The sequence below is a fragment of the Calypte anna genome, chromosome 4A (genome assembly GCF_003957555.1).
Source record: "Calypte anna isolate BGI_N300 chromosome 4A, bCalAnn1_v1.p, whole genome shotgun sequence".
Taxonomy (NCBI): Eukaryota; Metazoa; Chordata; class Aves; order Apodiformes; family Trochilidae; genus Calypte; species Calypte anna.
Genome location: NC_044248.1, coordinates 33,316,374 through 33,379,369, shown reverse-complemented (window position 1 = coordinate 33,379,369; position 62,996 = coordinate 33,316,374). Strand labels below are relative to the sequence as shown.

At 41.7% G+C, this 62,996-nt stretch overlaps 3 protein-coding genes across 8 annotated transcripts; 1 reads left to right on the top strand and 2 right to left on the bottom strand.

Annotated features, from left to right (window-relative positions):
• Positions 1-21,567: 21,567 nt before the first annotated feature.
• PLRG1 (pleiotropic regulator 1) lies at positions 21,568-42,599 on the bottom strand. 4 transcript variants are annotated; one of them, XM_030449534.1, is made up of 15 exons: positions 41,231-41,359; positions 38,975-39,081; positions 38,594-38,736; positions 37,715-37,768; positions 36,467-36,560; positions 35,959-36,049; positions 34,043-34,144; positions 33,368-33,460; positions 32,894-33,043; positions 32,681-32,782; positions 32,145-32,247; positions 31,469-31,577; positions 30,023-30,162; positions 25,437-25,630; positions 21,568-24,464 (listed from the first exon to the last, which is right to left on the bottom strand). In XM_030449534.1, the coding sequence occupies exons 1-15, from the start codon at positions 41,237-41,239 to the stop codon at positions 24,405-24,407; spliced, it is 1,551 nt and encodes a 516-aa protein (XP_030305394.1). In that variant the 5' UTR covers positions 41,240-41,359; the 3' UTR covers positions 21,568-24,404. The 4 variants fall into 4 exon arrangements, with proteins under 4 accessions (XP_030305394.1, XP_030305397.1, XP_030305396.1 ...); XM_030449537.1 differs by lacking the exon at positions 41,231-41,359 and adding an exon at positions 42,106-42,599 and having other exon boundaries at positions 24,264-24,464; XM_030449536.1 differs by lacking the exon at positions 41,231-41,359 and adding an exon at positions 41,111-41,184 and having other exon boundaries at positions 24,264-24,464.
• Positions 42,600-46,590: 3,991 nt separating this feature from the next.
• On the top strand, positions 46,591-54,176 carry FGB (fibrinogen beta chain). Of its 2 annotated transcripts, XM_008493797.2 has the most exons (8): positions 46,591-46,726; positions 48,222-48,425; positions 49,559-49,742; positions 50,309-50,536; positions 51,139-51,252; positions 51,819-51,941; positions 52,172-52,457; positions 53,387-54,176. In XM_008493797.2, exons 1-8 carry the CDS (start codon positions 46,652-46,654, stop codon positions 53,613-53,615), a joined length of 1,443 nt encoding a protein of 480 aa, XP_008492019.1. In that variant the 5' UTR covers positions 46,591-46,651; the 3' UTR covers positions 53,616-54,176. The 2 variants fall into 2 exon arrangements, with proteins under 2 accessions (XP_008492019.1, XP_030305398.1); XM_030449538.1 differs by lacking the exon at positions 51,139-51,252.
• A 1,645-nt stretch (positions 54,177-55,821) lies between these two features.
• FGA (fibrinogen alpha chain) lies at positions 55,822-62,696 on the bottom strand. Of its 2 annotated transcripts, none has more exons than XM_008493798.2 (6): positions 62,587-62,696; positions 60,709-60,837; positions 59,452-59,635; positions 59,000-59,145; positions 57,055-58,087; positions 55,822-56,679 (listed from the first exon to the last, which is right to left on the bottom strand). In XM_008493798.2, the coding sequence occupies exons 1-6, from the start codon at positions 62,635-62,637 to the stop codon at positions 55,970-55,972; spliced, it is 2,253 nt and encodes a 750-aa protein (XP_008492020.2). In that variant the 5' UTR covers positions 62,638-62,696; the 3' UTR covers positions 55,822-55,969. The 2 variants fall into 2 exon arrangements, with proteins under 2 accessions (XP_008492020.2, XP_030305393.1); XM_030449533.1 differs by having other exon boundaries at positions 60,709-60,840; positions 62,587-62,687.
• Positions 62,697-62,996: the final 300 nt, after the last annotated feature.

Here is a 62,996-nt window from a genome sequence, read left to right as displayed (position 1 = left end):
ATATATTTAGCTACCCCTGCTGTTCTTCTCAGCAACATGTTGACCTATATGAAAAGTGGCATCACATGAGGCATGGAGGGAAGCTGCCATGATGACATTATCCTGAAGGAAGCAAGGATGCAAACTTTTAGTACATTACCTCCCTAGTACTAGTGACCTAGTACTAGTCACTCTCCTAAGAGAAAACACTTGCCAGCAACCCAGATCTGCCAGGCCTTCTAGTCTGAAAGCAAGGGGTGCTGGTTAGAGCATGCTGAGTGCCTGTGCATTCCAACTGGGAAGGGATTGTTTGCTTATGAGCCAGCATGCTCAGTCAGATAGCAGTATCAGTTACTTCTGCTGACATCTCCCTTCCTAGAGGTGGCCACCTCTGACTGGTGGTGGACAGTTTGTGAATCCTCTTTAAACCACTGAAATTTCCAGGCCTGCCCCTTCAGGCCAACCCTACCTGAGCATCACTCCATGCCACTGGGCAAGGCAATGACCTCTGGCATTCCCAGAGCTGTTCCATATATCAGTTCAGCTGTTCTTGTGGCAGAGAGCCAGGCTGGCCCCAAGAAAGCAACCAGGAAGGAAACTGGAAGGTGATAACTATATCAGCTGCTCTGATCTAATTGGCCTGTATTAGTAACTCAGTGTTTTCTGTATCTTAATCCTCCTTGGATTAATTGGAAATTTTATTTCCCTCAAGGAGAATTAAACTGCAGCAAACTAAAGCTGTGATAAAATACTAGAGCACAAAAGATCACTGAAACATAAATAGTGTTGTTACAGCCATGAAGGTCCATCCTTATTAGAGTTAATTCTACCTAAAAACGTTGCCTTGCCCACACAACAGCTGTGGCAGCTTAATCTCTGACCCTCCAATGCTGAAGATGGCTGAGGTGGTAAAGCAGCATAACTGCTTCCTTTTCTCCAGCTTCCTGGCTTCCTGCAAACCATCTTCACCAGTAGCAGCAGTTTAAGCCAAGCCAGCTGAGTTGGGACTGACGCAGGGTGGGAGTGCTACAGGACCCATTCCAGGGCTCATCGGATCAGGTGGAGAGTGCCTGAACTGCTCCAGACAGAGCTGAACTAAATAAAATTTTTTAAAAAAGGGAAATCTTGCCATGAAGTTATTTCCTGTGCTGCTTGAGAGCAGTATAGTCTTGGCTGTTGATTACTGCCTTTCAGCCAGCAGGCACCATGCTTCTATTTCTGCCTACCAGGTGGTGTTCCCAGATCCCCTCTGGATATACTTTTAAGGACAAAGATTAGCTTTAAGCAATGCCGAAACAATAATCTCCATTAACCCAAGTGATTTTTTTTTCCCCTACATTGGATTACAAAGATCCCATATAAATCAGCTTTCTGGCAAACTTGTGGGATGAGGAAACACTAAAATCTTCAACTCTTGCAGCTAGATCTGAGAAAGAATGTCTGTCTACAGCCTTACTGGCTAGGGTCACTACAGATATTCAGCCCAAAATACCCGATGTATGGAGAAAGCATTAACTTTGCAGAACATCAGGTGTTTCATTATTTATTGTTCCCTAGGCACACATATATTGATTTCAGCAACACCTCTTTGAAAAAGTGTCAGCTGCAGAAAGGAATTGCTGGTGACCAGATGAAGGCTGGTCACAGTTACTATAACAGAAAGCTATGTATAGAACTAGTTTCCTTCTAAATGCAGTGAAACCTAGTTAACAGTTCTGGGGTTTTTTTACCTACTGGTAGACTTTGGTCTTGATCACAAACTGATCTGTAGAACTCGTTTTGCTGTGGAACAAATGCTTGGCCTTCAGTGTTGAAATATAGATTTGTTGCCAGAATGTGATTGGAAATCACATACCTGTGCAAAGGTAGGAAAGACTTTTATGCTAGTTTGAGAGCTATAAGGCTGTGCCATGACCAGTAGTAGCAGGGTTTTTTCTTTTCATAATAAATGTACTGCTATGCCTTCATCTGTGGAGCGGGTGTTGCCTTCTGTGGGCAATTATTTCAGAATTTGTCATGCAGATATAACCATCTAAGTAGGGTTACCAAGATCAATATTTTCACATCAACTTTATTTCTAGGTCACTTATATACTGTCATCTAGGTCTAATCTTCACTCCTGATGTTGTGTTTCCATCTTAAAGATCTTAATCAATCAACTTGCTGTCAATCCTGTTCTGTTTCCACTTGACACCTTCCCAGCTGCAAACCCAAGCATCACATCACTTGTCAAGTTGATTGCTTTTAGCTGCCTTGCAGAGAGCCATTAGGTTCACCAAACAGCCTCTGCTGACTAACCAGAGGGAAAGTAAGGGTGTCATGCATGTTCTCCACCCTAGGATTACACAGAACCCTGACCCAGCTCAAGTATTTTTGGATCTGTCTGGAAAATTTGAACATGTTCTTCTATCCACAGTATATTAATCCTGCTCTTACCTGCAGGATAAAGACTCCTCTTGTTTGTGTATAATATGGAACTGATCCTTTTTAATGAAAAAAGTTTGTGGAAAATGGAGAGAAAGTAAAATATGAAAATTAAGGAAAGTAAATGAGATTCTGCTAGATCAATGTTCATTCAGATTTTGACATCTATTCATTTTATAGGTGCACATAGAATACATATTTATATAGGCTTAGCCACAGATTTTATTACTCTAGCAATAGGATTTATCAAAAATGTAAAAGATACTATTTTCGATCGCTGTTCACTTCTTTGTGTGGTTCTCAATATATATTGCAACTTATATATGCAATTACCATTACATACTGGAACATAATCTTTAAAGCAGAAGGCAGGCTTATTTTGCTGTCTGTTATTCCAACAAGTCAATGCAAATTTTTAAGACATTTCCTTAAGATGGCAAAGGGTTCACCCCTTTGGGCAGGAATAAACACAGAACTTTCCACTCCTTGGGTTTCTTTTCACATAAAGCAATCTTTTGTGATCTGCTTGCTGCTGCTGAACACCCACAGCTTAGTGGCCTCTCTAGAACTTGGAGATGAGCTCCAGAAAGCTTGATAAAATATAATCCCAGGTCTGATTTGATACACCATGGATATATTACTTCCCTGGACTTCCTGCATTAAATATTCATTTAAAATGTATGAGATTATCCAGATAATCAATTTTTCTCACATGGTAAGAGATCTCAACCTGCAACCAGGTCCAGTAGTCAAATTCTGTGTATGTAAGGAGAACAGAATTCAAAAGAGACAGAGGCAAGAAACAAAACAGGACTGTATCTTTGTCATCTGATGTCTTTATCTGAACAGGAGATGATACCAAAAGTGTGCCACAAGCTCTAAATCCAGAGGCAATCTTTATCTGGGTGCATGGGGACACAAGTGCAGTGTTAGAGAAGATACCCACAGAATGCAGTGCCCTGGTATTTTCTGCCCTTCCAAAATCCCTCTCTCTGCAATCTTTGAAGCTTTGAAAACTGAGACTTGGCTGAAAGCAATCAAAAATTATGACTATATGTGAAGACATAAGAAGTCAAGCCATCAAGCAGAGGGAATTAGCTGGGAATTAGCTCTTCCCAGATTTCCCTTCAGCGATGCCAGTTCACCAGCATGACCACTGGCTAATGCAATTTACAGCACCACTGGTGTCAGCCAGGCAAAGCAGGATAGCTGAGAGAGAAAAATCAATGCTGTTCAAACTGCAAGCAAGATGCAAATAGCAAGAATGATTGCAGCAGTGTGCAATGGCACGGGATGTGTTTTTCTATCACTTGCAGTCTTTAAATCAAGGTTTGACAGCTAACAGATATTCTATTTCAGCCATAAATGACAGGGCTTTAGGCAGGAATTACCAACTAAAATGAAGTCAGGCTAAATGATTAAACTATTCCTTTCTGGCTTTCACGTCTATGAAAATCCAGTTTCCCAGGGCAGCTGCCCCATAGCAGAAGAGCAGCCCACACACAGCATGCTTGAGACCTGGAAACCTACTGCTATCACTTCATCAGCTGAAGTCTCTGCTGAGGACTCAAGCTTGTGGCACTGAGGGGAGAGAAGGTCAGCACATAAAGCTGCATCTTAATATGCTAAGCCAGTATGCCAGCTGATTCCCTTGATGTGTTCAGCTAGGCAATTATTAAAAATAGCTATAAATCGGAAAAGGACTTTGCTTTTAAATGTAAAATGTACTGAAATCCATGTGTGAATTAAGGCCCCTGGCTATTTTCTCTCACACATGCACACTCACACTAAAAGCAACTAATTCACCAGCAGCTTTCAAGCCTTTGCACTCCTTTTCTAGATGATAATTTCATAAGGAGTGTGGATGCCCCAGTCTTGGCTGCTGTGCTCAAGCTGACACTACTGCAATTACCATCCTAAAGGGTTTTCCTGTTTTTATAAATAGCTTATTAAGACAAAGCTATAAATATATAGGCACAAAGCAAACCTCCTTGTCCCAGTACACAAGTGCCCTGACCTGCTGATTTTCAGGGCACACATATTGTACAGGTGACAGCTGGAGGTGTGCCTGGGCAGGGTGAAACCCTCCAGAAGCCCAAAGCAGAGGGGATGTTTGTGTTACCTCCTGCAGCAGGTCTGGTTTTGTTGGCAGCTGGCAATAAACTGCTGCTGGCTAATACTGTCTGCTTTGTTCCAGTAAGTGGTAGTGGAGCACCTTGCAGGTTTTGGTTAGGCACCCATTTTTACTATGTATGAAAACACATGTGTGGAAATCCTAGTTAATGGATCCTATTTGCTTGAAAGTAAGCCAAGAAGGAGTGCTGGAGACAGAAGCTCATTGCTTATTCCCATTTAGGATATACAAGGTGCATCTAAAAGCAGTTCTTCCAGCTTCCTCCAGCCAGTCCACATCTGCAGGGGGAAAGCTTCTCTTTATGGTGCTCTCACTGAATTATTGAAAGTCCTCATTCTTTTTTACAGAGCTGATCATTGCAGAACCTTTATGGGGCTGAGAAGGTTCATTATCACCTTTTCACAGAGGAAAGCAAGCAGACATTAAATTATATGTCCATAGGACACATTTGTTGCTTTGACATCTCCAGCTGAAGAGCAGACTTGGGTAATGCTGACTGTGCTCTTCAGATGGAGATGTCACAGCACCACCCTCAGGGTTCCAAGCCTGAAATAACAGACCCAAGGGATGGATTATATTCTGGGAAATCCCCAGATACCTCGCCATCATGGTTTCTAGAGCCCAATGAGTATCTTTGCACAGTGAATGTGCTGGGGCTAAGACCTCTCTGCTGCACGAGCTCCGTGTGCTCAGTCACACAGGGAGCCAGCAAAGGAACTTACATCTCTGGCAGCCCAAGGTAGGGCCTTAAGGCTTGTTTGTCCCTGCTCACTTTTCCCAGCCTGCTCCAGCTGTTTGGTTGGTTTTTTTTTTCCTGCTGTGCTTAAGAATCAAATAATGCTGGCTTTTACCAATATCAGCTACGTATCTTCTGATCTGGTAGCTGAAAGATCAATATTAGGTACTTGAGATCTCAGTGGCACAGCAGCAGTTCAGAAGTTTCAAGCATGGAGATCATGCTAGTACCCAAAGGAGGTTTTTTCCCAACATAGAGCTCCAAGGAAATCTTTTTTGGAATGTCTTTTCATTGCTCCTAGTCGTATTCTTAAATATTCACCTCTTCAACAATGTTATCTTTAACTGTATATAGGTTGTAATGCTTTTGTGTGCCACTCAGCAGTAGATACAGAATTCAGTGTTTGTATTTCAGAACAAACACAGCCAAAAAAAAAGGATAGGAAGCACATCAAGCCTTCGAGTTAGGCTGTATGTAAAACTTATGTAATATCTTTAGAGGGAACAGGAGGACTGCTAGACATCTGTAAAAGGAAAGCAGTACTTCTACACCCATATAGCTACATGCCCTAGACTATGACTGTAGGAATAAGAAAAAATCGTAGGAAGACTAAATAAATAAAGCTGATTTTAGGCAGGAACAGTCCTATTTCTAGAAACAGTCCTCCCTGTTTCTATTGCCTTTACTATGTGTTCGTGCCTGAACTGACCACATAGCTCCTGAATCCCAGTATCCAGCATCTTCAAGGCTGCTTCTTTCAAAACAATACAAAGAAGATCTCATGGCTGAATGGTGCTGAACAATGCCAAGGGGCAAATGAAACTTTCCTTCCTTCCTAAACCCCCTGGACAGTCAGTGGTGGTGTCTTGGGGCCAGCACAGCTGGAGATGGCCCCTCCCAGTGCTAAGGTTGGGTTCTGGTACTTTAGGGATTAGAAGAGCAAATCCATTTTCAAATACAGTTTTCCTAACAAAAGTTAATAGACTTTTTAAGAACACCAAAGAAAAGAATTGCTGCTATGGTTTTTAGACTTTGCCAGTAAGAAAGATATGACACTCTGAAAAAGAACTGTAAAGTGTTTGCGTGTTGAGATGGATGAGCAATGGTTTTCAGTCTGATGGAAACAGAGCTCGGGCTCAGGGAGATGTAACTGCCTGGAACATGTTTATGCCAGCAATCCCAGTGTTTCTAACACCTAGCAGGCACAAACCAGTGCTGAAAAATAGCATAATTAATTCAAATGCATCATCCTGTGCAGCAAAGTAATTAACTGACTGAAAATTCAGAATATAGGATATATTCTGAATATAGGATATAGAGGATGCTCTACTGACTTTGTTCTGTCTCCAGGGCATTGTTCTCCCTTCACACAAGCCGGAGAAAGAACAGTTCTGCAACTGGTCCCAGAGCTGGTCCCCACAAGGGGATCTTCCTCAGAGATTCCACAGCAACCCTGGAGACCCCACTCTCCATGGGAAGAGCTGCTGCTGGGACAACACATGTAGGCTTCCTACTGGCACACAGGGGGAGGGACACTGAGCTCCACACTCTGCCTTTCACCTTCCCCATCCTGACCACCACCTCCCTGCCCCTGACCCCAGGATGTCTCAAATGAAAAGGGTTAAGACTCTCAGACCAGCACACACACCCAAATACATATGCAGGACAAAATAACCTTGTCCCCTCAGTAAAACCCTGGTGTTCTCTCTCTGGCTCCATCTTCTGTTTATGGCCCTGTGGTGGGGAAGGAAGGAGAGGAGACCACTGTACAGTGGGAATTGCTGAGGACTGTAGGTATTCCTCTAGGTCTGGGAGCAGTTCATGACTTCCTTGCTGATGGAAAAGAAAAGAACATACGTGAAAATGCTCCTGGGAGGCTCAATATAGGGTCTCTCTCAGGCTCAAATCTCAGTTTACACCCATAGGAAAAAAACATATTGCCAGCATGAGCTCATAATACAGTGATCTCTCTCTGAACGCTCATTTTGGCTTACGTGCTTGGAACAGCCTGATATTCTCTCTATAGCTCAGTTGTGTGATATTTCATCTCGCTCTTCATCAAGAACCAGGAGGGGTCTGTATTGCAGTGGAATGAAAAAAATAAAATAACAGCAGTTTTAATTTAACGTGCAGGTTTTTTATGAGAAGGCCTTCTTAAATGACAGCCACAATTTTTGCTTTCATACACAAAAAATTCTCTGTAAGGGGAATAGTTCAGGTCTACGTTTTCTCTTTTTCTTTTCTCCCTCTGTCATGAAAGAACTGCTCTCAGCTGTTGACATAGGCTGTCAGTTTCATTGCACTAAAGAGATTGTTGGCAGCTGGCAGGAAGGTAAAATGAATTAATCCATACTGAAATAACAGTTTGTACTTTAAAAAGTGGCATTCGTTTGCAAGTCCTAAAGCTCTCCACAGATGTGAATGAATGAAGCTTTACAGCAGTCCTGTTGGATGGGTAAAGCAGAACATGCACATTTCAGCCCCAAGCACAGAAGGCACCTGACTTGTCCAAGGTCAGACTGCACCTGATCCAAAATCTACTGAAGTCAATAAAAAGATTTCCTGCAACTTCAGGGTATTCTGAGCTGAGACCTAAACTGGTGACAGAACCAGAAAATAACTCATGACCCTCAAGTCTTTCTTCTAATTGCTATTTTAAGCTACTTTCCTTCCTCCTGTTTTAGGCCAGAGTTACACCAGAATATCAGCCAAACCATGATAATTTATTATAAGAAAATATGATAGAGAAGCTTTCAAGCAAAAATTCATATTACAAGGACAAATAATAGTACTTTGTGGCCAAGATAATCTTTAAAGGAAATCAAAATGAGTTGAAATATCCCCATGGGCTTCTTTGCTTGAGTACTAGAGTTCTTATCTGAAATGCTTTATTTACTGCAACAATCTCATGTCATTGCCCTGATTAATTGCCTGACAAAGCTGTAGCAGAAGCACCAGCTACAAGTTAGGACTCAGTAGTGTACTAGGGAAATCAGAAAGACAAAGCACACAGAACTGCCTGCTGTTAGGCTGCTAGAAAGGTGCAATCTGCACTGAACAATTAAATCTTCTTATTAACTTAAAATACATTTCTTTAGCTGCCATATAGTTGTAACTGATGGATCCATTTAAAAATAGAAAGCTCTCAATTACATGGAAACAAATTATCGTGTCTGGGAATTAGTCACACCACAGGTATAGAAGTTACCAACTTGCTCTGAAAAAACAAGCTTATTTATTTGGACACCACAGCACCCAACAAAGAGCTCCCTGCTTCTGCACCTGAGCTGGGCAATGCAGATTTGTCAGCAAAGGGCTGGGACTTCTGCACTCATCAGTGGCACTGACATTCTTCTGCTACCTGTTGTTTGTGGTGTCTTCTCATACTCTAATTTACATAGGCTTTATATTAGCTATGTGCTCACTCCTTACTCACTGAATATGCAAACTGGTTGCAGTTACAGTGCTGGAGGATTCCCCCAGCTGCCTGCTCACAACACTCCTGCAAGAACAAACAGCATGACTTTAGCTTCATCCTCTTTCTCTCCTTCCCTAAGCTCCAAACCACTTCTTCACTCCACCCCAGATACTCTGAGCAAGAGGAGAAAGCAAGCTTCCAAGTCAAAGATCTTGAACAGAAAATGGGTCTCCAGTTCCCCCTTTTCCCTGTCATATTATCAGCCTTCCAGGCCCAGGGCCAGCACTAACTGGTGGCGAGGCCAAGAAGGGCCAAGCTCCCTTGGATTGCTGGAACTTTCCAGGCCAAAACTAACATGCTCAGATAAAGACAAGAGGCTGCCAAAGCAGACTGGGGAGTGCAGGCACTATGCCCTCACAGGGGTTAAAGCCAGTTTATAATCTCCACAGATATATTGATTTCTGATCAGATGGGAGATGCACCCTTGTGAGGAACATGTTGAACAAACCTGCTGTTAGGAGGTAAAGGCGTGGAAGAAATTACAAGATCCACAGAATTACAGAAATTTAGGGGTTGGAAGGGATCTCAAAAGATCATTGAATCCACACCCCTGCCAGAGCAGGGTCACCTACAGGAGGTCACACAGGAACGTGTCCAGGTGGGCTTTGAATGTCTCCAGAAAAGGAGACTCCACAACCTCCCTGAGCAGCCTGTGCCAGTGCTCTGACAACCTCACAGTGAAAAAAAAATTCTTCATGTGTATATGGAACCTCCTATGCTCAAGTTTGTATCCGTTGCCTCCTGTCCTGTCATTGGACATCACTGAGAAGAGCCTGGCACTATCCTCCTGGCTCTCTCCCTTTACATATTTATAAACATTAATGAGCTCACCCCTCATTCTCCTCTTCTCCAAGCAGAAGAGTCCCAGCTCCCTCAGCCTTTCCTCATAAGGGAGATGTTCCACTCCCTTCATCATCTTGGTCACTCTGCTCTGAACTCTCTCAAGCAGTTCCCTGCCCTTCTGGAACTGAGGGCCCCAGAACCAAACACAATATTCCAGATGTGGCCTCACCAGGGCAGAGCAGAGGGGGAGGAGAACCTCTCGACCTACTAACCACCCCCTTCTAATGCACCCCAGGTGCCACTGGCCTTCTTGGCCACAAGGACACATTGCTGGCTCATGGACATCCTTCTATTCACCAGCAGCCCCAGGTCCCTTTCCCCTTCCCTGCTCTCCAAGCACTCAGTCCCCAGCCCGTACTGGTTCTTGGGGTTGTTCCTACCCAGATGTAAGACTCTACATTTGCCCTTGTTGTAATTCATTAATTTTTTCCCTGCCCAACTCTCCAGCCTGTCTAGATCCTCTGAATGCCAGCACAGCCTTCTGGGGTGCCAGCCAGTCCTACCAGTTTTGTGTCATCATCAAACTTGCTGAGAAGACACCCTGTCCCATCATCAAGGTCGTTAATAAAATCCATCATCATGAAAATCCTTCTCCAGAAGGATTCACTGAATTCTCCTATTCTCCTGGCCAGGCAACAAACAGACACAAACAAACAAAAGAACCAATCAACCAACCAACCAAACAAAAAATTCTAACAAAAATCCAGAAAGGTTGTCCTGCCCTTATCATTTAAAAATCCAGACAGCACGAGACTGGAAATCTCAGCAGGTCTTTGGACTGTAGACTTGGAGCAACCTAAGACAGACACACTCAAAGGGCAAGATACTCTCTCTGATTTCTCCTTGGGTTACAAGCCTCATGAAGACAAAATCACCTCATCTCCTTCAGATCCTGCTGCAGACATTTTCTTCCCATCTGCGCTCCTTTCTCAGCTAACACCTGTGTAATTCTGCTGTTGATGAATTATACAAAAGGGAGTACACAATAAAGTATGCATCTTTAATATAATAAAAGACTCTCCCATCCATATCTCTTTCCAAGAACCCCAATATAGTAAGCAACAACAGCAGATTGCTCCTCCCAAGGTAGAGAAGAATAATCCTCATATATTCTCTACAGGGATTGTTTCAGTTAATTCACGAACTATCATAACATATAAAACCATATATAAAAAGTATTGGGTGAAATGCTGGCCTGACTGAAGTCAATGGCAAAGCTCCCACTTGCTCTAATGGGACAGGATTTCATCCACTAAGTTCCAAAATAAACCTTTTTTTGCATACGTTTCCTTGGATATACATAATGCACATTAGGCAGATGCTCAAACAGCTAGAGAATGTTACTTCTGTCCTCCAAAACAGTGTCTTCCCTCCCCAATAGAAAATAGAATCATATATTTAGAAAATAATACCAGATTGTCAGGGTTTGTATTGTCTAATCTGGGTTTGGCATAACCAAGTGAACTCTCTGGATGCCAGCCCTGCTGTTAATAGTGCACAGCAGCACAGTCTGAGACCTGTCCTTTGGTTTACCACAGGCACATGTCTCCATGTCCCATTTCAGACCCAGTCTATCATGAAACAAGGAAGAAACTGTCAAACAGAAAGATTTAGGAAAGGGAGGAAGTACTGAAATTCCCCTCAATGAATACCTGTGAGCACCAGAGAGAATAAGTTGGGGCAGTGGGAAATGCTGAGAGAGGATGCTTTGCCATCACAGCAGTGGGGTGGGACCCACTTATCCCCACTCCCTCCTGCTCCTCTGCACAGGTTGCCACCCTGCAGCCACAGGATGAGACCCAGGCCAGCATTTCATCTGCTCCAGTAAGTTAACTTTAGCTGCCTGAATTTGTACTAATAAACCAGGCGGGGAACTGCAATGGACTGAGATGTAGCTTCTGCCAGCAGCTGCCTCCATCCAGGGCATGGTGGCCAGGAAGGTAGAGAGATGGCAACCTGGGGACTGCAGTCCATTCTGTGCACCCAAGTCATGGGCAGCAATGTGGGATACCTGAGAACATCAAACTATTAAATATAATGGGACCAACTCCCCGAGAGGGGAAGATCATTGGGAAAACAAGTAGCATTTGGGTAAGGAGAATGTGTGTTACATCTTGGGAGACTCTGATTTCCTACTAAATCACTCCTCTGTGAACTTGTGCCTGGCTTTCCCCATGCTCATCAATTCAGGTATTAAAAAACCTGGCCAGAGCACTGGGAGATGCAATTCCCTCTTCAAAACTTAGATCTAAAGCAGATGTTTGATGGGGGAGTCTTTATGTGCCTAAGTTCAGAAGCCACTTCACATTCCTTGACCTCTCTGTTAGAAAGACAAAAAGCTTGGGGTTAATACCTCAGCCTGGGGATTTTTCCCTCTTTGGAGAAATATGGAGGAAAGGCAAGAGGAAAAAAATGAGAAGATGGTGCAGACTGGAATTTTAAACAGGTGTTTGGGGAAACAAATATTGATCCCTCACTTCATTGATTTCTGAGCTTGGGAAGGACATGACAGAAAGGAGCAGTACATTAATGCTGTTAGCACAGTTAAGAGGAATGAAAATATCTCATCTCAGCACACCTGGTTTACCCTCTCAGTCCTCCTCCCATCAATAAATATTAACTGATTGTAACTGAATATACTTAGAAAAATAGGAACTGCTCAGTATGGTTGAAATTAACTCTTCAGTTGTTACTAGCACAGCTCCAAGGCACAAATATGACTGCAGAATTTGCATCAAAGGGCTTATTACCAATACTGGCAGAGAAAAGGCATTTTAGAAAATGCAGCCCTGAGGCTGATGTACCTTTAATTCCCCAGCAGGTGTATGTTGGGTGGATTTACTGACCTTTGGGCTATGAGGCAACACTTATCTGGCAGCTTAAATCTTTGCAAAAGGGAAAAGAGGAAAAATGAAGGGCGTGATAGAGGAAGGTTTTATTGAATTACATTTGGAAGACTTGATCCTATGCTCCTACTTCTGTGGTGGGTTTATGGGACACACAGAGCACATGAAATATCTCACTTCAGCTTTACTTCTCAATATCCATTTCTCTTGTGTGCTGGTTTATTTATTTATGTTACCTTCTAAAGGTAACCCCAGAACAGGTGTGAAAACTGTAGAGATAGATGGAAAGTGAGTCAGGCAATGAGCCAAGATACTGCTGCTTCTAAGCCACTGCTTGCCCTTTTTACCTATCATCCTCTTGTCCCTGGTACCTCCAGAGTCCTGTTCCCAGTGCATAGGTCAGCTGGGCTCTCCCTAACCATGGAAGTCCATGGAATACTTGGACTTACAGTGGGAGAAAAAAGTGAACCTCTTTCTTTTTCTGTTGTTTGTTTGTAGCACAATGTATACGAAAACACATCAAAAGTAGCAAGAGTAGCTCAAAGAAAAGGAAAGAAACAAAGAAAAAAAGAAGAGTGAAAAGCATGAGACAATGACAAAAATCATCTTCCAACAATTTATCAGACCACTGAAGCATTGTGTTTTTTCATTTAAAATGCAATATTTAAGAATAAAAATAAACTCATCATATTAAATGAGGCAACTAATGGAAAACAAATGCATGGCTCCAATGAGCTGGATATGGAGAAGATGCCAATGAAGAGATTTTGGCAAGGCAAAGAAGGCTTCAGAGCAGAACATACACAAGTAATACTTCCTCTCCTCCTCCAGTTATGGGATGCAGCAGCAAGGATCACCACACACACACTGCAATTCACAGCATTGCTGTCCTGATGCTTCATTTAAAATTAGAAAAAAAGAGGGTGAAATAGGAGCCACAAACTTAACTTCCCAAAATTTACACATTCTCAAGAATGTGCATATGCTTTGTTTTTCTAGCTCAACATCCATCTTGCAAAGTAGTTGGTTAAATTGTGGAGCATACTAAATTTGGCTTAGAGATCTCACATTTTTAATGAAAAAGGGCTTTTTGAGCCACATCAGCCAAGGCCAGTTGTGTCTCTGGGTTTCACTGAAGCCAGAACTGACCTTGTGAGAATTTGAAGACTCCAGGATTTTAGTCCTGGACAGCAGAACAGGCTTCTCCAGAAGAAGCAATGAAAATCTGACATTGTGCCCATCACCAGCACTTTGGGAATTTGGTGGCCAGTGTCAGCCCCAAGTGCCTGGTGAAACTCTGCTCCTCCAACTAAGTTTGGCAGCACAGGTCAAAGTGATGGCCTCTCTGGTTCTGGCACATGTTTCATTTGGCCTACAACTTCTTTTCCTGAGAGGAAAAGGAGTGGATGATCAGGCAGCAAACAGCTCAGACATTTCCCAATGATTGATGCTGCACTGCACTGCCAAATCTGCTCCTGCTTGTCCCTAGGAAAGAAGGATGCTCCAAACTGGAATGCAGGCCCCAGGGCCATGAGGAGTGAGACCACCCTCAGCCCTCTGAGGAACAAAAAAGTTTTTGAACAGCAAAAATATTTCGACACTAGCATTTTGGACCAGGAGCCTAGGTACAAAACCATCCCAGCAATCACCTGAAATACAGAACAATTTGTAAGGAACAAGGTTTGCAGATAACCGTGGTCAGAGAGCCCTCCAGTCACAGAGAGAGGAGCAGGATCCTGGGGTGCTGCGCTCAGTTACTGCTCAGGACAAGGATTGCTGCAGGCAGTGAGCAAAGGCAGCTACGTTCTATATTCAGCTGTACAGACTTTTCCCTGAACTCCACTGATCTCACCAAACAAAATTTATAATCCCAAGAGAGAATCACCAATGCTGCCTAGTCCTGTTTCAAAGGCTAAAAACGACATCAGACTTTTTGGAGGAACACATATGAAAATGTCAAGTGCATGCTCAATGCTCCTTGTGGCAAAGGATAGATCACAAACATTATTTTTATTGCTGTGATGCTCTCCAACAGGAGAAACAACAAAATTGTCAGCAAAGCACTTTTAAAGTTCATATTTCTAGAAACTCTGCAGTGAATTTTAGAAGATACGGCTCTATAACCATAGCTCCAGTGTTTCCAGCAGGTGATCTCACCAAAGTAAAAAAATAAAAGCATTCTTTTTGTCGATGTAATATGCTCTCCTCCCTGGTGGTCTCTGGTACACAGAAGAGAAACAACAGATTCTCTTGTGTTGCTCATGAACAAGCAGGAGACAAACAGGCTTTGGACACAACTGAAGGAAGGAGCAGAGCTTTGGGATGGGAGGAGATGGTAGTCACTGGAAGAGGCAGGCTAAGGATGAGAAAAGACAGGTGGGAGAAAAGGAAAATTTCACTCTGCTGCTCCAGTGTCCTTGCCAGCCTCAGTACAGAGGGAAATTACAGCAGCCTAAGGAAATCTGAAGGCACTGAGAATGAATTAAAAAAGCTGAGACATCAAATGCATTTTTGCAAGGGGTTTATCGAAGTATATATGTTTTATATCTGCTTACCAACAAGAAGTGTTTTTAAATCCTTCTTTTAAATCTTTCTTTTAAATCCTTTTAAATCCTTCCCAGGTAGTCTCAGGGAATATTACTTCTGCTCTCTCTTTCTTAATAATAATTTTGTTCCTCTTCTGCTGAGGGAGGAAAGTGACTTTATATGAACTGCATGTGAGAATGTGCAGGCAAATCTTTCAACAAAAACCATGGGAGAGAGAAGATGAAAGAGTATGAGGTTTCCTACTCTTAGCAAAGCACATTGTCCACACAGGAAGATTTCTAAATCCCACCACACATTACTTCAGCCCTGTCTGCACCAGAGAAACACACCATGTTAAAAAATGTGTGAACTGACATGACTTAAAACTAGGACAGTGTGAACAGTGTGGCCCCGAGGTATGAATGACAACAGCTGTGTTGTTTTAAACTGTTCTGGCTCCTGATGGTTAATTGTGTCTCCCACAGATAATCACCAGGATTGTTTTTCACATCCAACGTGGAGAACATTTATCATTAGAGTTATGTCAAATCAACTGCCTTGGTACAAAGAGGGTACAGAGCAGGACAAGGACATTTATGCAGTGGCCATTGACTTCATACACAGCCACCCACCCCACCAGCCCTTCTGGTTTCTCTTTGAATAGAAAACCATCCAGGCTTTCCAGGAATGGAGACACAGTATGCTGAAGAATTAATTTCCTAATTGAGACCATTATGGATAAGGGCTTTTTGTCTGCCATTTCTTCAATGGTAAGAGATACCATGTTATTGATATCTCCTGGGATATTCCCAAGGAGACAGTTTCAAGACAGTTTAGAGTTCTGTCCACAGTTTCAAGCCCTGTATTACCTGAAACACTAGATTTCTTTACTACACTGTTCATAACAATTATTTATAGGGTTTAAGAAACTAACATTAGTAAAGAGCACTACATGAAAACACTTGGAGAGAACCTAGACATTTTTCCATCACAAGGAGAACAGCCTTGCACTAGCAAATGGAATCTTGTATTCTTCCATATCTTCCCTTGCTCAGCTTCACCAATACAAAGCATTTACCAGGACAGTCTCAACTTATCCTCAAATAAGCTGAGGGTAATAAACTGCTACTAAGTGTAGCTGAGTAGAACAGGAGGTTAAAAAGGAAAAGCCCACAGGCATCATTTGCTTGAACATCTTTCTGACTTTGGCGCAGGTTTCATTGCTTTGTCTCTCATTCAGTCCTTGGCTTTAGCAGTTGCCTTTATTCAGACAACATGAAAGTTGTCACATTTTGTTACTAAAACAAGTCGGGGGCATTAGAAGCAACCACCAGAGTATTTTATACATAGTGTGCTGTACCACTAGAAGGATCACTCAAGAAAAATGTAGTGGGGTGAGAACCAGGAAGATAGAGGGAGAAATCTGTCTAACCCAGCTTGCTCACCAGGAGAGAAAACAAGATTTTACCCATAGAGTATTTTCCTGTCTCCAAGAACAACTTGCAATCACTAACTACCCCCACCACATAGTTCAGTCACCATATTTGATGCAGCAAGGCAGAACCATGGGGCAACCTGGAAGAGCAATCCATAGCACTGTGCACACTGCAGCTGGACAACATGAAGCTCTCCAGAACACACAGGGATCTCACAGGCTCCATCGGGGATGCTGTTGATGGAAGAAGGCCAGGACAAGTTTGGGGAAAAGAAAGAAAAGAAAGGAGTTACCAGGTCATAATTAATCAGGCTGGAGATAGCTTCCAATTTCTTAGCAGTGTTTTCCTCATTAAAGGCCTCAATAGCCTAAAAGTATCAAGAAATTGAAATGTGTGTGGGAAAACATTACTTTAAAAAATGAACTGCCATAGAGCACAGGACTATGTTACTGGAAAGTGTGTGGACATGTTCTTTGTGGTGTGAAACTCTGAAACACACTGTGCCATTTTAGTCATCCTATAGAACAGTCAACCTATTTTAATGGCTGGAGAAAAACTGCACCATTCACTTAGTAACTGCATGGACCAACACCATTAAGAAACTAGATAACACCAGTAGTAGTTTTATTTCCCCTTAGGTAATAAAAGGACATTTACATCCTCACATACAAATTGAAAACATGGAGAGAAATACACTGCGTTTCACGACCTTTATTTTAATTAGTAGGAAGTATTTTTATCTCTAAGTTCAGTTAGCTACCGCAATGAATTTGACTTGCTAGTTACTTTTTAATTTCCTATTAAACACTGGTTTAGATCAACATGGAATAATAAAACTCATTCCATGGGATTTTCAGTTACAAAATAGAACCAAGTCTATAGCAGAACCCATCAATTCTGGTAGGTTTGCACTGCTGAGCTTGCTTTGAAAGAAGCATGATCATTGCCATGTTGCATGGGAAAAAAGGGAACTAAATGAGAAGGAAGGAATATACTTACAGGACATGAAATGTGACTCATTTGAAGCCAAGTTCTAATTTTTGTATGGAATTTTTCTATTCATACCCTATATTGCTGGTTTATTGAGAGCAGATCTCTAGCTGTCAATGCAGGAAGCTTGCTTGTCAAGGGGATTTACTTGGAAATAGTTAAGTCGTGTTAAGATTCATGTTTTGTTTTCCTAGGTAAAAACCAAACCAAACCAAAAACTGCTCTTGGATGAGGTACAGAAGTTTTTCAGATTACATAAGCTACATCCTTACTTATCTCATGATAGTCTCCCAACAGCAATCCATCCTGCCAGCATGACACTCCATGGCTATAAACTCCTATCTCATTCTACAGCTCACCATTTGCCTGTCAGAAAGAAGCAAACTCAGTGCTGTGAGATAATCCTTACATTCAATCAACTGCAGAATCACCCTCACTATTTTTTTTTGCTATTCACTTTGGCTCCACTCTTCACACTTTACTCTTAAGCCTTGTTTAGAATTGTACTTGGAAGTGCTTCCTCCATGAAAATCCCAAAGCAACAGCAAAACCATCCAGACTCCTCACACTGCACTGCTCTGCAATTCCTCATGTGCCAAAGTATCCTGAGTTATACTTCAGAGTATGAGGTTACCAGAACATGCAGACACACAATGCCAGTGACTCTAAGAATTCTTAAAGCATTTATGGGTTACTGCAAAAGAATTTGTATGAGGCTGCCCACGTTTTCAATTTTTTACCATTGACTGTGCCCTTATTAGCACACAGTTGTCTCCCATTCCTTTCTTTATACCCATGCAGCAGTCACCTAAGCCATAAACATCTCCTCTCCAGCAGCCTGCAGAAATGTAGCATGCTTTAAAATATTTCCTTTCAGATTATCATAGCTTTGGTGTCTTCCAGTCTTACTTTTTCCTCCGGCCTCTTCACCTCCTGGCAAGATTCCAATAAATTACAGCTCCTTCTTGTCTGGTCTCTAGAAATCTCTCTCTTTTCTAGGTGTAGCCCTTGGTATTCATATCTCATACTGATTTTGCACTGACTCCCCTGCTCTCGAGGGCTTAACCCTTGAGCTCTCCTGCTAGATTTCGTGTGATTTCAGTCTTCTGCAGACAAGCATTTTGCTCAAATATTGTTTGTACTGTTGAAGTCTAATTTGCAGGCAAATACCTCAATTAATCCATGCTTTAGATACACATTTGTGGCTTACATACTCATTATATTAAAAACAAAACCCCCTAAAGGTTAACAAAAGCCCCGTGATAACATGCACCTGAAGGAGGTTAATGTGTTACTGACTTGAAGGTTCCCAACTAAAGATTACAAAGCCAATACTACGAAGTATCAATACAAGTGCCAATGGGAAAACAGTAACTCCACAGTTCCCAAGTCCTATACAGTTTTTCATACAGCATTAAAAATACCTCACTGCTGCTTTATGGCAATTGGAAGAATATGCACTTATTAAAGAGAAAACTCTCTCGATTAGATGTGGTTGTTTTTCAGGAAAGCCCCTCAAATAATTTGCAACATCAAAATTTTTGAATTCTTATACTGGTATTTTTCAAGTTGCTGACACATCCTAGATGGAATTACAGTATTGAGTGACTCCTGATCAACCATTTAAGATAAAGAACCACAGCAAAAACGCATGCAAAGGTGTTCACAGAAGCAATTACATTTTAGCCCTGAAGTCAGAGCTTACTCACAGCAGATTAATGAAAATCAAAACAAGAAATATTGATTTCCCTCTGTGCATGAAAATTCATGGAAGGTTCCTCTTCCTACTGCCTAAGGGTAGGAAGGCTCTACAGAGGAGCTTGGAGAGGCTGGATGGATGAGCTGAAGCCAACTGTATGAGATTTAAGGAGGCAATTGCCAGGTCCTGCACTTGAGTCCCAACAACCCCACACAATGCTACAGGCTTGGCAAAAACTTCCCAGTGGCTGAAAAGCTGCTCAGAGGGAAAGGACCTGGGGGTGTGGATTGACAGCCAGCAGAACACAAGCCAAAAGTGTGCCCAGGGGCCAAGGCCAACAGCTTGTGTCAAAAATCCTGTGGGCAGCAGGACTTGGGCTGATTGCCCCTGGACTTAGTGCTGGTGAGGCCACAGCTGGAATACAGTGTTCAGTTTTGGGCACTCCACTGCAAGACAGACACTGAGCAAGTTCAGAGAAGGGCGAGCACAGATCCTATGAGGAGAGGCTGAGGGAGCTGGGGCTGTTCAGCCTGGAGGAGGTTCAGAGGAGACCTCATTGCTCTCTACAACTCCCTGAAAGGAGGTTGGAGCCAGGTGGGGGTTGGTCTCTTTTCCCAGGCAACTCTCAGCAAGACAAGAGGGCACGGTCTCAAGTTGTGCCAGGGGAGGTTTAGGTTGGATATTAGAAAGAATTTCTCTACAGAGAGGGTGATCAGACATTGGAATGGGCTGCCCAGGGAAGTAGTGGATTCTCCATCCCTGGAGATATTTCAAAAGAGACTGGATGTGGCACTCAGTGCCATGGGCTGGTAACTGCAGTGGTAGTGGATCAAGGGTTGGACTTGATGATCTCTGAGGTCCCTTCCAACCCAGTCAATTCTGATTCTATGATTCTAAGCAAGGTGGTGACAGGTCTGGAGAACAAGTCCTGCGAGGAAGAGCTGTTCAGTCAGGGAAAATGGAGACTGAGAGGAGACCGTGTTGCTCTCTACAGCTACCTAGAGGAGGCTCTAGCAAGGTGGGTGTTGGCTTCTTCTCCCAAGTAACAAGGACAGGACAAAAGGAAATGCATTCAAGTTGCACCAGGGGACATGTAGAGTGGATAGTAGAATAAATTCTTCCACTTAACGTTTTCAAACACTGCAACACGCTGCCAGGAAGGTGGCTGAATCACCACCTCTGGAGGTATTAAAAGGATGTGGATGTGTTTTTTAGGAATTCAGTTTGGTACTGGATGCGGTAGAGCTAGGTCAATGGTTGGACTCCATCTTAAAGGTCTTTTCCAATTAGAACAACACTGAGATCTTTACACAGCGATGGCCATTCCTTTTTTATCCCATTTTTTTTTGCCAGTTTTCATCCACTTTCTGGACCATTAGGCACAGAACTGGACTCGTAAGTCTTCCAGCTGTAAAAGCCAGAAAACTGATCCTTTGCTGCTGCCCTTAAAGAAGCATCATTGGAGTCCTACTCTGTAGTTCCCTGTCTGCCAAGATTTCATACTACAGAAAAAAAACCGTCAAAATAAGTCAAGCTTCTCACTCTTCATGCAGCCTTCAAGCTCATTTCAGCTGAAGACTTGCTTGATTTCAAGGGAATGAAGTGATTCACAAACTGCATATTCTGCTTTTGGAACAGCTTCCAAAGAAAGCAATTTTTGCAAGCTGCAAGTACTGCTGATCTAATGTTTAATTTTACAAAGCAAATTGCAGGCCACCTTTTTCAGGTGATCAGGCTGGCTGAGATTTATTAATTTCCAAAACCTCACTATTTTCTTAGGCCTACTAATACAAATTTAGAAGCCTCATCATCAGCAAATGATACATCTTGTGCATGAAAGAATGCACCTTCCATGGGTACTTACACACATGATGGGCCACACTGACAGTCTTGACAACTCGAGGTAAAAAACCAAACCAGAACACTCCTCTAAGTGAAACCTTGACTTCAAAAATCAGTAAGACTCACTCCCACTGATTTCATTGTGATGAAATTTCCAGTTCTATGCCATGGGCAGAAATCCCTTTAATTTGTTCCCAATAGGACACACTGAAATTAGTTTAAGCTTTTTTCTGCTTCTACAGCTCGCATCCAGAACCTGTCCTAGACCTCAGCCTTCACTCCGGGGTTTAATTGTTTTTTTGTTTTGTTGGGGTTTTTTTGTTTGTTTGTTTTGGGTTTTTTTGTTTGGTTGGTTGGTTTTTGAGGAGGTTTTTTGGTGTTTTTTTTTTTTAATGCATGTGAGAAAAATTGTGGACAATTCTGCATTTATTTTGCTAATCCCATCACAAAGATAGGAAGCTTTTCAGAAAGCAACCATCACTACTTTCTCCATTACAGGTGAACTGCAAAAATATTTGTTATTACACTATGGGAAACAGTCATCAATTTTGATCCTAAATTACCTCAGCTTTCAATAAACAGTAAACTTTTGTTGTTCTTTTTACAAAACCCAAAATGGAAAAAAGACATGAAGTCATATTGTATTGAAGGTTTTATTGATGGCTAAACTGATGTCAATTCAGGTATTGCATTTCAGTTCTAACCTAACAGGGCTAAAAAGAAACTGGCTAGTAGATCTACTTCTGTAAGCCTTTAAGTTGACACAGACACACTGTTCTGCACAAGTTTCATGCTGCCAGCAAATGACAGCATTCTAGCTGCAGAGCTCACATTGTTTGCTTTAGTATACAGCAAAAAGTGATCTTAAAATTCATCACTTTTACCAGTTACCCTTTCTAAAATTATGTTACAAACAAAAACCATCTTCTTTGCATTATGTACAGTATAAAACAAAACCCAGGGTTTGTGGTAGAAATGTGTATGATTTGATCATATACAGTAGACAATATCAAATTTGATGAAAAAATGACAATATTTTCTGTTATTAGACACCTGTTCAAGATTGTTTTGACTTACATTGCAGTTTGACACTTCCAGAAGATTGGAAAATACTTCCAATGGACCAGATCCTCCTCTTGTTTCACTTTATGACTTACATGGACACATCTAATGTTACTGTGTATCCTACACTATCAAATATATGCGTGCCACAAGTCACACTTTGCACTAGAGATGCTCTTAAATAACATTTGATAATCCTGATGTGTGATAAATACTTACAGAACTATATGTGATGATATTCACATTACTGTTAAGTGGAAGAAAAACTGCTGGAAAGGAAATGAGCAGGCAAATCAAATGTTAAAAAAAAACAAACAAAAAAAAAAATCACACTGAGAACACGGACAGCACATTATAGTCCAAAAAAAGAGCTATTTCTGCAAATAATAGCTAATAATAATGGCTACCTCTGCCACATACTAACACATTCCTGCAGAAGTTCAGGGAAGAAACGTACACAGGTTCTATAAGAGAGCTTGTGGTCTCTCTTCCAAGCAATAAACACTGAAATAAATGCAGTTTTTGAAAAGTGCTAGTACAGAGAAGAAGTGCTAGAACTGTGAGCCAGAACCTTAAATTTTTCCTTCCTAATTCCAAATCATCAAAAGAATGATAAGACATTCCTAAAAAACCCACAACAACCAAATAAAACCCCACAAAACCCTCATCCTTTTTCAAGGAAGATATTTCTCCATTCCTTCCTACAGAGGATTTCACTGTGAGAAAGAAAATTTTTAAAACATTAATTTAAATAACACCAATACTTCAGCAATTTCTGGAATGAAGCATTAGCAGCAGTATAAACTATGCGTAAGTCACCTTCTGTCCCCAGTATGATAGAAAAAATTAAAACAGCTCTAATAAAGATCTAAAAAAATTTGAACTATCGTCCAAATAGATGATATTTAATCCAACTTCTAAACACCAAATATTCCCCTCTCTTGTTTTGAGAAGATGCTTCAAACAATAGCTGTAAATCAAAATTCAGATATTTATATGGCACGGACTCCCTTAAAACAAAACTGTCAAACATTAGAATTATAAACACAAGACCTCTTGTGCAACATAAAAGTCAAACAAAGATTTTTGAAATATAAACAGCACTTAGTTTTACTAGTTTTTTGTAGGTTACATTGCAGGTGACTGTCATTTCTCTTAGATAAATCCCAGATTCAAAGGAAGAAAGACTGGCAGAGAACAGAAATAATTATTATGAACTGCTTGAACTGCTTACTATTGATTCTGTGGCCACAGAACAATTCTCAGCATCTACCCCACGTGGAACTTGCCACGGCAGCTATTAACACTGCTAGCAAAGTTGACGGCTTGATGACTTAAAGCTTTTCGCCCCTCATGAAGAGAAAGTGCTTTACAGCAGCACAGGCATCACACATCAGCAGCAGCAAGGAGGCTTTCATGTTTGCTGCTTCTTATTGTGACTGTAAACACTGAAAAATTTGTCCCTTCAGGAGTAACAATTTTCCTTTGGTAGGATTTATTTTAAATTCCTTCATAAGGTCATGGGAAGACAAAACCATGTGAAACTAAGGCAGGAATGACTTGAGTTTTTCCTTTTAACTTCAGATTTAAAAGTTGGGTGTATTCTAACACATGCTTTGGATAACTGAAAAACCTAAACCCAACAGGTGACTTACAAAGTCAACCAGTCCTAACCCTGTGGTGACTGTGAACAATATGACTTGACAGTGGTCCTTGCTGTAGAAGGTACAGTCTGAAATGAAGATGAGTAGTTGTACATGAAAGCTTTCCTAGGGAAATAAAACACTTGGAAGATCCATTTTGTTCAATAACACAGCACTGGCAACGCTCAGTCAGTGGATGTGTTTATAAAACAAATTACATTATTGTTATTATATTGTCCTGCTTCTTTCTTGATTACTCTATTACTCTGTAATTCAGTATATACTGTTCCATTACAGTATAGCCTTAGCATATGTACAATAAACAGTACTGGTCTAAAATCTGAAAGTCACTCAAGAAATTTCCATTTGATTGCTTCTATGAATAAATTAGCAATTAAATTTGGAGGCAAGCAAGGGCCTTTCAAAAAAAACTGGCTCATGAAAATATTTTTAGACTTACACAAAACAGATTCATATAAAAAAGTAACCACCTGCATATCCATACTTTTCATGACATATACATGCTCCACAAAGAGAATGTTAACAGCTGCAACTGATTTGCTGGGATCACACACACAAAAAAAAACCCAAAAAACAAAAACAAAAAAAAAAGACAAAAGGAAAGAGAAATAAAATTTATTATAAAACATGTTGAAATAGCAATGACTTAGCTGACTTCCTGCTCTACTGTTCTAGGCAGAACAAAATGTGAGTGAATGCTCTCAGGGAAGGCCAAACAAAACTACAGCATAAGTATTTTGCTGCACTAAAATCGCTTTCTCTTGATAATTTCTGGTTTCCAGCTGATAGGATGAGTTTCTTCAGTCTAAAGGAAAAAAAAGGAAAGTTTTATAAGAATTATTTTAAACTTGAAATTTACCTGTAATTATTTCAAAGTATTACTAGCAAAGTACACACAGTGTTTCATATTATAACATTGCAATTACCTAATCTACTGTGCTATTAATTTATCCAAATTTACCAATTTATCCAAATTCATATTGTGTTATTCCATCCTGTGAAGAACATGACAGATTTGTTCTGCTTTGGTTTTTCTTTTGCAGCAAGGGCAGAAAACAGGTTGCCAGTGGCACTTCAGAAACCCCGTTGTAGTGACCAAAGCACAGGAACAGGAATTCCAGACAGTCTTTCCAGAAACACCTACACCAGTACTAGGAGATGCCAACGTCTACAGTTTGCCCAATTGCGAATGGAAAAAATATTTCTTATTCCTTTATATCTAAGAGTTGTTCCAAGTCCAATTCAATGCAAAAACACCAAGGTTTAATAAAACCCTTATATCCTTAAATTGTAGACATACCCAAACAAACTACACATTAATCTACTGTCATTAATAAATGGATTCAGATTTGAGAATAACAGCTTGAAAATAAGCTACTCACGTGGAATTCTAAAAACTGTCATGGCAAATGACTAATCCAGATCACCTGCAGTCCAATAAATCTTGACATCTTCATGCTTTAATGAATACAGCCTCACAGTGTCCTCCCCTACTTGCTTCAAAACTCAATGTACATTATTGTATTCAGGTTTCTCCAAACTGTATCACAAGGGACTTCTGCAGAAGTTGGTGGATCTAAGACTTATTTGTACTACAGTGTATTATAAGAAGTTAAAAACTACCTGCTGTCCTCTTAACATCATTACATACACACTGATCTCAAATGTTAATACAATGGACTACACAAGTCTGTGCACATCTCTTATTGATAGGTGTAAGATTTGTTTGAAATTTGTTGGTTTCATGCCAATTCATTAGCAAAACAATTTGACATACCGCAGTATCATCTTCTTTGTATACTTTTATGGTTTTATCAGCTTCAGCAGTTAGCAACCTGCTTTCTGACTGGTCAAAAACACAAGCAAATATTCCTGATTCACTGTCCAAAGAACCAGGTTGTACAGCTGCATGTACTCGTTGGAAATTGTATCCAGTCCTCCAGTCCCAAAGATGCATTGTACCATTATCAGCTAAAACAAACAAAAAAGCATCCTTAGAATCTTAAACAGTTAATTTATATCAGTTTTCTAAAAATGGTATAATTAACAATTCATCAAGAATACATCAGCTGTAACATTCATACAAAATAGCTCAGTACACCAACAAAGTTTCCTATTTTCTACCAGTTTCTTAGTTAAAAAAGCTGATCTTATTTAAGCAGGCTGATGGAAGCTTGCTCAGAATCTCCTCTGGTTTTGCATCAATTAAGCCAGTGATGATAACACTACATCCCAAGGCAACTGCAGCAAGTTGCTTTGAAAGCAAAGTAAGAATGGGCATCTGAATATCAAGCTCCCTGTTCCACCACTAAAATGGAAGAAAAATTATCATCCTGTCCTACAGATGAGACATTATGGATTCTGTGATGGGATGTAGGTGTAATGTTTGCAGAGGTTCTATTTCACATACAGTTAAACCACTGCTAGCAGCATCAGGGTATTCACAGCAGTCCCAACTCCGTGTTCAGAAGGATGCTCTGAAAGGACTCTAGCGTATAAGTTGGAGAGGCTGATAAGGAGGGCTTTAAACTAGGTTTGAAGGGGGATGGGGTTGAAACTGGGCTCTCCAGAAAGGAGCCTAAGGGTGGTCTACCCAAGGTATGAGACAAACCAGCAGCCCAGCTAAAGTGCATGTACACCAATGCACGCAGCATGGGCAACAAACAAGAGGAGCTGGAAGCCATCGTGCATCGAGAAAGCTATGATGTAGTCGCTATCACGGAAACGTGGTGGGATGACTCCCATGACTGGAGTGCTACCATGGATGGCTATAGGCTCTTCAGAAGGGACAGGCAGGGTAGGAGAGGCGGAGGGGTAGCCCTATATGTTAGGGAGTCTCTTGACACTGTAGAAATTGAAGTCTGTAATAATAAGGTGGAGTGCCTGTGGATCAGAATCAAGGGGAAGGTCAACAAGGCTGATATCATGATGGGAGTCTGTTACAGACCACCCAATCAAGATGATGAGGATGATGAATTATTCTACAGGCAGCCAGCGGATGTCTCCAAATCGTCATCCCTTGTTCTTGTGGGTGACTTTAATCTACCAGACATCTGCTGGGAACTCCACACCACAGAGAGGAAGCAGTCTAGGAGATTCCTGGAGTGTATAGAGGATAATTTCCTGCTCCAGCTAGTAAATGAGCCCACCAGGGATGGAGCCTCGCTTGACCTTCTTTTCTCAAACAGAGAGGAGCTGGTGGGAGATGTGGTGGTCGGTGGACGCCTGGGACTTAGCGACCATGAAATAATAAAGTTTTCAATATTCAGGGATACAAGGAGGGTCGTCAATAAGACCTCTACGCTGGACTTCCGGAGGGCAGATTTTGGCCTATTCAGAAGACTTGTTCAGAGTATTCCCTGGGAAACAGACCTTGAAAACAGAGGGGTACAGGAGGGATGGTCGTACTTCAAGGAATAAGTTTTGAAAGCACAGGAGCAGGCTGTCCCAGTGTGCCGAAAGGCGAGCCGGCAGGGAAGACGACTGGCCTGGCTGAATTGGGAGACTCTGAAAGAAATTAGGGTTAAGAGGAGGGCCTACCAATTATGGAAAAAAGGGCTAACTACTGAGGAGGAATTAAGGAATATAGTTAAGTCATGTCAAAAGAAAATCAGAGAGACAAAGGCACAATGTGAATGGAATCTCGCCACCTCTGTGAAGGATAACAAAAAGTCCTTCTACAGATACATCAGCAGCAAAAAAAGGGGCAAGGAAAACATCCATTCTTTACTGGACACGGGTGGGAATATAGTTGTCAAAGATGAAGAAAAGGCTGAGGTATTTAACACCTTCTTTACCTCAGTTTTCAGCAGAAAGACAGGTTACCCTGAAGACGGATGGCTTCTGGAGCTCATAGAAAGTGACATGAATCTAAACAGCCCCCCTGTAATCCTGAAGGACACAGTCAGTGACCTACTGAGATGCTTGGATCCCCACAAGTCTCTGGGACCAGATGGTATCCACCCAAGGGTAATGCAGGAGCTGGCAGAAGAGCTTGCCAAGCCTCTCTCTATCATCTACCAACAGTCCTGGCTCACTGGGGACATCCCAGATGATTGGAAGTTGGCGAATGTCACACCAATCCACAAAAAGGGCCGGAAAGAGGACCCAGGAAACTACAGGCCCGTCAGCCTGACCTCAGTGTCTGGCAGGGTCATGGAACAGATCATCCTCAGTGCAATCACACAGCACTTGCAGGATGGGCAAGGGATCAGACCCAGCCAGCACGGGTTTAGAAAGGGTAGGTCATGCCTGACCAACCTGATCTCCTTTTATGATCAGGTGACCCAACTGGTGGATGAGGGGAAGGCTGTGGATGTGGTCTACCTGGACTTCAGCAAAGCGTTTGACACCGTCTCCCACAGCATCCTCCTGAAAAAACTATCAGCCCGCGGCTTGGACAGGAGCACCCTGTGCTGGGTTAAGAACTGGCTGGAGGGCCGGGCCCAGAGAGTGGTGCTGAATGGGGCTGCATCCAGTTGGCAACCGGTCACTAGTGGTGTCCCCCAGGGATCAGTGTTGGGCCCAGTTCTGTTCAATATCTTCATTGATGATTTAGATGAGGGGATTGAGTCCATCATCAGCAAATTCGCAGATGACACTAAGCTGGGGGCGAGTGTCGATCAACTGGAAGGCAGGAGGGCTCTGCAGAGGGACCTGGACAGACTGGAGAGTTGGGCTGATTCCAATGGGATGAGGTTTAACACGGCCAAGTGCCGGGTCCTGCACTTTGGACACAACAACCCCAAGCAGCGCTACAGGCTGGGGGCAGAGTGGCTGGAGAGCAGCCAAGCAGAAAGGGACCTGGGAGTCTGGATCGACAGGAAGCTGAACATGAGCCAGCAGTGTGCCCAGGTGGCCAAGAAAGCCAATGGCATCCTGGCCTGTATCAGGAACAGCGTCGCCAGCAGGTCCAAGGAAGTGATTCTGCCCCTGCACTCAGCCCTGGTGAGGCCACACCTCGAGTACTGTGTCCAGTTCTGGGCCTCTCAGTTCAGGAAGGATATCGAGGTCCTGGAGCAGGTCCAAAGGAGGGCAACCAGGCTGGTGAAGGGACTCGAGCACAGACCCTATGAGGAGAGGCTGAGGGAGCCGGGGTTGTTCAGCCTAAAGAAGAGGCGGCTCAGGGGAGACCTCATCGCTCTCTACAACTACCTGAAAGGAGGGTGTAGCCAGGTGGGGGTTGGTCTCTTTTGCCAGACGACTTTCAACAAGATAAGAGGGCATGGTCTTAAGTTGTGCCAGGGGAAGTTTAGGTTAGATATGAGAAAGAGTTTCTTTACGGAGAGAGTGATCAAGCATTGGAATGGGCTGCCCAGGGAAGTAGTGGATTCTCCGTCCCTGGAGATATTTAAAAAGAGACTGGATGTGGCACTCAGTGCCATAGTCTAGCAACCGCAACGGTGGTTCAAGGGTTGGACTCAATGATCTCTGAGGTCCCTTCCAACCCAGCCAATTCTATGATTCTATGAAAGCAATTTTTCAGCTACAAAAAACATCCCTCTCACAAAGCATCTATCCAAAACACATCCACTAAAAATTAGTCCACAGAAAGAAATCTTGAAATCAAGACACCATTGGTTGATAGAAAAATGTAACCTGCAATATGAGGTAACTTTTCTTAAATCAAGTTATTCACAGATACAGTAAACATTCAGGATTCTCCTCCTATTCCCACAACACAGATACATGAGCACAAACTAGTAGTTTCCAGACTGTGAAAGTTCAAAGTTCAGTAACAACACTCTAATTATCAGTTCCTTATTAAAATCGTTAAGTTTTTGAGTGAAAAATTGAGCCAAATGAAATCTGGAAATTAGCTATCAACCTTTAAACAATAAGATAACATCAAAAAATGTGTGCAAGAAACTGAGACAAACGAACCAAATGTATTCATACTGCATAAAAAAACAGGAAAGGGTTCATATTTAAATGTTAGAGTAAGTTTTAGCTAGATGTTTCCTAATCCTCTGTGCATTCTCACCACATCCACGTGTTATTAACAAAGAGCCAGGAGTCTCCTGGGCAGCTTTCAGTTTCCACACCACCCCAAGGGGACACTAATGATTCAGTCAGATCATAGGGGATGGATGCTGGAGCCTTGCAGCAGCAGCCGACTGAAAAACTGAAAACTTCTTCCCTGTACCACATCAGAAGTCTTTTCAGACACATTTTTTCTGTATGCAGACAAGCAGCATTCGAGAAAATAAAAGTGGCCCAACTTCCTATGAAATAAAGTTGTCTGCTTAAGCAGGCTTATAGGCCCATTTCAAAGAAAGCTCAGTAAACACTGAAGGACCTCCTGCCATGTATATATGGGGGGTGTGGTAGAAGGGAAATATAAAAATGCATTTCTCAGTTTACCTCCTGAAACCAGAACACCATCAGAATTTACAGCCAGCGTGTTGATGATAGCATTGTGACCAGAGAGGTTCTGAATGAAATTTCCATCTGGGAATTTCCACTGCTTAATATTATCTGGAGAACCAGATGCAAATGTGTAACTGAAAGAAAATAAGCACAGTATATTAAAGTAGGGATAGCAAATGGCCTCCTTTGAAACTACTGTTAAATGCTAGGTGCAAAGTTACTTAATAGTAAATGCTTGTCTGACATTGTTACTTTGCAAAAAATGAAAAAAAAATTTATGAAGTCATGAAATACCTATTTCCTTTATGCTCCACAGACTACCTAAATTTTATAAATCCTTTGCCATATAGGTTATTAATATGCAAACAAGCATTAAAAATGCACATTACTTACTGACAGTTGTTGTTATTATGGAAAATTTTCAGGTATAATGGCATCATCAGTAAAGATACCAAAACCAAACCAAACCAGATATATTGGCTGGTCCTCTAAAACTACATAACTAAGGATGAAGCACTGCAAAAAAATGAACTGTGAAAGAGAATGTGTTTTACTGAGTTACCTTAAAATAATAAATTCCCTCATTTTAACATGTGGAAGCAGTTGGGTAGCACACACAAAAGCCTACAGGAAATTTGGCTGCCACAACAATGAAGCAACTTGCTGCCTATTTAGTAAATTCTTCAATAAGAAAAGCAGATTATTAAAAAAAATAATACTAGAATATTAAAAAAATAGAAACACTGAAATATAAAAGAATACGAGTCTGACAGTTGCTATTTCTTGATAAAAACACAACTTTTTTTTTTTTAAAGAAGCATGGTTGATGAATCTGAAACAAGATTTGATTTTTTTGGCAGAGTGTGAGTTAAACAAGGATTTTGCTCTGCTATAGCCAGAAGACATAGCATGAGATTTTTATAATTTTTCAGACACACAGATTGGATCAGAACTGATTCATATCAAAGACTGAATTTCTGCAGCAACGGAATTTCACCTTAAAATATTGAAGATGCAGAAGCAATACAATTCTATGTGAACTCCTTTTCTTCATTGTTTTGAGGGGGATTTATCTGAACAGGCAACTCTTAATGCATCAAAATATAGAATTTAAATTCAGAGCACTGCCAAAACCACTCACTTTTAAGAGGAAATACTCAAAAGAAGTTTGAGTTAAAATATCTTGTACAGTGAATCACATATTCAAAAAAATCTTTTCCTATTTATCAGTCTCAGAATTGTGAAGGTAAACCAGTGCCAATACTTGGGGAGAACAACCAGTGTAGTAGAAGTATTTAAGAACTGGTATGTACATTGTTACAGCAATCTAAGCTCATCAGTTTTTCACATCACTATGCCCTCCTTTCTAAATCATCACTCAGATTGGCTTTCCATTTCCACCCATGTTATGAGCTGTGTAAGATAATAAGGAGAACTTACTGTCTTGGATGTAGCACTACTGCTCTTACAGATTTCTTGTGATTTGTTAAAGTCACACGAGTTTTTCCTGCCACTAAATCCCAGAGCCGTATGGTAGTATCATGACTGCCTGCAACAAGAAAATAAAATAATAGAGAACATCATGTTGATGATACAATCATTACTATTTTGGTAAGGCAGACAAAACTTTAACAACATTTTTGTCTCTTTCACATATAGTTTGTTATAAAAATACGCCACCTTGGGCAAAAAAGATGCTGGATCACAACAGTCTTTTTATGGAGCCTGAAATTCAAGGTAGTTATACAACAAAGATTTTTGACATAATGGGAAAGATGAACTTTATATTTAACTATGGTACTGCACATTTCTTAACTGGACTGAGAAGAACTGTGAAATACCACAGAAAATAAAGTCTCAAGACTTATTAAAACAAAAAACAAATACCAGAAACAAAGGAAGGGCAGAAAAAAAGTTAAAAAAATGCATAGCTAAACATATGCTTAAACATACCATGAACAGCATGAAATAGCCATTGCATGGCCGATTTTCAACAAAAAAGCCATACGAGAAATTAAATAAATTAACAACATTATGAACCTCACAATAACTGAAAAAAATACACTCATGATTATGTTTTACAATTATGTTACTTGTGAAACCATGCCCACGATACCTGTAATAATCTGTGGTTCTGCAGCTTGGCATTTCACTGTTGCTACTGCATTTGTGTGTCCTGACAGTGTGTGCACACTGGCTTTTGTCCTCACATCCCAAATCTATGAAATTCAAATAAAAAAAAAGAAAACAAAAAACACAGATGTTGATAACAGATGCATATTAATTTTATTTTAGGCAATATCATTGATTACACCAATTCCTTGCCGTAGTTCTACAGATTACACAATGATGTTTAGGTTGTTGTTTTCACCCAGCAATTAACCACAATTGCCTCAGCCAGTAAATTTCAAGGAGAGTGGGGAAAGTGCCACTGAATTTCCAGCCATACAGATAACTTGAAGTTGCCATAAAACATACCAGACTCTCATACAACAAAGTGATTTGTTGATGGAAGAGAAATTAACACAAATCACCTTAGTATTTCCATCTTGATTTATGTTAACTTGAGCTCAGTATTCACTTCTACAGCTGGAAGATGTTGAAACACATCAACATATAAACAATGTAGAGATGTAACAATGTTACACTTACTCGTGCTGTTGAATCCCTGCTACAAGTTACCAGGACATCTATTGTGGGGTGCAAGTCTAAACCATAGACAGCACTTAGATGACCATGGTAATGTCTGATGACCTAGAGGAGTAAAGAAGAAACAACTACATATTTGGAAAAAAAACTTCTAAATGCTTTGATTTTTGTATCTGCCACCACCAATTAATTCCAATTAATGAAACTATAGCTTACCTTATTGTATTCAAGATCCCAGCATTTCACTTGCTTGTCTTCTCCACAAGAGAAGAGGTATGGACTTCTTGCACTTACTATCACCCCTCGTACAGTACTGATGTGTCCCGTCAAAGATAATTTCAATTTGCCACTTGCAAGGTCCCAAATCTGCATCAGAATGGTTATTTTAAGGTAAAGCAATAAAAGCTTCACACTGATAGACCAGAAGTAGTTAATCCTGATGAATTTTAAAACTAAAATTACAGTAACACAAAGGTTTACTTTAATGCTACTACAGTTGTAATAAATGAAAGCTCAAGAAGTCATACTCCACAAATCCTTTATGACTCAGTAAAAAGAAATGTTCTGCAGTTCTTTATTCTGGAGCAGTAACCAAGAAATTGTTTCCACGGGATAAAGACTTTTTAAATTAAGAATCCATAAAAAAACATCCCCACCCAACTTGGTCCGTGATTTATTCCAACCTCTCACCTTAATAGTTCTGTCAGCAGAGCCAGTGACAAACCACTGATTCCCTGGTTCTACTGCAATGCATCTCACCCAACCCAGGTGACCACTGATAACCTTTAGAAAAAAACAAAAATATTTCTAAATCAGAAATAGCACATATATATCTTCAAATATAATGTTTGTTCTCCAACACTTGAATTTGTTAGTATTCACCAAGAAATGCATGTTTCCCAAGAAGTCAAATGGGACATCAGATCTGGAGAGCCTGGTTTCTACTTTAGTTAAATAAAGAGGCCACTAGAAATTCAGGTGTCATACACCAGACTCAGGGAACTTGCAGAACAGAAAGATCCTGCTCCTATAAACAACTTTTTCAAATTCTTTGACAGTCCATAACACTATGGCTCAGTATTTGAACTTTGCAGAGTAAAACTGTATTTAAGCACACTTCCCTGATGCTTCTGTATATTGCTTATAAAATAATACTTGAAAACAATTATATAAAATCTTGGTATTATATCACAACACCATGTACAATCTACACCACCACCTCCTTTTCCCCAAATAAGGGGGCTTAGTTGTGATACCTTTTCATTTTATTTAATTTTTTTTAATGATAAAAACTACAGTGTGAGATTATTATAAAATACTGATTTACTTCTATATACATGGTCATGGTATAAATATGTAACTTACTCTGTACAGTTTCCAAGGGGGGTGCCACTGTGGTTTGGGCATGGTTGGAGCCTTCTTTGCCATCAAGGCAGAATTTTTGTTCCCACCAGCTTCCACCAAAGCCTGTAAGTTAAAAGGACATTTATTCTTATGCTTTATTTATTCTTATGCTTTAGAACTTCTCTCTTTGCCTCAAATTTTCCCTGCAATCCAGAAGGAAACTGTCAGTGATCTACTGGGCTGCTTGGATCCCCACAAGTCTATGGGACCAGATGAACTCCATCCAAAGGTGATGAGAGAGTTGGCAGAAGAGCTCGCCAAGCCTCTCTCTATCATCTACCAGAAGTCCTGGCTCACTGGGGACATCCCAGATGACTGGAAGTTGGCGAATGTCACGCCAATCCACAAGAAGGGCCGGAAGGAAGACCCGGGAAACTACAGGCCCGTCAGCCTGACCTCAGTGCCTGGCAGGGTTATGGAGCAGATCATCCTGGGGGCAATCACACAGCACTTGCAGGATGGACAGGGGATCAGACCCAGCCAGCACGGGTTTAGGAAGGGCAGGTCCTGTCTGACCAACCTGATCTCCTTTTATGATCAGGTGACCCGCCTGGTGGATGAGGGGAAGGCTGTGGATGTGGTCTATCTGGACTTCAGCAAGGCCTTCGACACCGTCTCCTACAGCATCCTCCTGAGAAAGCTGGCTGCCCACAGCTTGGACAAGCGTACTCTGCACTGGGTTAGGAACTGGCTGGAGGGCCGGGCCCAGAGAGTGGTGCTGAATGGGGCTGCTTCCAGTTGGCGGCCGGTCACCAGCGGTGTCCCCCAGGGATCAGTACTGGGCCCAGTCCTGTTCAATATCTTCATTGATGACTTGGATGAGGGGATTGAGTCCATCATCAGCAAGTTTGCCAATGACACCAAGCTGGGGAGAAGTGTTGATCAGCTGGAAGGCAGGAGGGCTCTGCAGAGGGACCTGGACAGACTGGAGAGATGGGCTGACTCCAATGGGATGAGCTTCAACAAGGCCAAGTGCCGGGTCCTCCACTTTGGCCACAACAACCCTATGCAGCGCTACAAGCTGGGGACAGAGTGGTTGGAGAGCAGCCAGGCAGAAAGGGACCTGGGAGTCTAGATTGACAGGAAGCTGAACATGAGCCAGCAGTGTGCCCAGGTGGCCAAGAAGGCCAATGGCATCCTGGCCTGTATCAGGAACAGCGTCGCCAGCAGGTCCAAGGAAGTGATTCTGCCCCTATACTCAGCCCTGGTAAGGCCACACCTTGAGTACTGTGTTCAGTTTTGGGCCCCTCAGTTCAAGAAGGATATTGAGGTCCTTGAACAGGTCCAAAGGAGGGCAACCAAGCTGGTGAAGGGACTCGAACACAGATCCTATGAGGAGAGGCTGAGGGAGCTGGGGCTGTTCAGCCTGAGGAAGAGGAGGCTCAGGGGAGACCTCATTGCTCTCTACAACTACCTGAAAGGAGGATGGAGCCAGGCAGGGGTTGGTCTCTTTTCCCAGGCAACTCTCAAAAAGACAAGAGGGCATGGTCTTAAATTGTGCCGGGGGAAGTTCAGATTGGCTATTAGAAAGAATTTTTTCACGGAAAGGGTGATCAGACATTGGAACGGGCTGCCTGGGGAGGTGGTGGACTCTTCGTCCCTGGAGACATTTAAAAAGCGGCTCGATATGGCACTCAGTGCCATGGTCTAGTGACTGTGGCGGTAGCTGATCAAGGGTTGGACTCGATGATCTCTGAGGTCCCTTCCAACCCAGCCTATTCTATGATTCTATGATTCTATGAAATCTAAAGCCTTCTCACTCCGATACCCTAACACTGATTAATCGGTTGGAGGATTTCCATGAAACACACCAATGAATCCAGAAACAATCTGTTAAACAGGAGGAACTTGTCACATCAGATGTGCAACAAACTTACCACAGCCATCCCTGGGGGCTGAGAACGCTCAGCTATTCCAGCATGCCTGTAAATATCACCCACACCAGCAGCTGTCCGGCTTGCATCCAACCTAGTTTGAAGGAAAAGGGTTGATGGATGGGAATCAGCTTTCTCTTTCCCTAAGGAGCTATCACAGGGCTGTGAGTGTTGAGACCTCCAAGGATGGAGACTCCACAAACTCTTCAGGTAACCCATTCTTCTGGCTGATCACCTCAAGGTGAAAGACACCCACAAACATAGCCCCACTTCATTCCCTTGTTCCAACTTCTGCCCACTGCCTCTCACAACATCGAAGAAAAAAAAAAAAAAGCAGCAACAAAACAAAGTGTACAAAAAAATTATGCCAGGCCAAGTTAGAAGTAGTTTCTTTAAACATTTTTAAATCAGGACATTCAAAATACTCGAAGCATCTCTTATCCTGACTCTTGTTTCTTGCCTTGAAATTCCCACAGGTAACAAAAGTGTTACTGAAGTAACACAACAGTACCTGGACTGAGAAGCAGGAAGTGCTACAGCTAAGGACTGTGCTGCAGATTCACTGGGCATTCTCTGGACCTTAGTATCTGCTGTCAGAGCCACACCTGGAAAAAAAACCCAAACAAGTAAATATTTGATAACTAAGATCCTTCAGTGCAGTTTATTATGCTGTCACTATGTGGTAATTGGTACCATGCAGTGGTGCCAGAACTACAAAAGTTTTAATCCTACTAAACATAGTGAACATTTCAGACTACAACTAATAATTTATAACCCCATCCTAAGAACAGCAGGTATTTTAAAAAAAAACAATTAGAAACACTTCGCAAAGTGCATTTTTGCTGCAGACTGAGAAATTTATTCCATTCCCATTTCTATATTGCTTTCCCTAACCAAAGTTCTGGCTGTTGACAACAAAGACACTATTTATGTGAGATGTCCAGGCTAAAACAAGAAACAGCAATGAAAGAAATCTTATTTTTAACTGTGACATATCTGATTCTATTAAAAAAACACCAAACCTGAGGAAACCTCTGTGAGCAACTCGACCCCACAGTTACAGTCAGTTATGTCTGGCTTTTCAGTGGCTGAGGGTCCACTGAACACTCACATCTGTTAACTTACAAATCAAGCTGCAGCACATTTCCCACCTTAAGCACTAACAGTAAATGATCAACAGCTAAAACTGAACTGTTCCCAGGAGAAAGCAGAACTGAGCAGTACCAGTGGCAATTAACAATGGTCAATGTCACAACACAGAAGCACAATCCCTCCAAGGACTGGCCAAATAACACTAAAATTATTAGACTCAAATAACTTTTTCAGAGCAAGCTGATGATACATATACACTTTTCTGCTCTGGCAATGAAAAGGAGGACACATTCCCTCTTTTCAGTTTCCTTCTAGCTAGAATCCCTCGTCCTTGCTCACAACAAAATTTTAAGAACAGCTCTGCCACAACAGTGGAGGCACCAGAAATTTGTGGGTTTCAACAAGCTCTCCAAGAGAAAGCAGACCACAACATCAGAGAGGAGATTCCTAGAACATTTTGTGATGAAGTTACCACAGGTAAAATCTTACAGAGATGCCTGACCATCTCACACCCAGCTTGCATTTTTTGAGACTTAGTGAGAAGACGCTGCCACTGTACCAAAATCCTCCTCCTACCTCCAAGCCCAGAACTCCTGCTATGATGGAGATGCCTAGATCTGACAGGAAGGCAAAAATACCAGGCAAACATTGACAGAATCTTACTTACCAGGCCCAGATGGGTATGGATGTGTACCAGTTATCATATACTCAAGTTCTTGTCCTAAAGAGAAAAAAAAATTTCATTTTAATAATTCAATTCTATAGTGTACTGCAAATGATGCACTCCAACAGGAAATATAGGAACAGATCATGCACAGGTACAGAAACAAACAGTCACTTCTAATGTACTATTCTTAGATGCTTACTATCTAAATTAATTTAATTTGTACTGTTTATCCCAGTTTTTAAAAAACTAAGAGTAAAATAACATCTTTTTAAACCAGGATGGTACTAATTACCAAGAAGGAATCTCTCTCAATAGAAAAATCTCCACTCTGCCAAAGATGTCTTTATCATGGCAAAGGATTCAAGCACACAAATATCATGGGTATGTGAAACCTAAGCTAACCATGACAGCTGTGTGTCATGTTGGAAAGGAAAAGTTTTCTTCTCAAAATATTTTCCATAACCTCTCAATATGTCTCAGAATACCTCCAAACAAAAGTCCTTTGAGGAAAAAAACCCACATCTAGAATACAGAAGCATTTCACATTCTTTAGAAGAGAAGTAACCTAAAAAGCATCATGAACTTGTAAGGAGAAACATTACTGATCTTTTTCTTTCTAGCACCAAAGTACAGCACTCAAGTGTTACAATAAGAATGACTCATTTTACTAATGAGTTACTGAAAAAAATTTTGGCAGCACCCTACTACCATTTTGTTAGAACAAACTGCCTCCTTGTTCTGAATCACCTCTGGACCCTAGCAAAAAAAATGGCAAACAATGAAAAATGGTAGCTTTAACTTCAGTGGATTAAAACTGTACTGCATTCTTCAGCTTTCACACAAAAGAAAAGGCAAATATACCACTAAGGGAAAACTAACCTTGATTTCCAGGAAACTGTTTCTGTGCATAAGGATCCCCAGAGTTTGGGCCTCCCTTCTCTCTCAAGTTTTCCTTAAGAGTAGGCATGTGTAACACTGAGCCATACTCTGTGCGCAGCTTGACTGACATCTTCACTTTGTGACTGTTGGAAGAATAAAACATAATCCTGATTAAACCCCAAGCTTTAAACTGTTATTAAGTTTTTTAATACTTCAGAAAAGGTTTCATACAACTTTAGAATTCTAATTTTTTTTCTCCCCTCAGAGCTACATTGCTCATGCCACAGAAACACCTGAACTTCTGATTTGGATGGACCAATCTCTGACAAATTAATTAAAAACTTTAAAGCATACCAGGATTTCCCTGCCTGCAGTACTTACCTTTCTTCATCTAAGGGGATAGGCTTGGCATTATCAGCCACAAACATGTCATGGGTTCTCTTCAAAGATCTGAACACAAGTGTGTGCACAGAATGCTTTTGGACTTCCTAAAATAAGGAAAAGAATATTTTAATATATTTGGACACAAAGAAATGAAAAATCGAAAACACAAACTGAACAGAGCAGCAATTTCAGATTTGAGTACTGTTAGATGATACAACACTCCTCAGTTCACAGAAAACATTGATCTTGGAAACTTATCTGTTAAATCATTTAATTCAGTATTTATTCAAAATAACACTCCCTTTTCTTGCAGACTGCCCAGACTGACACCCTGAAAACATTACTGAAACTTTTATTTCACTACCAGCATAAAAAGAACAAGGACAATCATAATTTTCATTGCACAGTGCCAGTTCACCTAAGCACAGCCCAGTTTACTGAGATAAAACTTAGGATCAACTCTAACATGACTTGTTTTCCTTTTATAATTTTTATTTTTTACTAAAAATAAAACCATGCTTAAAATCTCCTTCAGTAGCTAGCAAGCATCACTAAAAAGCTATTAACTTACATAGAACATTTGCTTAACAGAAAAATTCATGGATTTATTAATATTTTCCTCCCCACAGAAAAAAACCCCAAACCCCAAGCATTCAAAATCTCAGCCTGCTTGCTTAGGTACAAATCCAGACTCTCTGCTCACCCATATTTGTTCTGTATGTTATACAAGACACAACATCAAATTGAACACTCATAATTTTTGGTATTTGATAGAATTCCACTGCCCAGTCTCCAAGATTCATTACACAGATGCTTTCCCTGTCCCACTCCTTCTGCTTCTGTTTTCCTGCCCTGGAAGCTGTCCCCTCACTGACCCATGCTGCACTCTCTTAACTTGCTAGCACACAGACAGAAGCTTTTTGCCCCAGCTCAATGAGCTCCTGCAAGCTCCAAGTACAAAGCAGAAACACAGACCCACGTGTGGAATTAAGAGCTTCACACAACTGGAGAAAGAAGACTTACAGAATTACACAGCAGCTATTGAAATCATGGCAGGAGTAGCAGGCCACACAACACCTTCCCAACAAGGAAGAAATACCTAGAAATATTTTTTGACAGAGGCTGTGCAAAACACAGCCTGCAGTGTTACAAGGGGCTGCAGTCTTTGCACCTTCTCCCATGCTACTTACAACAGCACCTGCCTTTAGCCGTGCATGTCATTTACCCCAAGGTAACTATTCCACTGCCTAAAGCACCAGGGGCCTCCTCCCCAGTTTTACTTCCAAGACCTCAGGAAAAAACCCACAAAGCCACCGTTTTCTTGACAAGCTGACAAAGCCACCGGAGGTTGATCAACACAGCCCCAACCCCAGCACCAACTCCGCACCCGGTGTAAGCCTGACAGAGCCAAAGTACAGCCTCCTGCTCAGTCCTGTCATCAGGACAGGCAGAGCCCACAGCCCGAGGACCACAGACGAGAAACACCCCTCTGCCCTCCTGAGAACACCTCCCTAGCACCCGGAGCGGACTGGGAAGGGGTCGGGGCAGTGGAGGGACCGCCACAGCCTAAACCCACAGCGGCACTTTCGCACCGAGAAGGAAACGAGAGTGGGGCAGAGAGGGTGGGGAGGCGGTGGGGATGAGGTGGGAGTGCGGTGGGGATGAGGTGGGAGTGCGGTGGGGAGTGCGGTGGGGGGTGCGGTGGGGGGTGCGGTGGGGGGTGAGATGGGGGGTGAGATGGTGGGAGGTGAGATGGGGGGTGAGATGGTGGGAGGTGAGATGGGGAACGGTGAGATGGGGGGTGAGGTGGGGGGGGTGAGGTGGGGGGGTGAGGTGGGGGGGTGAGGTGGGGGGGGCGAGGTGGGGGGCGAGGTGGGGGGGCGAGGTGGGGGGGCGAGGTGGGGGGGCGAGGTGGGGGGGCGAGGTGGGGGGGCGAGGTGGGGGGGCGAGGTGGGTGGGTAAGGTGGGGGGGTGAGGTGGGGGGTGAGGTGGGGGGGTGAGGTGGGGGGTGAGGTGGGGGGGTGAGGTGGGGGGGTGAGGTGGGGGGTGAGGTGGGGGGTGAGGTGGGGGTGCAGTGCGGCGCTCGCTTCCTTCCCTTCCTTTCCCCCCTCCCTCCCTGACCGGCCCCCTCACAGGCCCAATCCGCCCCGCTGCACCGTCAGCGCTCTCCAATCTCAACCCGGCGTGTCTCGGTGGCGAGACAGGGAGGACGCGAAGGTGTCAGGAGCAAACCGATCCCCCCCTGCCCCTCACCTCCACCATGGCGCCGCAGGGACCACCACCGCTCCAGACAGACCACTATGGAGGCACTTCCGCCGCCTCCTCCGCGCCTCACCGGAAGTGACGTCCACGGGCTGGAGAGAAGGCGGGGCCGTGAGGGGGGCGGGGCTGCCCAGGGGCCTGCCGGGGACCCAGGAGTCGCGGGTTCGAATCCGGCGGGCGTAGTCGGGGAGTGCGGGAAACTGACGGGCGGGACACTGACAGGAGGACCGCAAGAACTGTCCCCTCCCCGTGAGAGGGCTGCAGGGACGGGAACCGACCAGAAGAGCGCAGTAGTCACCTTTCTGAGAGGCACCTTGCGAAGCCTGTCCTAGGGGGAAGGGGGTGGGGGGTGTCTGTGCGGTGTTTCCTCATGCTGGGGGGCTGCACAGGCTCTGCTCAGCCTCGTTCTGTACAAGTTTTTGGCCTTTGGAATTGTTTTGGGTAGCAGAGCTACGGGTTTTAAGCGTGTCTTTCTTTATGGGTTCTCAAGCATCTTCAGGGAACCACACCAAATGAGGAGGAGGTTGGAAAGTAGTCCTAGGGATGAGGTGGCACCCCGAAATAAAGGAAAACAACGTGACATAGGATGCTGATCCCTATAGCTGGTGTCGAATCACAGAAAGTTGGGGGTTGGAAGGGACCTCAAAAGATCATCTAGCCCAACCCCCTGCCAGAGCAGGGTCACCTACAGGAGGTCACACAGGAATGTGTCCAGGGGGGCTTTGAATGTCTCCAGAAAAGGAGACTCCACACCCCCCCTGAGCAGCCTGTGCCAGTGCTCTAACACCCTCACAGTGAAGAAAGTATTTCCAATATTTATACATCATAGGCAATACATAAGGTAACTGGCTTTTGGAAAAAAATACCTTGACTTTAGGTCCACAGAACGTTCTTTTGATGAAAACAAATTTTGTGAGACCAAGCTGCAACCCCTGCACCTCATGGCAAGGTGCACCTTGCAGAGGTTGTAGCTATTTTCAAAATGTATCCTGGTACTCCAGCAAATTTTTCACTTGCCTTCATAAGCAGAATAACGTATGTGCAAATTGCAAACAGACATGTCATTTCTTCTATGTACTCATCTGCTCTTGAAATCAGGAAGTCTCCCTCTCTCAAGCCTGAAGATGGAATTTGGGAAGCACACCGTTTGCAGCCCTGCCATCACGTTGCTCTTCTTGATAGCCACCAGCTGTGCCTGTCTGTGTATGCGAGCTGAGAACACTTTGCAAACTGATTTGGGCTGAAAATAATCCAGTGCAACATCTATTACTTGAAGCCTGTCCTCTTTGTGAGCCACAGGGTGGCTTTAGCCTGGCATTATTCCTGGCATATAAATTCCTTGCTGGGCATAGCAACCACATCTTCTCTTTTTCTGGAGGCAATGGATCAGTTCTGGCTGCTCCTCTGGTGGTTTGTATTTATGTAGCTGAGATACAGTGGTAGCTAGAAATGTGTTTCAGGTGACTCTGACCTCAATCCTTGGTCTGGGGTTGAGGTGGGGTTGGGAATTCCATTATCCCTGCCTCTAACAGTACAGGAGCACTGCCAGCTTGGTTTCAAGACAAGCCAGACAGCTTTGATGGACCTATTTTGGTATTTCCTCAGATGATTCCGGGGAATCCCCACTGGGTTCTGGAGCCTCTGGGTCAGCACAGCATCTCGAGGAGGAGGAGCACCATCTCACTTCCCTTAAATTGTAACCTAGAGTACAAATTCCATGAGCCAAAACAGGGCAAGTCTCCTGCGTGCTCCCTGTCTGGGGAGGTTAGATTGCAGATACACAGGGCTTAAAAAAGATTTTGAGGGAAAAGAATTTCAAACAGAATTACAAACATTTTTCAAGTTTACACAGAGAGCAACATGGGTCTGGTGATTGATTGGTTGACTGATCAGTGGATTTAATGTGTGGAAATAGATTAAAGGCTAATTTCTGGCAACGTATAGAGTGTTATAAGATATTTGTTTCCTTTCTACTCTCTGTTGAAAGAATCCAGGCTTTATTTTATGGCTTTTTAAAAGAAAACCAAATTTCATGTACAGACTTTCATAGCAGTCCAAGAAAAGGATTCTCCACTTATATTTTGTGGGAAGATTTCACTCATATATTCTGTTTATTACTATTATTATTAGTGTTCACATCACACTTTAGTTCTCTTTTTTTTTTACAAACATTCAACTCAGAAATTTATAATATCTGTTTATTTGCTGGTGTCTTTGTTATACTTCAGAAAATCAGAGAACACACTAATCTCTGTACTAATTCATTTTTTTTTTCTAGAAGATTTAGCCCAAGGTGCAACTTAGTCCCAGAACTTCAGTAAGTCATGTCAGCAGTATTCAGTAGAATATGCAGCTACCTGATGTGTTCTTGCATGTCAGCTATAGCTGTAATTCTGGAAATAATAATCTATGTATTTTTTAAATAAATCACTACTTAGAAGAAGGTGACTGCTAAGTTGCATGTGCTTTTAGTGCTGTTTTAAGGCCAAAGTACACAGCTCCAGTCATTAGTGTTTAGGAGCTTGCTTACTCCCAGACCATGAAGGTAGCATTAATTCTCATTTGCAATAAACCTTTTAAGTAATATTTGTTACCAGTAAAAGCAAGAGGGGATTCTTTTCATAGTGTGACACTATTACAACACTAGCTGTTTGAAGGGACATTTCTAATCCAACTGCTGTTTTAAAATTTAGGTGAGCAAACTCTACAGCTCATCATGGCCCAAGAAGATTTTGTTCCCTGACCCCAAGGCCACCTTGGAGGGCACATTCATCTCTGAAGAGCTGCAGCCCAGTGAACGTGGCTTACTCACCAAAGGGTTTGTGTGAAGAGGGTTGCACCACTGGCGAGCAAATAGTCATTCCTCAAAGCACACATAGACACCTCTGCCAGTAAGTGCCTCTTCAGTACAAAAATATTGTACAAAGGGATGTCCCGGAACACCATCAGGTCCAGGTTGTGTTATTCCAGTTCCTAATAGCAGCTGTGTTTGGGTGTCACTGCCACATTAGGTCTGGGAACAGCTTCTCACTAACCATATGAGTTGGGGGAGGAAATAGAATGGAAAAAAGCTTAGGCATCCTGTTTTGAAGAGAAACCTCTATGATATATATTTTAAGAAGAAATTTAAAGCATGGTTTTGGTTGTTCATAAGGCTTCATTCAAAGCTTAGAAAGTGTCAGCCCAGCTGTCACGGTTACAAGCATGAGCAAAAAAACCAAAACATCTCATAACCAGCATGCTAATTAATATAGATTAAGTTTGCTGCCAAGGTGTTCTTCTGCATATGTGTATGTTTGCCAGTGCAGATTGCTGTGGATGAGGTTCCAGATTTGGACTGGTTTTTGCTGATAAACCTCTGCAGTGTAGACGAAGCCTCTGCTTGCCAGCTGGGCAGTCACACCAGCCCCAACCTGGGGCATCTCCTCCTTTGACACAAATCCACAAACTCATCCACAAATCCATGGTATGACTGACATACATGGGCTGTTCATGGTAACTCCCCAGGGAGTTACAACCACTCAAGTCTCTTGGGGAAGCCAATGAAAAGTGCTGGAGCTGAGAGGGCCAAAGGCTGAGTTTACAAAGGGGAAATCCCATCTGAAGGCAGGTGAAGCCTGGGGGTTTCCCATGCTGGGACTCTCCAGGATGCTTGAGGGGTCCTGAACCAACCCCTGTCATCTGGTCCCTGGGGCCATGGTTCTTCATAGAAGAAGACTGCTTTAATGAGGGAAGAAGGACACTGTAAGTTACTGCAGAACATGGTGATGGTTTCAGAATGGATTTAGTACAAATATCATACATTAATTAAGATTCTTTTGTACTGGTCCATGATAATTTAAATTCCTAGCTCAGGATTAGTGAGACCTTGTTTTCTTTCCACCATTTGCTACCTGTAAGCACTGGAGAAGGGTTCAGCATAACTCTGTCCCTTTCTTATACATAAGATGAGTGTAGATGAACTTCCCTCAGAGGGACAAAGGTGGAAAACTGCATTTAAGGTTAGGAGATGCCCAGAACTAGTGATAATATCTTAACTAGCGTGTTTAAATGGAAAGAACGTGTTAACCAGTGCTGCCCCTAGGCAGATTTCTTCATTGCCCGGAGGGAGAAGTTTGTGTTCTTCCAGTTTATTAGTGTTGGTGATGTCCTCATGCAAGGGTTCAGATTCAGTGGAGTAAGAACTCCTTGGGCCATACCTGATTTTGGTCCAGGCTTTTTAATAATTAAACCAGAAAGCAGTCAGGTTAGAGTTTTCATGTTTCGGGAATCTCTATGTAGTTTACAAGAACTCTGACAACAGCACAAACACAGGAAACGTGCCAAACCCAAGCAATTTCAGCTCTTCTCATCTCTGTTTATCACAAAATATTCTGCTCCATCAAGCTGGTCTTTGAAATGGTACCTCAGTTCAGGGCTTGCATCTCTTCATGTCTTCAGATGTTGATCTGGATTACTTCAGAATAGTGTACTGGCCTTCACTCAGCACACTGTATTTATTCAGTATATTATGATAATTTAGAATGCACAAGAAACTCTGCTAGTGTGATAGCACTGATGTGCCATATGTTTATAAAGCATCAGAAAGGATGTCTGAGTATTCTACTTAGTGCTGTATTCTTTTAAAAAGTTATTAAAAATATTTCAATAATATTTATGACATATAGTTTTGGTTCTAAAAAAGGAAAATTGCAAATTAATAAGTAAAATAAGTAAAAATGTAACTAATTTACCATGTCTTATTTGCAAAGTAACAGAATAGCATTGTTTTATGCTTAAAATATTAATCCGATCTTTAATTTGAGGTATATGTTTCCATGCAAAATTATTAATGTAATGAATATAATATAATCTTTTTTTAATCCTGTTCTTAGGAATAGGCTTGCATAACTCTACAGGCACCAACATAACCACTTAGAAGAATGTACCAATGTGTATGATGTTAGTTTAACTCCAATTTAACATGACACACATTTCTGAAACCTTCAAATTTTCAGCAAGGAGCAAAAATGTCACAGTCTGTGGCACCCAACCAAGTTTATTTTCTTTGAATGTTTGCCCTTTTAGTTGTTTTAAAATGCTTTTGATTTTTGAGAAAACGGTGACCATGTGTAATTTGAGCAGGGGGTACTTCTAGGGATTTAAACATTTATTTGATGCCAGCATCCACAGAGGCCTCTGGGACATGTAGATAAGAGTTGTCCAGAGGAATTGCTCAACAACAAATGCGTTCAGACATGCAGTGAAAAGTTGAATATTAACAGAGACTCAGTGATTGCTCGGAAGGGTTGGTCCTGCCACTGTGAAGCTGGGAAATGAGGGTTGTCACCTGTATATATGGGGACAGAGAGGACCTCTCCCTGCCAGAGCTGCTGCGGGGAGGTCACTGAGCTGCTCAAGCCACCCAGCACCATGAAGCTGCTCCTGCTCCTCCTGCTTTGTGTTTCCTCCGTTCAGTCCCAGGCCTCTGTTGACTATGATGATGAGGTTGTAATCCTGAGAAGTAATAATAACAGCACAAATGATTCATTTTATTTAATTGCATGAATGATTTTCTCAGCTTGTGTGAGTTAGCTGAGGTAGAAACTGGGAGGAAAAATGATCCAGGGAGTGTTCTTTTTCTGCTTGAAGTGTCAAAGTGTACTTTGTGTACATGTAACAGCACAATAGTTATTTTCTAGTTTTGGATGTGTTTTCTTCTATTTCTGTTCTTTCTCTGTAGGCACTGTAGAATGTATGATGGTAAGATTACTTATTTAGCTGAATTTATTTAAGGATATCAATTTAGCAATGTTGACATATGATGTTTAAGACAATTAATTGAATAGAAATATGTAATTAATCATTTCCTGTCTCCAAGACAGTAAAATCTTTTCTATTGATTCAGTACACATTGGAAAGAAAACTGCCAGATCATCCAGATTTGCATTTAAATTGAAGAGGTAAAATTGTTTAAAAAGGCAAATAATGAGGATCATTCTAAAAATAACAATGTAACCATATTTAGTTTTGTTTAAGTGAAATACTTCTATGGGAAATGCAATTTAGAATCTCAGTATTTTCTTATATTTGGAAAATCTCTGCAAAACCAAAATAGGTCAGGGCGACCTGAAGTTAGATTTTTCTTCTCTTATATGATCTCAGAGCTTGTTTCTGTACATTAACTACTGATAAGAGTACTCTGCTAATAATTTTCTGCAGTTGTGTGATTTCTATGCTGCCTACTTTTGAAACTATGTGAAGCTCTGTTTCTGTATCCTTACAAACATTTATTATTTGTAGCTAAGTCTGCTTGGAGCTGGTTGAAGATTTTGATTCAGTTGTTGAAAAAAAAATATTTTAAATGGTTTATTTTCAACAACTGATTAGACTCAAAGCCTGTTTTCCTTTCTCAACCTTTTTGACTATCTCATTTCTGGCACTGACAGGGAATGTTTGCATCAGAGGAAGCTCTAAAAGCTGACCCTGAAAGATGTTATTGAATGCTTCTCCTAAATGTGGCCTTTGACTTGATGATGTATTCGACTGTAGCCTGATCTTCTGACACCTTAAAAATTTTGCTGTAGCCTAGGGAAAAACTGGGACACTGATAACCTGGTGATGAATATTATTCCTAGCTCAAAGAATGTATATATTTTTTTTTCCTACTACTTTAAGATTTATGGTGCTTAGTGGCTCTGACCTATATAAACTTTATTCCTTGGTCAGAATGAGGTATTGAAATATTGTCTTGCTTGGCTTTGAAGGCTTTTTGGTTTGCCTGTATCTAAGTGGAGGGAGTGTGACCAAGTCTTACAAGGGAGGGCACAGCAATGACTTTCACATAACGTCATAAATTATTGCTTTTTTCATTCCATCCCATGGATTTCTTGCTGTTTAAAACACTAAGGAGTGCTGACTGAACACCTCCACCCTTAGCAGAGCATTTTACAGTAGCAAGCTCAGACTGAGAGCCACTCATTCTTTCCCTCTGGCTTTGTAGGATGAGGACCCTCAAATCGGGGTTCGAGGCCACCGACCCCTGGACAAGAGGAGGGAGGTGTCCCCCACAGTGAGACCCGTGGCACCTCCCATCAGTGGCAGTGGGTACCAGCCCCGACCCCCCAAGAGGGGGAAGCCGAGTGATAAGAAAGAACGGATCATCTACCCTGATGCTGGGGGCTGCAAGCATCCTCTGGATGAGCTGGTGGGTGCAGATGCCTGATAACAAAATGTGGTTTTTCTCCTCATGTGCCCAACAAGGAGTTTTCTTCACCAAAGAAGGATCATCATTTTCCTGCAGTTTGGTAGGGCTGCATTCACATGAGTAATACCCTAAAGTCTGTGGAATTAGCTGCAGTCAGGCAGTTTCTGGTGAAGATGGGGAAGTGAGATTTGAGAGGTAACTGAGGGAAGGGAGCATCAGTGGGATCGCCTGTGCTTTCCCCACTGCATTGTGTAGGTAACTATTTAGAAGGGCAGAAAAGAGCACTAGTTTGATTTTCAGATAATCCCAAGGAAATCTAGAGAACAACAGAAAATAATCTCATGTGCTTGCCTTAAAATTTCTTTCAAACCTTAATTTCAGTTTACCTTCAGTGACTGCTCTAGCCCTTACAGCAGAGCATGCAAGCATGCTGAGAGCCATCATACTGCTCTCTGTCTTGCAGTACTCTGTCACACTCTCCCTGCTGTGCTCTCTGTCAGAAACCACAAGCTGTGATGGCTTGTACAGGCTTCTCAGTGTCTGACAGCAAATTTGACTGTATAAGTTTCCAGCAAATGAAATCTGTTAAAGCTTAATGAATATATGATTGTGGTAGAGTCCCACTGCTGCCTGGGTATTTTGGTTCTCCTGAGACTTCAGGATTTCCCACATCTTTTTAAAACACTGTTGTCCTTTATAGTGCAGTGCTTGCAGAAGCAAAAGAAATGGTGCTCATCTTCATGAGATGATAATTTTTTTTAATGACATGAGCTTGGTCATTTCATATGACAGATATCTACAACAAAGTGTGAAGAACATGGCTGGTTCTCTGAGGTTAGTGAAAGAGGAAGAAGGTTGATATAAGCATACACAGGCAGCTGTAATTATAGTTCAGGTGGCCTAACACCATGAAAATTCAACAATGCAGGAAAGTGAAAAGCAGACAGAGGGCCAAAAAAGTGTGAAGAAAGAGAGCTTTTTGCAAGAGCTTCAACAGTAGAACACTCCTGGTAGACTCAGGGCTCCTTCTTGCCCTGCTTGCAGCTGTATATTCAAAGACATGGTCATTCACTGATGGTTTTAGAAAGTTTGTATTTTGACTTTTACTCACATCCTTTTTCATTTTTTTTAAGGGAGTGCTGTGTCCGACTGGATGTGAGCTGCAAACTGCACTGGTGAAACAGGAAAAAAATGTGAAATCAGTTGTCCGTGACCTAAAGGACAAAGTGAGCAAACTGTCTGAAACCTCTACAACTTTCTATGAATATGTGACTGTTCTAGATGATAAACTGGCAAAGAGGCAAAAACAAAAAAGAGGTATGCACTTTCTGTTAATTATTGGTGTAAACAGCACTGTTGTTCTACTGGCATCGCTACTGTTACTTGTTAGTGGAACTTAAAAAAAATTAAAAATGCAATAGAATAGCTAGCAAAGTAGGTTTCCATGACCATGTCATCTTAAATCTTAAATAACCCTCTGAGAGAGGCAAAGGAATGATCTTGTACTAAAGCAAGATTCATATGAGGCCCCTAAATGTAAGGGTCTTGTATTCCCCCTGTTTTTCCTGTGTCCATACAATCCCTTCATGCCCAGCTCCTGACTTGGCACAGCAGCTCACCAGAAAGAAAGTATTTATAGTTCTTTGACAGAACGTAGCAATACTGCTGAATCTTCTAGCTAACAAAGAAATAGCAATACATGTCCCTTTTCCCCAAGAATCTCTGCATAGTTCTTACACATTGTGCAAAAGGAAGCAAAAGAAATGCATATCCTTCCTCCTCCATAGGGATAGAAGTGTCCTCTCAGATTTTGCTTCCAGATTATTTCATAACTGGAAGACTTGTTGGGAACTAAACTGCTGTTCATCTTTTTGCTTTTCTAGACAACGATGATATCCTTTCTCAGTACAACACAGAAGTGGAGTTGCATTATGGTTATATAAAGGATAATCTGGACAATAACATCCCATCTAGCCTCAGGGTTCTCCGTGCAGTTGTGGATTCTTTACACAAAAAGATACAAAAACTGGAAAATGCCATTGCAACCCAAATGGACTACTGCCGTTCCCCATGTGTTGTTTCCTGTAACATTCCAGTGGTTTCAGGCAAAGGTACTCAACTTACTATGATGACATCATTTAGACCACTGTGCAAATTGACAGATGCTTCATTTAATTGGTGTGAATGTTCCTCTGAAGCCTGTGTCATCAGCTAGGGCAGCAGAAAAGATGGAAGTTGATTCTAAATGAAAAAAATTTTTATGGGTGCCTGCACTACTTGTCAGACCAAGGATCCTTTTACCCAGTATTAATCTTCATTATTGGCCAGTAGCATTTTAAAGAAATACGTGCTTCAGGGTCTCTGTAAGGTGGAGGTGACAACTTTGAGACAATCATAGTTATATTCTCGATTTTTTTCAATTAAGAAGGGTTCTGCTTTCACAAAGTTGTATAGTTAAAAAAGTCATCAGAATATATGCAGTCTCTTATCACTCAGGTTGAACTTGTGGAAATTCCAGTTTGGAAAAGCAAAACAACTCAAGTGCACTGTTCTTTCTTCCCTGATCCTTTCACATGATGTATCACAGGAATCAAAATGAAAGTGGAATTTTATATATACTTAGAATTGTTCCCTTATGATCATCAAATTATTAGAAGATTTTTTAAAGATGTTCAGAGCTTTTTCATTTACAACATCTGATTTATTCTTGCAGAATGCGAGGATGTTATCAGAAAGGGAGGCGAGGTATCTGAAATGTACCTCATCCAGCCAGATCCTTTTGTCAAACCATACAGAGTATACTGTGATATGGACACAGATAATGGAGGTTAGTGTGAACTGACTATGTTGTTAAAATATTAGTTAATGTGGATGCTATCAAAGTAATATTAGAAATTTTAATTTTATACAAACAAATACAGAATTATAACTTGATTATTACTTGAATTATTACTTGAGAATTAAGCCTGATTGACTTGTTCAGAAAAATCTTGTTGGTCATCTTCAGATGCACAATTTTCTACAATGAAAATGCTAATAAATTACTGGGATGGGGTTGGTAAATAAACACATATCTGTTATTAGAATGGACAGTTTATAGGTGGGCAGGCAGGGAGGGCTTGCTTCATTTCTTACCCTCCTTCTGCACCCTAGACAAAAGACCATGACAGTCCTTCAAATTCTGCTTTTTTCGTCTTTCTTTATGAAGCAAGGAGCTACTTGAGTGTGAATAAGAATGGTAAAGCTGAGCTTGTGAGCAGTGAAAACTCAAACCTGCTGCAAGGGAGCCATATGCTCCACTTATCTTGAAATGAAGATGAAAAAGGTCTGTATCCTAATGTTTCATGCTCCTTTCTTACTGGCAAGTTAACCTAAATACTGTCACTCCTGCAGGCTGGACTTTGATTCAGAACCGCCAGGATGGCAGTGTTAATTTTGGAAGAGTATGGGATCAATACAAAAAAGGATTTGGAAATGTTGCAAAGAGTGGAGGCAAGAACTACTGTGATACACCAGGTAAAATGCTGAGCATGAAATATGAAGAGCTTTTCTTACTGAAACTCTTTTCTTGTATTTTTTTAAGCTGTTTTTGGTTTTTGTTGTGGGTTGTTTGGTTGTTTTTTTGGTTTGGTTTGGTTTTTTTTTGTCTAAAATGAATCCATTTTTCCCAACCTAGATGGAAATCACAAAGTTGCCTCAAAGCATTGTGAAGTCTGTTTCATAGAGCTCTGCTTGTTGCTTCTCAGGTGAATATTGGCTTGGAAATGACAGGATCAGCCAGCTTACCAAAATAGGTCCCACTGAAGTTTTGATTGAAATGGAGGACTGGAATGGTGATAAAGTATCAGCTCATTATGGAGGTTTCACCATCCAGAACGAAGGCAACAAGTATCAACTTTCAGTCAGCAACTACAAAGGCAATGCAGGCAACGCTCTGATGGAGGGAGCTTCACAGCTGCATGGAGAAAACAGGACAATGACCATCCACAATGGCATGTTCTTCAGTACCTATGACAGAGACAATGATGGATGGTATGTGCTTGCACTAGGCATAAAAAAAAATAATTATCAGACAGTATGTTTCCGCTTAAAATAGAGGTGAATATCGAATACGTTTCTATTTTGCTGTTGGTTTTCACAGCAGTTCATAGTATCTTAAAATATGTTTTCTCCCTGGAAGTTGCAAGCTAAATGTCTATGTTGTTTCCTTGGTATAGCCAAAGGCAGAATTGACAAAGCCAAGGGCAGGTAAAACTCTCTTTTAGTTTAGTGCTGCTCCACAGTCAAGTAAAAAGCAAATGCACTGAATTTGATTGTTAGCATGAAAAACATTACCACAGACAAATCAGCAAATTTGGATTGAACATATTAATTGTCAGAGCAATGGTGGCAGTGCTGAGGACACTGTCATGCTTAAGTAATCAGATCTGTACTCATTCCAGAAACACATAATGAGTCCTGAGGAAAGAGACATATAGCATGTCCTATTTAAAATACAAAGTTCTGTCAGAAGACAGGAGCTCAATTTGAAAGTGCATAATTCAGCACTGTGTCTCCAGACTACATGCCATGTCTTTATCTTACAATCTAATTTCATATTCATGAATAAATTAATTGTGTAGATGGGGAAAGACATGCAGTTGTCATTGGTTTATATCTTTACATTGCATTGATATTGCAATTATGATTATGAACTGCAAGTAACTGTAGTTAGCAATCACTAAACTAAAATTACACTCCCAAAGAGGTGCAACTGAGATTTGACTTGGTTTTCTTAGCTACTTCAGCTTCCAAGTGCCCTGTGTAACACACACTTGTGATGGTCAGTCTTTCACAGAAAGTTCAGAGGGGATTTTACAAGCTATTATGGTTTGAAAATTTCAGTACAGGGACAAGTTTATGTGTACTGTTGATCTGGTTACAATTCATGTCACTCTTAACACTTTCTTTTGCCTCACCAGGTTAACTACAGACCCAAGAAAACAGTGCTCCAAAGAAGATGGTGGTGGATGGTGGTACAACCGCTGCCACTCAGCCAACCCCAATGGCAGATACTACTGGGGTGGGACCTACAGCTGGGACATGGCAAAACATGGCACAGATGATGGTGTAGTGTGGATGAACTGGAAAGGGTCGTGGTACTCAATGAAGAAGATGAGCATGAAAATCAGGCCCTACTTTCCACATTAACTTTTATCAAAGTGTAGAGAGTCAGTGTTTTTCTGCTAATATTTGTACATGGTTATCTTTTTTTGGCCCAGTGTCTAGGGTTGTCTTTACATAGGAGAATCAAACGTGTGTATGAGTATATTGTGACCTGAAGTGAAAAGCTGTGTCAACCATCAATCAAAATCTGACTGATGAAAATAACTCAGAAGTGTATTTTTTTCCATTTTTCATTTGTTCACAAGACATGAGTAACTAGCATAGAATAATGCTAATAAAAAAACCCAAAACAACAAAAACAAAAGAAACAACCGAAACCCCAACTTGTTTCAGTCTTTTACAATGGACTTCTATCCCACATTTGAAGAGGGAAAGGATTATTTTGAAATGTTTTGTAAAAATTAAATAAAGCCTTAAAACTAAAGTTTTCCGCATGGCTCCTAAATATTTGTGCTGGGGAAATATTTGTACTCTGGGGAAAAGCAAACACATTCCACTAAGTAATAGATGGACATTCTGTTTTGTCTTGTAAAGGTACAGCAACTGTCTGTGTAACAAGCTGAGAAGGAATAAAGTGAAAAGATAGTATCTAACTAGTGGGTCAATCACTAGGCACTATGTTAAAATCCTTTATGCTGGATAAAATATGCTCTTCTCTGTGACCTGGTTCACATAATGTGCCTTATAATATCCCTTCCATCATCCCCCATCCTGTTATCATAGAATATCATACAGGATTAGAGGACCTGGGGTATGTCTTTCACACAGTCAGTATCATAGGATGACAGCAATTAGTGACTCCAGCCATGGGGTAGGTGCAGGCTGGGTATTTCATCAAACCTAGTGACCCAGGCTTCCTCTGTAGCCAGGAGCAGAGGTTGTCCCAAAGACAGGACTTCCAAACCCTGGTAGGCAGGATCATCTCTCAGGAAGGAGACAGCCTTTCTCTGCAAAGCAGGTGACACAGATCACCAGTGCTAGATGGATTCTTATCTCATGTTGAATTACCCTGTGGATCCCAGGAGGACAAAGAGGAGGCATCATGGCAGCATCTCTCTACATGAGCACGGTTGTTCAGCATCACCCCAAGGAGGCTTCCACTGAGGCAAGAGAGCTAAAAACACAAGGCATATACCAGAAGTGCCTTTTCTAAGAGCACAGGCACTTTTCCACACATGCCTGTAAAGATGTCCTTGCTCTTCAGCATGCTCTCCAAAAACATTAGACAGTGATTGGTTTTGAGAAGCACTGAAAAAAAGGCTAAAAGTGAGCTGTTTTTTCAGTTTTTTATGACATTGTTAAATGGTATGAAGCATGCTGCCCCGTGAGATCAGAGACAAGGACGTTTGCTCATGCTTGTTACTCAATAAAAGCACAAAAATATTAAACAGAGTAAATACTTGTGTAACTGTATGCCAAAAGGCATAAGGGTAAATACAGGATGTCCTTTTGTAACTGTGTAATCGATAGAACTGTTTTGTCCATGCAGACAGTGTTCTGCTAAAAAATCCTGACCACATTATCAGTAAGTGGCTGGTTTAAACCCCTTATCTGTGGAAGAATCCTTGTTCGACACATGCTGAGAAGCACTCTAAACCAAGGAAATATATACCATAGCCATCCAGGTGCTGGTTAGAGTCATAATCTTTTAATAATCACTTGAAAATAATAGCCTGTTTGGGGAGTTGTATTTTGATGAGTTATCATGAACTATCTCGTTTTGAAGGGACATTATGCATGACAAATCAATGGTATGGTCTACCTTCATGTTTGTGCAATCAAAGTGTAGGAGATCCTTAAAAGTCACTACTAAAATGGATTCATCATTTGTGGAATTGTACTCAGTGTTTGGTGTGTGGCAAAACTGAGAACTCAACCCTCCCATGACTCTGCCTGAGAACTGAATCCCACGGCTGCTGTGCTCCCCTCAAAATGGAAATGAGAGGAGATGACCCTGAAGTCTTGAACTCAAACACAATTCCATGGTTCATGTTAGTGGAGGAAAGAGTTTGTGGTCAACATACCTCTAAATTCTTTTATTTTTTTAAAGTAAATAATTTGAATTATGAACAGATTATCTCCAGTCAAGATGAGAGTTTCTAAAGACAGACACATAGAAAAAAGATATCACCAAATACATAGACAAAGTTTATGTAAAAATGGGTTTAAAATCTGTATTTCCTTCAAAAGCTTTGTCAGTTACAAATAAGATGAAAGAACTATTTTGTTGATAATTAATCAGTTTTTATTTTAAGCCACAGATGTGTCCTGTTACCTTCAAACTCATGAGGTAAAGGTATATCATGAACATACATATATAAAAAAATCTTTCCAACTCTTAGCCATAACATATATATATATATGAAAAGCCTGTCTTTCTACTGGGTTTCTACGGGTCTGATTTTCATTCTCACCCTCTTGAGGGAATAGTCAGAGGCTCTGAATGGCAGCCAGACCACACCGTTTTCGATCTCATAAGGCACGTTGTACCTGGGGTCATAGTGGCCCCCCAGGTAATAAATGCCATTGAGATTGGCAGCCTGGCAGCTGTTGTACCACCAGCCCCCCCCATACATCTCAGCACAGCTCTCCTCCCAGCGGTCCTGGTCCTGATCAAAGGTGCTGAACCTCATCTGCTGATGGGAGGTGTATTGGGTGCCCTCCTCCTGCCAGCCGGCGATCAGCGCGTCCCCGGCGGTCCCCTGGTAGGAGGACAGGGCCAGGCTGTACCCTTCTGCTTCAGACCCTACCCGTGCCACGTACTCTGCGTGCACAGCGTTTCCATCCCAGTCCTCCAACTCTACCCGAAGGAGAGAGCCGTTCTGAGTCAGCAAGTGGAGGTTTTCATTACCCAGCCAGAGCTCTCCTCGCCCTCTGCCATCCACACTGCCGAAACCTCTTTTGTAGTCTTGCCAGGTCCGGTTAAAATTCACTGATCCATCCATTCTCTGTTGGATCAATAGCCATCCTCCCAAAGTGGTCTCTTGGTCGCAATAAACTGACAAAACTTTATTGGATCCCGCTGGCTTGATTTTGAAAATGCCACTTTTGGCACCAAAAGTGTGTTTCTGGCGGATATCATCACAGTCTAAAAAAAAAAGTTGATCTAGTTTGACAGGAGTTACCAGCAAAATTTAATAAAAGGTTCAGAGGAATCCAAGTACAAATAGCTTTCAGGAAAACTGTTAAATGTGTCTTAGACTACACTAGGTATAGTGACAGGCAACATTAAAATGAATTCGGAAAAGAAAATTACATCTTTCTTGAACTGTGAATCGTCTATGTAATACCCAATTATTAATGAATTTTTTTTTTTTTTCCTGACGTGGAAACCAACAGACACAGTGCTTTCAGTTTATCATCACACTGTTGTACTGCAATATCTAAAACCAATGTGTCAGTTTGTTTACAGATGGAATTTGGCTCCACTACCTCAGTAACTACTTCCGTGATGCCTGAGTACCTTTCCCAGTGTTGGCTCTCCTTCGTTTCACTCCTGATGATCTGAAGCTGCGTGCCTGAAAGTCTGGGGTATCCTCTGCACTCTCATCATGTAGCACCCCACCTAGCTGCTCGGTTATTTCACGGGTCTTTAGTGATTTTGTTTCGAAAGTGGAGCCTCCCTTGTTGAAACTAGAAGAGGCGCTGGTCACTACAGTCTTGGAGTGACTTGCACTGCCAGATGAGACTCCAGATGGCTGAAAGTGAAGTTCTCCAAAGTCATCTTCTTCCTCCTCTCCTAAGTCTGTAAATTTGCCTTTCCCCACGTAAGTCCCCGAATGACTGGCTGCCCCACTACCTAAGTGGCCGACACCTTTGCCAGCCGCCTGGCCAGGAGTTGAAATGCTGCCAGAGTCAGGGCTAAAAAATGATTCTAAGTCGAGCAATAACTTCTCTGGATTGTGTAAGTTATCTGCCCCACCAATATGGTACATGGTCCCTTCCCCTCCTTGCAAATAGGAGCAGTCTGAGCCATCAGAAGAAATCACTTTTTCAACTACTTCTTCTCTAGGGCCATCAGGGGTACTGACAACTTTTTTGGTGGTAGTTTTGGTGCATCTACGAACACTGGGGGAAGTTTTGTCTACCAGACTAGAGGTTTCTCTCCCATGAGTAGGAGTAACTAACTTGCTGGTGTATGAAGGTCCACCCCCCCTTGATTCAGCTGTGTGATAGACACTGTCGCCACGGGAGGGGATTGTGTCTCTTTCTGGTCTCTCTAATACCACTTGAATCTGCTTGATATTATCAATTATGTTCAGAGCTTGCATTTCTGGCGGAGGCTTATGCTTAAAATGGTCAGGAACATTTGAGTCCTTAAGTGGCCTCATTTTCAGTGTGCTCAAGGTGGTCATTTGAAGCTCTGGGTGCAAGTTGATGGAGTTGGCTTGGGTAAGCTGCTTCTGAATGTTGTCGTAGCTTTCTTTGTCCAGCTGGTAATCAAAACCTCTAGCACAGCTTCCTTTGCAAGCTCGGATCTTAATATCAATGTCCACCTACATTAACAGAGAAATAACTTAGTCAGGAGGCTTTTCTGATTTTCTCAAGCAAGTGTATCTTTAACTGGACTGAGGAAAGGTGGGAGCTTCTTTTCTAAAACTCAGTTTTGAAATCACACCTGGTTTTATTTCCACTGTAAATACAGCTGTGCAATAGCACACGAGCTCCATGTTGTAACACATTCCCCATCTCCACTCACTTTATTCTCAGGGTTTTCTTCATGAGTTTGGAGGGAGTGCTGCAGAGCTGGATACACTCACTAGGGACCAGGGCAGAAACAAGTCCTCCAAGGAGAAGGGAAGACACTGGACTTGTCCCAGAGCCTGTCACAGCCCTGCTGTGACCCCTACCATCCCACAGGTACCGCTGCTTTCCCAGAGGATCCAAAAGCCAAAATCTCTGATCTGGGAATCAAAATGAGCTTCTGAACAAAACTGCTGTTTATGCCAGGACTTTTCCTTGCATTACTGTCAGGAGAACTGGCTGCAGCCTGGGAACATGGGCTCTGCTGACAGCACTGGCTGTGGGCAGTGGTAGCAGCACTGGGGAAGGATAGGGCACCCTCCCATCACCCTAGCTGCTCAGTAGATCCTGACAGGAGGAGAAATGCCTTGTACCCAGCCAGTTATCAGCAGCTATAACAACTCTCCTGCCTGTCTGAGAGCAGAAGCAACAGACGGGACCAGAAGTCCTCCTGAGCTCACTCTGGTTCCCATGCAGCCATTAAAGAAAACTAAACAGCACAGAAAGCAGCTCACGGGAGGATTTGCCTCAGCAGGGCAGATCCTGTGAGAGATGCATCGTGTTTTTCTTCCAGAGGAAGCAGTGCTCCCCATGTATGGTGTAATAGAGAGGCCCTCTTTCTGGAGCTCAGCTCTGGAAAGAATAGAAAATATGTAGCTACTCACCTCCAAGCGCTTCATCTCCACCACCTGCTCCTGGATGCTGCTCTGTAGTGCTTTAATTCTGTTTACTTGAGTGATAACTCTCTGCTTCAATGCCACAATTCTCCTCCTCAGTTCTCCTGACACGTGTCCGTAATTCTCCTCCGTCTCTGAAACAGAAATGCATCAGTCACCTATGTCTGTGGGATTCTCTTCCCTGAAAGAGTAGTGTATTTTAAATATGAAATCAAAACTGGTAATTATTAGCGTATTTCTCACACTACTGAGCAGGTAAAAATTACACTAGTTTTTACTAGTTATCAGTTAAAAGCCTTGTATTACAATATTTATACTGTCTTTGGATCATAAGGTCCAGTGCAGCATATATTTTCACTATATATTTCTTAGACACACACACAAAAACAAAAAAACATAGCACAGCAATGAATAATAAAAACTGGAAGGAAGATACTCACGCTGAGCACTGTCCAGGTTTGGTTTTAGTACATTTATGGTTTCCACAATTATATTATTGGATTTTTTATAGTTGTTTTGATATTGTGCAAGCTGCTTCTTGATTTTATCTATTCTGTGACTATAATCCTGGTCTGTTTCATCAATCAGTCCTTGCATTCTGCAGCCTGATGGACATTTTGTTCCCTAAGATTGGAAGAGGAAAATAATTTTGTTGAAATCTTCATGAATAAACCTTTCCTTAACATTCTGTTAGCAGACTTTTGGCCAACTCTGGAAACAGTAAAAAAAACCTAGGGTAAAATTCTGCTAGATCTCTTCTGATGTCCTGGCCTATTCATGCAAAGACTTTACCAAGGACTTGTGTGACACAGAGCAAGCCACCTGTGGGTTGGCCTTCTACCTCCTATGGCTCTGACACTGATGTGATGGACACTGATGTGTCACTGAAATACATCCTCAGAAACCTGCCATAGAGGGAGGATCAAGGAAACCCTTAGTTTTCCCTCTCCTCTGTCCTTCAGGGTGAAATTATGTATATGTATATACAAAATTTGGTATATATATGTATTTCCCAGAAGGTTGCTGTGAGGAGAAGGGGTTTTTTCAGTTTGAGAAAGAATGTCTGAGGTCAACTTATTTAAGTAAAAAAATCCTCAGAAAAACTTAACGTTCTTACAGCCTAAAGGTTTCTGTCAAGGTTTCACCAAATAAATGTAGGAAGGAGATGGGCTGAGATGGAAGAGGAAAGAGAGAGAAGAATTAAGAGTTCACAGACAATGGCATCCAGCCAATAGTTACAGATTTTTTACTGAATGTTTGTTTTCTCAGATTTCCTAATAAGTAACTACTGAAGAGTCAGTTATTTCTAGCTGTTTCTTGTCTTTGTCACACATCTTCTGTTCTGGTGTCTTTCTCTTAGTATCTCTAAGAATGGCACTATCAAAATTCTGCAAAGAAATCCTTCTTATTTGTTTTAGGAATATCCTTATTCTAGTTCATCTTTGGCTTCCAGACTTCCTTTCTCTTTTGATTCTGCACACCTCCTAACTTCTCTTTCTTCCTCCTCATTTTTTCCTGCCTTGCTTTTTTCCCTGTAAGAGATCTCTCTAGACTTCCCCAACATGTAGGGGATAAAGCTATCCCCCCCTAAAGCCCACCCACATGGTGGTTGCCCAGCACCCATCACGGGGGTGCAGCCAAGGTTTGTGAGCACCCACTGATGGGTGCTGCCTTCAGCCCCAGAGCTCACTGCTCACCCAGTCATCATCTGCACAGATGGCCCAGTTCTTCTCATACTGGCAGGTGGTCTGGGACATGTGCTCCACAATCCTGGGACCACGTATCCCTGCACCCTCCTTTTCAAAGGTGGTCTCTCCACCCTGTGCCTGCCGAGAGAAAAAAGGGAGAAAAGCAAAGCTGAGGTTAACTGAAAAGCTTCCAAGAGAGGCAGAAATGTAATGCTGGCACCCTCAAGTACTCAGTGGCATAGCTGACGTGTGGAAATCACAAACATCTGGAGAGCATCACACCAATCAACACAAGGATTTTATTCCCAGCATTCCATGTAGGACTTTGTTTTGTTGGAATAAAGGTTTTCATCTCTTAAAATAAATGCTGATACACAGAGAGCTGGTGATGCTCGGGATAAAATTGTTCCACATGGATCTTGTGTTCTGTGTGTAAATATGAAAGAAAATTGAAATTAGGATAGAACTGATTAAGTTAAAGCAAATGCTTTAGAAAAACATTTCTTCTACTCCCTTTGCTACGATATTCCTGAATTTCTATTTTCATTCTGCAACTAACTGTCAGTCTATACAAAAGTGGCTTGAAGATGAATATGAAGAGTTTATTAGTTTCTGATTAGTTCATTCGTGTTCCTGATTTTAACCATATTTGCTAACTGTAAACTTTTAGCACTGTTTTGAACTGCATAAAGAGCAAGAAAGATAAAAACACAGTCATAAGAATAATTATGTCTGTGATGGATGAATTCCACTGCGCTAACAGAAAGAGAAATAACTATACTGAGATTTACTTCAAACCTGAGAAACAAAAGTGCTTCTATAAAAGCTAATTCTAAGCCAAAACACTCTAGAGATTCCTACAGTTATTGTTCAGTAAAAGGCTGAAAAATAGTTCTCTTTCATTAAAGAAAGCCCAGTTTTAGTTCTTGAGATGTAATTAGATCTGATGGACTGCTCTGCACATCTCACATTCTTTTCAAGCAGCATAATTAATGCTTGAAAATATTAATGATTAGTAATTATTATGATTAATGATTAATTCTGCGGTGGAGAAATTTTTCTTAGTTCTAGCCTTCAGTGCCAGAATCTCAGCCCTGTAAAACTGGAATGTCATTATTAAAATCTCTTGGTTTGATTCACACCCTGAGGATGTGACCCAAGTACCACTTCAAAGTAACAAATAAAAACTTTACTTTTAGGTGGTCTTTGACCCTTTGGCATTGACAGCTCCAATACAACTACTCCTGTTTTGACATATCTGCTTCCTATAATTTCTGTCATTTGTTAAATGATGCATGTTCTAAAAAAAATAGCCAAAAAATCCCATAAACTTTTTAAAATAAGGTTATGGCCTGAGACCTCAATGACAAAAGATTGAGGCTATATTAGCATATTAAAAAATCAAGTTTATCTCTATTCTTACTTAGCTCTCATTTAACCTGATATTGCTGCCACAGGAATCCTTCTTTTTTAACATGTATTTTGTAATAAAGGTATTGTGTGTCTTTTTTAGGTGGAAAGCTCTGCTGAAGTACTGTCCAAAGAAGAGTAGAACTCACCCTAAAAAATACAAATTTTTTACAGGCTGGAGGCACTAGCATCCAGTCAGTTAGGTTTACACCTATGAATCTATAAATTCATGTTAATGCAGCAGCATTGCTGGTCCTGAAGCCAGGCAGATGCAGAAAAACTGAATTAAGCAAAACTAGAGAGTTAGCTGGATACTCAAGAACTACTGATGAATGTGGTTACAGCAAGCTTGTGCACATGTGTGTGCACTGAATTTTAGGAGCTAGGTGGCTTCCAAAATATATCTAATTACATTAAATAAACAAATGCTCTTAAAAACAGAAAGATATGAGAAGAATCAAGTAAGAAAACTCATACCCGGCCTATGCTGAGGCACAGCAAGACACAGAGGATCCTCATTGATGTCATCTTCAGAAGGGGGAACTGAACTCTGAGTGAAAGGATGCTCTTCACTGGTCTCCTGGTACAATTTAAACCTTACTGTGGAACTGAGATTAATCATTATGCTACCTTCTGTTTGGAGAAAAAACATGCCAAATGCCCTCCTGTTAGGTGATTACCTCTGGCCTCTTGCACAAGTTGCTGATGTTGTTTGCTCCAGGTAAGTTTGTACCACACCAACATGTGGGTAGCACAATGTATTCCAGGAAAACAAAAAGTCTGTCTAATGCTTCAGTTCTCGTAACTGGGTGTCCAGCAAAGATGTATTCAGGACCTTGTGTGATCAAGCAGTTCTTACCTGCTGGGAGACACACACTCTGTGCATT

Coding starts and splice junctions, on each gene's coding strand:
- FGA (XM_030449533.1), bottom strand. CDS start 62,637: ATGACATCAATGAGGATCCTCTGTGTCTTGCTGTGCCTCAGCATAGGC. Junction 58,088..58,999: donor TGGAGATGAAGCGCTTGGAG/GTGAGTAGCTAC, acceptor CTGTTAATGTAG/GTGGACATTGATATTAAGAT. Junction 56,680..57,054: donor GAGAGCCAACACTGGGAAAG/GTACTCAGGCAT, acceptor TTTTTTTTTTAG/ACTGTGATGATATCCGCCAG.
- FGB (XM_008493797.2), top strand. CDS start 46,652: ATGAAGCTGCTCCTGCTCCTCCTGCTTTGTGTTTCCTCCGTTCAGTCC. Junction 46,727..48,221: donor CTGTTGACTATGATGATGAG/GTTGTAATCCTG, acceptor CTGGCTTTGTAG/GATGAGGACCCTCAAATCGG. Junction 49,743..50,308: donor GAGGCAAAAACAAAAAAGAG/GTATGCACTTTC, acceptor TTGCTTTTCTAG/ACAACGATGATATCCTTTCT.
- PLRG1 (XM_030449534.1), bottom strand. Junction 38,737..38,974: donor ATCCCCTTAGATGAAGAAAG/GTAAGTACTGCA, acceptor TTCTTCCAACAG/TCACAAAGTGAAGATGTCAG. Junction 36,050..36,466: donor CTTCCTGCTTCTCAGTCCAG/GTACTGTTGTGT, acceptor CCTTCAAACTAG/GTTGGATGCAAGCCGGACAG.